Consider the following 72,089-nt stretch of genomic DNA (forward strand, 5'->3'; position numbering starts at 1 on the left):
AGCCTTTCCATAATTTAGAGCTTTCTGGAAATGGATTTTGAGGATAACGTATTCCATACCTGTATTATAAATAATGTACCCCCTCTTGTAAAATATGTGATTCACTAAATTCGAGTGAAGGATTCGAAGTAAAAAAACTTAGAATTTCGAAGGTTTTTTTGGGTTACTTCGACCATCGAATGGGCTATTTCGACCTTCGACTACGACTTCGAATCGAAGGATTCGAACTTAAAATCGTTCGACTATTCGACCATTCGATAGTCGAAGTACTGTCTCTTTAAAAAAAACTTCGACCCCTTAGTTCGGCAGATAAAAGCTACCGAAGTCAATGTTAGCCTATGGGGAAGGTCCCCATAGGCTTGCATAACTTTTTTTGATCGAAGGATATTCCTTAGATCCTTAGATCGTTGGATTAAAATCCTTCGAATCGTTCAATTCGAAGGATTTAATCGTTCGATCGAAGGAATTATCCGAAGTCGAAGGATTTCAATTCCTAGTCGAATATCTAGGGTTAATTAACCCTCGATATTCGACCCATAGTGAATCAGCCCCTAGAAGTCACATTGATGTTCCATGACCTGTATAAAAGCACTGGATCTATGGCTTTGTGACTTTATATGGTCTTGGAGGTACTAAGTGACTTATAATATCCTTATATTTTACAACAGGGGGTACATTTTCTTTTCAAATAGTAATAAAATTCCGCTAAACATGTCCTAATAAATATTTTTAATTTTTATCATTATTTTTGCTACTGTATTTACTATCCATGGTTTTCTTTAAAAAATTTTTTAATTAATTCAATTTTAGTAAACCTGGAACTGGGGTTTGATTTTGAGACCAAATGGGGATATTAGCATCTCCTGTAACTTAATATTTACTTAATATAATATATAAAAAATATATATTTTTGTTTATTTAATAAAATGTCACTGCCACATAAATATTAAATCGCTACATGTAAGCTAATGGGAAGGGCAGGTTGGGCCCAGTTCACGCTATCTACACTCCAGCCCATAATGTTCCTTTTATCTTTGCACACATGCAGTAGAGAAGTGCACAATTACATTACACGTATTCACAGACATAAATTAAAATAAAAATTCTCTCTCTATTGAGGTCGATAAAATGTGCAGCAAGTGTTTCCCAATAATTTGCATTATTCATTGTTTTCACCCTTCTATTGTATTTTATAGTATTATGGCATAAATACATGTCAATTATAAAAATAACTGAACATAGTCGATTTCATTTGCCTGTAGAAGAGTGTGAGCTGCTAGGTCTATTGATCCACAGCATTTATTTCAATTGGGCATTTGCGGTTTCTCTGCCCTGGGAATATGAAACTTGCAGCTCACTTGCTTTATCAGTACCTAATATGCTTAGAGGATGCTGGGAGTTGTAGTTCTGCAAGATATGGAGGAGCAAAGGTATGACATTCCCTGTTACTGTGTAACATTTGATATGATAAAAGTATAATCAGAAGCACTGCATATTTCCTAAGCAATAAAATGAAGCAACTGGAGTAGTCTGATACCATATTTAATGAGCCATGTCATTCTGAGGCATAAATCTGAAATAAATTAAGTGTACATTTGCTATAGGAGGCTTGAATCCTTATATAACATTCCATAATATCTGAACATACATTTCTTCACAGAATATTGTATAAATAAGTGTCTTCTTGAAAACAATAATAAATTAAGGTTGGCACAGTCCAAAGGAGGCGGAGGGATGGGGGGGGTCGGCGGAGGACTCGCTAGAGGCTGGAGTGGATTTGCATGTGATACCGCAATTCCTCCATTTCCAGGAAGGTTTTCCCACACTGGGAACAGACGAAGCCCTTTTCTTTGGTGTGAGTGCGACGTACGTGGCTGTCGTGGGCGGCATGTGACGCAAAGGCTTTTCCACAATGTTTGCATTTGAAGGGTTTCTCCCCCGAGTGCTGTCGGATGTGTGTGCGGAGGATGCTGGACGCCGTGAATGCCTGAGAAAAGAAAGAACAAGATCAGGGAAATGTTCTAGTCCTGGGTGATATGGATAGAAATACAGGGGAGAGGACAAGGACATTCTGAGTGTTTTGGACCTCCCTCCCCACCCCCACCAGCTATTAGTGTACTCAATAGTTTTAGGCTAATGCCGTGGAGCTTCTCTGCTAGCGGATACAATCCACCTCTACGTCTAGAAGCAGCCCCTTCTTTGCTGCACCCCAGGGCCACCATCAGGGGAGCACAGGGGGGACAGTTGTCCTGGGCCCCGCAGATATTTGTGTATTAGGGGGACCGGCCATGCTTCACATACTTTATTAGCCGTGCCCCCCTGCTGTCAGTGTGCTGAAATCTTCAGAAAAGAGTACAGGAGCTCTGGTGCGTTATATAAATAAATCCAATCCTCATTGGTTGAAAGCTGTACAGGGATTGAATAGGTGAAGTAGGATCTTCCCGTCCAGCCTATCCAATCCCAATGCAGCTTTACCGGGACTTAAACTTAATCAACCAATGAGGATACAGAGAACTGAATAGCAGAAAAATCATGCACATATGGTATTTCCAGTCTTCTCTTCTGATGCATGTAGCACGCTGACAGCAGGGGGCCCAGCTTATCAAGTAAGTGAAGCATGGCGGGGGCCCCCCTTAGCTCTGGCAAGCAATTTTTTTTAAACTTTTGGGGGGCCTCTCCACCGATTTTTTTTTTTTACTTGCAAGGGGGGCCCCTGATCACCAATGACTTTTTATAACATGTGTGTGTGTGTGGGGGGGGGGTGGCCACTAATGGCTTTTAATAATTTAGGGGGATTTAATGTTTTAGCTCTGTCTGTGTGGAGTTGGCGAGATATGGAGTGGGGCTTGGGGTTGGACGGGACCAGGGGGCCCAGAAAATGTTGCCATACAGGGACCCGTGATTTCTGAAAGCGGCCCTACTGCACCCAGAACCATTGCATTGGCCTGGACACAGGCACACCGGGCAGATTTCATAACAAAAACCCAACCAAAGAGTTTGCATTTCACTGGCAAAATCAGCCACATGTGCCTGCGCCCAGGGGTGTGTCTGCCACGAGATGAGAACCTTTATAAAACATATATCAAGGCCATATGCCGTCTACGGGTTAGCACCAGGCCAAGGTCCAATAGCACTAGGTAAATAATCAAATAATTATGCACGGTTACTCACTTAAAGCATTTATCAGTGAACAAACACCACAACAATTAATTACAAAATAGTGAAAAATAAACTCATATCACGTTCGCCACTCCCTCCTGGCACGTTTTGCACCATTGGGTGCTACATCAGAGGAGGTGAGAACTTTGCCTCAGGTGGCAGCACCCCTTAAGTTACCAGGGGCAGCAAAAAGCTGCTTCTGGAAAATTTAAGAGCTGAATTTCTGAATAACAAGAATTGTGGGTCTTCTAGTGCAGAGAAGGCAATTGATAGTGATGTTTCCATCCCCCCCCGTCCCCCTTTGGTGCGAGATAGGTAAGAGCGGTGGGGAGAGAGGGGCAGCTTAATGGCCTGAATCACCCCCTGCCTGCATGGTTCTGATTACAGACAAAGAATGGGCTGAATATTCATGTAAGGATGAGATGTCTCCACTAGCCAAGAAGCACCACGTCTGCCATTACACTAACAGGTTGTTATACACTGGCCGCTGACCTAATGGATTGTATGAGAGGCCCCAAACCATATGGCCACCTTCAATCCAAGTAGATGGGTAAAGAAACCAATCAGCGCAGGTGTACTGCTGCAAGGTGCTTTTATTGAATACACGACATGTTTCGAGCTTAAAAGCACTTGATAAAGAGCTTTTAAGCTCGAAACATGTCGTGTATTCAATAAAAGCACCTTGCAGCAGTACACCTGCGCTGATTGGTTTCTTTACCCATCTACTTGGATTGATTGATTACGTTGTTTTGGATGGAAACAAGGGTTCGGAGACCAGAAATATACAACAAGGGTAAATATACCAGTTTATGTGACATATGGCCACCTTTAAATGTTTCCTTTCATTTAGGCCAACAGACTATCAGAACCATGGGAATTGATAAATCTTTGTATTCCAGGAAGATTCCAGAACACTGCACAATACAGCCTCTAGCAAATTCCACAGCCAATGCTGTTGAGCAGTGACAGTCCAGCTGGCTAGAAGACTTTATTGTATTAAGTAGCCACTGAGCCTACGGGGCAGCACAGCAAAGCAAAAACCAAGTTAACGGATTTGGCCACAAACTCAGTGTCTGACTCCCTTCACAACTGCTATTAGTTGCCTGGATAACACACAATGTACAGTTGCCAGTGGCAAATCCCCTAGCAGACTTTCCTTTCCCATTGGCACAGCATTACAGTCACACTCACCTTGTTGCAGTAGACGCACTTGTACGGCCTCTCCCCGGAGTGAACCCTCATGTGCTTGTTCAGGCTGGAGGACTGGGAGAAGCTTTTCCCACACACAGTGCACTGGAATACAAAGGGAGGGACGGTTATTACTAATTGCAGAGGTGGAATTTGCTTGTCATTCAGTAAAAGATGGCGGGGGGGACATCATACATATTGCAGCAGTCTCCTAAATTATCCTCCAGGTCTCTTATTACCCTCCGTCTCTCTGTGCAATCCCTTACTAATACTATAAAGGCAAGTAAGCCCTTTGCTTATTTCCTAGAGGGCGCATGGCAATAATGGTGGGTCCCCATTCTGTGCACTCCCTATCTACCATGAGCAAAGGGACAGGGAATTTGGTTGGGTCTCTCTGTGCCCTCAATGTCCTGTGAATGAGAGAAATGATGTGCAGTCTCCAGTGCTGCTAAGAACTGGCGCTACCCCCTGATTCCCATTTCTGCCAGTCAGGAGAAGAGCTTGCTATTGATCGCAGGCACATCTCTAATATTACTCACAATGCATTAGTTTCAGAAATGTGTAGAACACTCAAGAAAATCATCTGAGCTAACTGAGCTGTTAAATAATGTAAGGGGGCACGTGAGATGGACGTGTGCCTCATTGAGTCAGACTTGGATCTATTTCAGTTTACAAGACTTTCACTGCTAAATAAAGGGCCCCCAGCCAAACACACTGGGAATGGCAGCAGCAATGATTGGGCTTAACCCTGTATCTGCTGGACAGGATAAAAAGCTCCTCACTGATATACATAAAGGACAGGCTCATTTGGGGGATGTGTGTGCAGAACTTTGGGAGAGGAGCTTGATCCCCTTTCCACTGGCAAAGGGAGGGTGTGTGCCAGAGTGCTAAAACCAGTACCCCCGCAACAGTTGTGGGTTCAAAGCTGGAAGGAACAGCAGAAATATACCATGACTTTGTGTCAGCACAACAGAATTATTGCTGTTTATTGTGCACAAAGGGCAGCAGCAGCATTAAAGGAACAGTTCAGTGTGAAAATAAAAACTGGGTAAATAGATAGGCTGTGCAAAATAAAAAAAAATTCTAATATAGTTATTAGGGGACACCGGGAAAAAACCTGGTGGGCCCCGACCCTTAATGGGCCCCCGCCGGGCCAGTCCCCTCTCCCGATCGGATTAGGGGGGGGGAAAAAGTCTCTTTTAGATGCCGCGCCATTTGCACATGCGCATGGCACCAATTGATTTAGGAGCGGCGCCTTCACGCAGGTGTGCCGAGCTGCGCCTTCATCCATGTGTGCTCGGCATGTCATAGTAGGGGGCGGGGGGTTGGCGGGGCTCTGGACATTAGTCCCGGTGGGCCCTGGGCCCCCCAGTCCGACCCTGGGCAAAAATGTAATGTATTAAAGCTGGAGTGACTGGATGTCTAATATAATAGCCAGAACACTACTTCCTGCTTTTCAGCTCTCTAACTCTAAGCTAGTCAGCGACTTGAAGGGGGGCCACATGGGACATAACTGTTCAGTGAGTTTGTAATTGATGCTCAGCATTCAGCTCAGATTCAAAAGCAACAGATATGACCCATGTTGCCCCCCTCAAGTCTCTGATTGGTTACTGCCTGTTGACCAATCAGTGTAAACCAAGAGAGCTGAAAAGCAGGAAGTAGTGTTCTGGCTATTATGTTAGACATCCAGTCACTCCAGCCTTTATACATTACATTTTTGCCTAACTATATTAGAAACATTTTTTATTTTGCACAGCCTATATATTTACCCAGTTTTTATTTTTACACTGAACAATTCCTTTAAAGGCAGACGGGTGCCACAGATTGCAGATGACTGCTGTTCAACTTACTCATTTCCTCTATTTCTTTTGTTCAGGGCAAAAGAGAATTTAATGGTGGTAATTAGAAAACAATGGGGGGAGGGAGAGAGGAGGAAATTGGGGTTAGATTGGTGTTTCAGTGTAAAGCTCACTGGCCAAACGCAATTGCTGCTGGCTGCACTGCTATTGGTGGGCACAGAGGGGGATAGGGGCAGCTATCCTTAAAGGAACAGTAACACCAAAAAAATGTAAGTGTTTTAATATAATGAAAATATAATGTGCTGTTGCTCTGCACTGGTAGAATTGGTGTGTTTAGTTCAGAAACTCTAATATAGTTCATATTAACAAGCTGCTGTTTAGCCATGGAGGCAGCCATTCAAATCTGAAAAAGGAGGAAAGTCACAAGTTAAGGTCCCCATAGACGCAAAGATTTTTCTTTGATGAACGACCGATTTTAATTCAATCCAACCAATCTGTCAAATTATCGTTAGGTTAGTGGGAATCGAACAATCGTGCATCTAACGATTTTTCAGCCGAGATCGGTCAAAAAATGAATCGCAGGGCCGAGCAGGCAGCTACACCTCAGTTTTACTGGCTTCAACTAGACAACATCGCTTGAAATTGTCTTTTTAGTTGATGGACAAATTGTACATTTAAACAATCGTTTCATGATAAGCTTGGTCTAACGATAACAAAAAGATCTTTTAAAAATCTTTACATCTATGGCCAGTTATACTCAGCAGATAACTGAAACTCTGCAGCATATAATAAGATTCAACAGAGTTTATCTTTTCTACTGTGTATCCTGTGCTTCAATGGCTGCCCCCATGGCTGCATAACAGCTTGTTTATATAAACTATGGTAGAGTTTCAAAACCAAACACAAACGTTTTAGCAGTGCAGGGCAACAATATATTATATTTTCATTACTTTCAAACACTTTCATTTTGTGATGTTACTGTTCCTTTAATAGCATTTTACCCTTATGGTGAAGCTCAATGACCAGGCAGTGGCATGGGTCTCACCCAAGGGAGTTTATTATCATGGTTGGGGAGGTTTAGTTTAATTAGGGTGGGGTTTTGGGGGAAATTATAATACAGTCTAGGAACTAACTGGCACTACAGAGGCTGATGGATATGACAATCAATACCCTGCTGAGTTTTTAATAACTACAAATCCCACTGTCCCTTGCAGACATATTCTGTTTTACAGGCGGATCTGACCTTTATTTTTGTTTTAGAATATTTTAATGCTTTGGTTTTGGGAATAGGGCAGTGCCATTCAGTTGGTGAGCAGAGGAGGGAATGTACCTTGTGGGGTCGGTGCTTCTCGTGTACATGAAGAATGTGAATCCGCAGTCGATCCCGTTTCTCAAACGACCTGTTGCACAGATGACACGGGAACTTTCTGTCCCCCTGATCCACACAGCGTGTGTACTTGAGGTGTTTGTCCCGGTAATAGCGATAGGCGAACACTTTTCCGCATCGCTCGCACTTGTATCCCTCCGCAGACGCCGTCTCTATCAAATGCAACAGAACGGATTTAGCCGATTGTGACATCAACACTAGGCATTGGGGATCAATCAAGGAGATGATTAAAGGGGTGGTTCACCTTTAAGTGGACTTTTAGTATGTTATAGAATGGCCAATTCTAAGCAACTTTTCATTTGCTCTTCAATATTTCTTTATGGTTTTGGCGTTATTTGCCTTCTTCTTCTGACTCAAGTTTCCAAATAGGGTCACTGACCCTATCTAAAAAAACAAATGGGCTGTAAAGCTACAAATGTATTGTTATTGCTACTTTTTATTACTCATCTTTCTATTCGGGCCTCTCCTATTCATATTCCAGTCTCCTATTCCAATCAATGCATGGTTGCTAGGGTAATTTGGACCCTAGCAACCAGATTGCTGAAACTGTGAACTGAAGAGCTGCTGGATAAAAGGTTAAATAACTCAAAAAACACAAATAAAAAAAAATTAAAACCAATAGCAAGTTGTCTCAGAATATCACTCTCTACATGATACTTAAAGTTAATCAAAAGGTGAACACCCCCTTTAATTAAGGGTCAGAGCAAAGCAGGTGCATAAGGGGAGACTCATGGATATTCTAATATAATGGGTATAAGGAAGATCCTTCACTTCTGGTATTAGTAATATCCGAATCTCAGATGGCTTCAACGTAACAAAGACAAAAGCAATATATTCTATGGTAGCCAAAACAAAATCTCCTAGATCGTACCCCCTTCCCAGTAGTATTTATTTCTACCCTTCCTGATACCCGGGTAAACAAAAGTAACATTTTCTGATTTGAATTAACAATATATTATAAATTGAAACTGCCACTCGTGGGTATGAGAAACGCTTTCCCGAGGAATTAGTTCGTTTAAGAATATAATATGTTAGTTTAAGAATATAATACTTAGCTTAATAATATAATAGTTTGTTTAGTAATATAATGGTTCGTTTAATAATAATATAACAGTTCGTTTCGTAATATAACAGTTCGTTTAGTAATATAATAGTTCGTTTAATAATAATATAATAGTTCGTTTAATAATATAATAGTTCGTTTAATAATATAATAGTTCGTATAGTAATATAATAGTTCGTTTAATAATAATATAATAGTTTGTTTAGTAATATAATAGTTCGTTTAATAAAATAATACTTCGTTTAAGTAACCCAAATTGATTATTTTCCCGATAGCTGAATCATAATGATGAGAATGGTGAAACATGCGATAACTGAATTCGAGTGCGTATTATTAAACGAAATCGATCTCATGGAGGATATTAAGGGGCTTCATACAGTAAGGGCACGAAGATACCCAGGAATTCTATAGTAGAAGTGCAGGGGCTTTACATAAGAATAGATGAAGTAAGAGCAGAGAGAGTGGATTAAAGGGCTGGTACTTACCTTCAGTGGGTGGATATTGCGGCCTTCCTTCCCCCAGGCCCTTGAGACTGAGTGGGATGCCGAGGAATTGCAGATAACCGTCCCCGTACCAGACGAGCAGCTCCTGCCCGGGGAGAATCTCTTTGCACGACTCATAGTAAATCTCCCCATCGCACTGCAGCGCAATCAGATTCTGCTCCTCAGGAAAACGGGCGCAATTGACTCGGGTCATCCAGTTCCCCGCGCTCCCTTTTCCGTCTATAAAGTGACTGAGTCGCCCCTCATTAAAGATCTGCCAGAAGAGGAGGAAAATATAATTCTCCATTAGCGTCATAACTTCTGCATTTCTATTTAACGCAACAATATTCTTCAATCAGTCCGTTGCCTCTGGATCAGTAATTGCGCCTTGTGACTCCGGTATTATATCCATGTATCATGGGATAGTAAGGAATGTTTAGGTGACGCAGACTCATTTGCGGTTAGCGCTATATTTAGTGGAGATTAACGTCTCTAATCCCCGAGGTGACAAGGAACCCCATGAGAAAAGCAGAATCGTTTCTCCTGATCCCTTAGAAACAGTCACAATTGTGGGTATTAACAGGAGTGAGTCCGAATTCTACACTTACCTCCCACATGAGCGAGTTGTCCCCATAAGTCTTTATTTCACTCGGATGCACCACTTTGCCTTGAAATGGACCGAACTTGGCTCCTTTAGGGATGAGGTTCTTGCAGAAAACTCCAGATTTGGGCAAAGTCCCATAGGAAGTGTCCAGCACTGTCAGACCTGCAATAATCCTGCTATTAGCGCCAAGGTGCAATGAAAACATTGAAAAGGGCTCATTTTATCAGCAAAGGTTCTGATATTTACCTTCTGGCAACTGCAACGAGTCCCTGTCCAGTATGTGGGGATCCAGCCCTGTAATAATAATAATATACAATAAAGAATAAAACAGCTGCTGTCTGAGCCAATTCCTTATGTGACTACTTAAGATGCTACTGCCTATGTTTTATCATTTTACTTAAAGAGCACCAACCTAGTCTAGTATAACATACACAAATATATTATCTCTCTCTCTATATAATGGGTCAGTCACCGGGCTTGTGTATAACATTTACCTGTAGAACTGGGGGCAGGAATCCTCAGACCAGACAGGGCGTGTGAGACTCCCTGGTGACTTGTCCTGGGGTCGCCGCCGTAGGTGTATCCATAGAGCACTGAGTGTAAGTCTTCTTCTGTAAAGTGGTAAGTGCGAGTGGGTCTCACCTGTAGGCTGGGGACACTCAGGGACACATTTTTGCACTTTTTGGGGACTATGGGAGATTTGGGGTTCTCTGGGCTATTGGGGTCGGAGCCAAGAGAGTCGTGTTTGCTGTGGGAGACAGTCTGTTGCTGCTGCTGTTGCTGAACCTTAGTCAGGAGGGAATAGGCTCCCAGGAGCGGGTGCAGTTGCGCATCATTTTGGGGGGAGCTTTGATTCAGTAAATTTGGGAGGTCTCGGAAGTTGAAGGGCCCCAAGTGAGAGGAGTTGGTGACCAACCTGCCCAGGGACTTCAGAGGGTTGAACATGTCACGAGGAGTGGCCAGAATATTCATGTACTGACTGGGGGGCAGGAATGGAGGGAAATAAGGGGGTACAGCTGGGGGGCACATCTGAAGGGAGTCACAACGGAAAGCCCTTTCAATCGGGTTGGGGTGACTGGGAACAGACAGAGCCATGGAGAGGGACTTTGTACTCACAGACCCAGGGAAGGAGATCAGTCCCACACCTGTAACAGAACAGCACAGATTCTTGTTATTGCTACAGTGAGGCTGGGAGACAGACACTGAGACAGAGAAAGACAGACATCACATTACACTGACAACTACAAATACAAAGAGATACATACATGGACATAGATAGTGGAAGAAATTATAGAAAGATAAAGATAGATGATAGATAGATAGATAGATAGATAGATAGATAGATAGATAGATAGATAGATAGATAGATAGATAGATAGATAGATAGATAGATAGATAGATAGATAGATAGATAGATAGACGGACAGACGGATAGAGGGATAGACAGACAGACAGACAGACATATGGATAGATAGATGGATAGATAGATGATAGAAAGATAGATAGATGATAGAAAGATAGATAGATGATAGAAAGATAGATAGATAGATAGATAGATAGATAGATAGATAGATAGATAGATAGATAGATAGATAGATAGATAGATAGATAGATAGATAGATAGATAGACGGATAGACGGATAGATAGATAGATAGATAGATAGATAGATAGATAGATAGATAGATAGATAGATAGATAGATAATAGATAGATGGATAGATAGATGATAGATAGATAGATGATAGATAGATAGATAGATAGATAGATAGATAGATAGATAGATAGATAGATAGATAGATAGATAGATAGATAGATAGATAGATAGATAGATAGATAGCCTGTGCTTGTGTAGGTTTCTATTCACACTTCAAAAACATACAGGAATGTTAACTGGCTCCTGATACAATTGACTATAGGACCTTAGATTGTAAACTACAATGGGGCAGGGAGAGATGTGAATGATGTATAATCTCTATAAAGCACTTTAAATATATGAGTTTGTATAAATAAAGGATAATTATAAATATAGGCTAGATAGATAGATAGATAGATAGATAGATGATAGATAGATAGATAGATAGATAGATAGATAGATAGATAGATAGATAGATAGATAGAACTTTTAATTCAAAATAAACATTATTAGCAAATTAAATTCCCACAGTGTGATTCCTACTCTCCAAAAAAAGTATTAATCGTCAATGAACCAAGTATTCAGCGCTAAATCGTGATTTCCATGCACAAATAGTCAGTAAATGATCAAATACCGGTATTTACACCCCTTGTTTAGATGTAAAATGGCCACAAAGAACAGGTTTAAACGAATTATCAGATACATAATAACCCTGTGTATCTGCTTCTGTTTCCCCCAACTGCCCCGAATATAAATGATACATTTTGATTAATTTCCTTAAAATCGGGGTGCAATTAAGCAATTCATGAAAAGGTACAAATTGTTACTGTGATGCCAATTATAATGTATCGTTTCTTTACTTATATTTTGTATTCTGCATTACCGTTGTTATTATAATCTCTAGTAATTGGTAATTATCCTCTCTGTCCCGATGATACAAAATTCACACAAATTAAACAAGTATCTGAGAATATGCGCCTGGTACAAATGAGTGAATGGAGAGAGAAGTGGGTACAATTGAGCCATTATTTTGCCAGGTAATAGTCCTATAATATCCAATTTCACTATAGTTAGTACTATACTATAGTAGAAATTTGATTTATTTGTTTTTCTTTTAAATGAATATATTAGATTGCTTGTATTAATTAACTTATTAATTATTGCATTTTGCTGCATGTACTTTCTGTTGTTTTTGTACATTTATGTTATTGATGTAACTATCTATTCATAAAATAATAAAAACAATTGCCGGGAGCAATATTAGTTACTTAGAACCTGCCAGGCTTTTGGGTGATGACACAAGTTCCAGGTAAAAAGAAAAAAAAAAAGAAAAACAACCATGAATGAATATATCCCCTGCCTTGGGCATGACTTTTGGTATCAGCAATCACTTAATTAGCTGCATTACATAATGAGAGATGATTGAAAACCAGCATTGCACCATTGCATTTTTCCTAACATTTCTTTTTTTGTTTTTTTTTTTGTTTCAGGTGGCATTATTTTATATATTTTTTATTATTATTTTATGAATAGATAGTTACATCAATAACAACAGAAACTACATGCAAAAAAAATGCAATAATTATATTAATAAGACAATTAATACAAGCAATTCTAATATATTCATTTAAAAAAAAAACAAATAAATCAGATTTCTAGTGCAAGTTCCTAATATTTCTTTCTAACCCTGCACTGATTTTTTTTGCTCATTCCAGATATTATTTAATTTGCTTTTTTTTTTTTATGCTTGCCCTAATTAATTACTCACGTGACTTAAAAAGGATTTGGTTTATAAAGTTAACATTGACTTATAGAAATGAACATTGCAGGCTTGCCATAAATTATTCGTTTGCTCTCATTTAATTATTCGTTTTCTTAAAGTTTCAGATCATTTTCTATGGTAAAAATCCAATTCTATTAAAAGTTACACTTTAACATTTCCTTCCCCATGAGAACATTTCTGATTTTTAGTTTGTTGCAAATAAACACAGGTCTAAGAGCAGTAGGTTTGTCAGATAAACCCTATTATTAGATTGCTAATTGGGTACCAATACCATAATGAAGAGAATCATTCCAAGCCCTGCTTAGTAAGGGATCTCATTGACTTGCATAGTTCCCTCCCTGAGTTGGTTTTAAGGTGCTGCTTTGCAATCTTTTCTCTGTATGTAATGCAGCTTCTCTAGCAGCTAATTAAGTGATTGCTGATACCAAAAGTCATGCCCAAGGCAGGGGATATATTCATTCACACAAAAGGGAAAGAGAAAATGGGGAGATTACCTGAATATTGTGTAAATTTAGCCCTGAATCCTTCTAACAACAGAAGGATATTGACTCTCATCAAGGTTATTTCTTTGTAGGTTCAGTAATAAATTATGTATTATTATTATTCTTTATAGAATTGGAAATTTACAATCAACAAATATTTTTGTGGGTTCATTTTGTGTACATTTTTATTTTTCCTTGGATTTGGGGGAGAAATAAATGTTTTATATGTACCTTTTTGTAGAAGCTCTGTTCTGGCACAAGGGATAATTATGTAAAATCAAGAGAATAAGGATTCCAGTTCTCTAATTAATTATATTCGTTAGAAAAAAAATTATTGTGTATATGTGTGTTTGGAATTGGTTTGATCATTTATGAATTTAGTTACAGACAATACAGAAACATAGATAGATATAAATTGAAACGAATTTTGTCAACTGGCTATGGAGAATATTTAAAAATCAATGTCAATTTCGTTCTCATCAGATACAGGAAAATAAAGGGCTAATTCGGGTTGTGGATCTGGAAGGAATAAATGAGCCCAGCCGACCCCAGCGAGTGGTTTATGTGCAGGGGGTCGGGTTAAACAGTCCCCGCTTACAATAACCTTTTTTTAATGATCAATAAACAATTCGCACGATTGTTAAACGGACAGCAGCTTAAATGTCCATGAATGGGATCCGATGGGCGAGATGAATGGCAGAGCGATCATTGAAACAAAACGGGGTCGTGACACACAAATGGACAAACACGGGGTCAGGGGAAGAGGTCACAAATAATGAAGCCGTCGCTCCACATTAACAAAACGTTGAGACATCAGTCTGGCTGCCAGAGGTTGCAGAATGACGCACTTAGCGCTTAAGGTTGCGCCAAAGAGCAATAATTCGACGCATTTAGAAGGGAATTGTACTTACTGTCAGCAGTGAAAGCTCGATAATTCCAGTTAAGCCTCCAAGTAGAATCCTGCGGCTCCAGCTCATCCCGTGTCTAATGACTGTTGCCTGGTGCAGGGGTCGGGCTCTGGCTCATCTCTTGCTTTGGGAAGGATCAAGCCTGGAGTGTGAGCTCTTGCTCGTGTCTGAGACTTGTACGAGGCAGATGGTGTTAAAAGGAAATTCAGGAAAGGGGGTGGGGGTCACGTGCAGTCCCAAAGTGTGTCCTGAAAAACTGCATCTCTAGCCCCTCCCACCTCACCCCCAACAGCCATTGGCTAGTGATCTGCTCATCTTCCCTTGGTCTCTGTGGACCTTCCTTAGAAGGCTGCTCCTCACTGTACCTGCTGATGGATATATGTGTATGTGTGTATATGTGTGTCTATGTATATATGTGTGTGTGTATATATGTGTGTATAAATGTGTATATATATATATGTGTGTGTGTGTGTATGTGTATAAATGTGTGTATATGTTTATATATGTGTATATATATGCGTTTATATGTGTAAATGTGTGTGTATATATATATGTGTGTGTAGAGCAAATAACCGGCACTCACGATATTGAGGTCATCGGTGCCTGGGTGCAGTCCTCGTTCAGTAAAGTCAATAGAAGTAGTAACAGGGGTGCTTCGCCAATGAGGCAAGTTGAGGCTGTCGCCTCAGGCAGCAGCGCCCCACTAGGTACCAGGGGTGCCAAAAAAGCTGCTCCTGCTACTTTAAGAGCGAATTTCCGGGGGAGGGGGGGCCAGGATCGCCCCTGAGTAGTAGAGATCGCACTCACAGGTCTTGGGTATAGTAAGTAGATTTTTATTGTGGACAATCGCTGACGTTTCGGCTGATACAACAGCCTTTCTCACTTGGCTGTTGTATCAGCCGAAACCTCAGCGATTGTCCACAATAAAAATCTACTTACTATACCTAAGACCCGTGAGTGCGATCTCTACTACTTCTATATATATATGTGTATATATGTGTATATATGTTAGGGATGCACCGAATCCAGGATTCAGTTCGGGATTCGGGCAGGATTCGGCCTTTTTCAGCAGGATTCGGATTCGGCCGAATCCTTCTGCCCGGCTGAACCGAATCCCAATTTGCATATGTAAATCAGGATTCAGTTCGGTATTCAGCCGAATGTTTCGCGAAGGATTCGGGGGTTCGGCCGAATCCAAAACAGTGGATTCGGTGCATCCCTAATATATGTATAAATGTGTATAAATGTGTATATATATATATATTTGTGTGTGTGTGTATATATATGTGTATATATGTGTGTATGTGTATACACTACAACCCCCATTTTATGTTTTTTGGGGGACCAGAAAAAAATGGTGTAAAATCCAGGAAAATGTAAAATCAGGGAAATGTATTCTGTATAATATATAGGTGGGACCACAAAACAACAATGTAAAATGAGGAAAAACTTAAAATCAGGGGATGTTAAATGGGGGTTCTACTGTATATATGTGTATATGTGTATATATCATCATCATTTATTTATTTATTTATTGATATAGCGCCGACAAGATACGCAGTGCTTTACCTTAGTTATAACAAACAGGGAATAAATGGATGATAACAAAGAAGGGTCACAGAGTACAATAGGATTAGAGGGCCCTACAAATTAGAGTTTACAAACTAAAGGTCAGGGTACAATTGAGACATTAGGATTTTAGAAACAATGTATGATTTATGATACAGCTATGATTGATTAATTAAGGTACATTGAATAAGCTTCTTTAAACAGGTGGGTCTTTAAGGAGAGTTTTGAAAGTTTGGAAAGAAGGAGAAAGTCTGACAGCTCGAGGCAGAGAGTTCCAGAGAAAAGCAGAAGCCTAAGAGAAGTCTTGTAGATGAGAATGGGCAGAAGTGAGAGATGAGAGGAGAAGTGAGGCGAAGATCAGAAGCAGAGCGAAGGTTGCGTGATATGTGTGTATATATGTGTATATATGTGTATATATGTGTGTATATATGTGTATATATGTGTATATATGTGTGTATATATGTGTATATATATATATATGTCTGTGTATATATGTGAATATATTGCCATACAGGCTTCAGGTTGGCTGCAGAACCAGGACATCACCAACTGGGCCCTTTATTTATCCCATTATTGCCCACTCTGGGCCTCTGAGAAACCTGCAAAGTCCCCCAAAGCAGACACCCCCAGACACACAGCTCAGTTGAAATATAGATCTTATCAGTAATCCCTTAAATTGGGGAGACAATCAGCTAATCAGTGACAGATGAGTACAAGCAGCTGTGTCCCTAGGTGCAGTTCTACACAAGCACAGCTCATGGGATGACACAGGCTTGGGCAGCTCTCACTCCTAGTCCTGCTTGTAGGGAAGAAATATGCATTAGCTGCACACATAGCCCTCTGGCAACATATAATCAATGTGTTTGTGTTTTCCTCCAATATAGATGATGCCCACTTAACTAAATCAAAATATGTCAAGGCAGGGGGATTCTAGGAACAGCCCATTAAACAGGACAGGGCTTCTAGCTGGAATTGTGCTCATTGCTGGGGACTTGCTGTTTGTGTAAAGCCACAATTCACACGTGATATAAATAACTAAACTTCAGCATAAAATGACCTTATTATTATACCGAGTATAGTGACAGCTTAACGTTTCAGTCTCTGCCTGGACCTTTATTAGGTTTGCTGGTCAATTTAGCCTTAATTTCCCAAGTTATAACTGGTTTCAATATGCTTTAATGTGCTGCTTGTCTCCTTCTTATCAGTGATGCCTGCAGGTCCCTGGTGGTACCGGTTCGAATCAGGTCAGGACTGAGATTTCAGGTACACAGAGGCCCAAACAACCCGCCGCCAGCCCAATAAATAACGATTGTCGATGGCAATTTACAGCAGCCCCTCTGGCATTTGTTGCCAGAACCCACAGACTACTATCCCAGGCCTGGTTTGAATGAATGTTAGAACCTTGTTTAAATGTGCAGGTCTCAATCTAACAGGTTCAATGTGCTGTTTGGTTCCAGTCTTATTGCGCAGATCACTGTCCCCTAGTGGCGCCCTCTATGTATAAACTTCACACGTTACACGCGCTGACTGGGCTCAAAGTTACAGAATTAAACCCTCCTATCGCTATTGCACCAGCCCGGGCACTACCTTGCCCCTCACATGCGGCTCTAACCACCCACTTTACACTATTAAATACAACCAGTTCCATTGGAAATTCCCATAACGCCACCCCAGGCTGAAGTCCATTCATTATCCCGGACTGCCCATTGTTATGCACTGAGCCGGCTCAGCGGGGGAGAAGGAGCTGCCACTGCCTCACACCCAACCTGCCTACAAAGCATTTCTATTGTGCCACAGAGGATTGTTATTAACAGGCAGCACCTGAGGGGTCGGGGAGGCCAATGGGTCACATTATCAGCGCTATTGGGAACAATAATGGCACATTAGCACTTAGAGGGGCTCATTAATCAGAGACACCATAAGACTGGCAATGCTGGGTCTGTGTGGGAACATTATCAGTCACTTCGATCGGATCCTAACGATTGGGAACGGGCGGTCGGATCGCGGGACCACATCAACGAACAGATGCGGCCGCGATCCGACGGGATTTTTTGTCCCAGATCTCGATCGGGGAAGCCCATCGGGGGGCCCCATACACGGGCCAACAAGCTGCTGACTCGGTCTGTCAGCAGCTTTTATCGGCCCGTGTATGGCCACCTTTACTTTATAACGAAGTTACAGACAGATAAAAGCATTGCTGTGCCAGCAATTCACTACAGATCATAATCTTATTGTTATTATTATTATTATTAACATTAGCAATGTAAAGTAAATGTGTTTATACAAGTAAATCACATTAATTACACAAGCAATACCGGTACAAAAAGTGAGGAAGGCCCTGTGCAAAGGAGCTTACAATCTAAAGGGAGGGGAGTGAGCAAGATCAGAATTGAGTGGGTGAGAGATGTGGTACTGTATGTGGTATTGCATTTGGTATTTAAGCAGAGTTAGGGTAGACTTCTCTAAGCAGAAAGGTTGGAAAAAAGTCAGACAGACCGTGGGAGAGAATTCTTATCAACAGGAATCACTGACAATCGAAGGCTGGTGCCAGTGATTCCTGTTTCTACGTCTATTTGGAGGGTGCCGATCCCAACATCACCGTGCACCAGGCATCCAGGGTGTGCGAGCGGAGCCTTCTTTTCAAAATGAATTCTTATCCCCAGATCTTATTCTGACTGACCTTCACTAGGGGCTTCCAGGACCATGTTTAGTGGTAATGGCACATGGGGGGTGAGTTGTAGTTCACTGGCAGAGTTCAAAACACCTTTGTACTGGCAGGGTCAGAGAAACTGTCTTATTGTCCAGTGTTATGCCACCCACCAATGAACTGGGCACTGCTTGGGCATCAAAACATTGCATGTGACATTAGTCTAAGGACAAACATGCATTCGGCTTACATTTAACCCCTAAGTGGCCTTTAGATTGGGCCATCCAACAATAGCTCAGGGCCACCTCATGGGTGCCACCGTGCCAGCCTCCACATTTGGAAATGATAAGGGCAATGTTCTTTCTAAGGTGAACATTCTGTAAGTAAGGAGCACAGAATGGTTCAATAAACAATTACAGGACAGACAAAGTAGCATCACTGACAAAACTACATAGTAGATCACTGAGTTGTAGGTCTGTCTGAAACTGGGAACTCCTTCCCCAAACCTTATGTTTTATACCCCTTTCTCCTTTTGAATGCAAGCTTTTTTGAGCAGCACCCACTTTACCTTTATAGAGGGAGGTATTCTCTGGCACGCACATCAGTGTCGATCGCATGTGCATGCGCAGCATCAGCACTTGCATGCATGTCCGTGGCATCAGTGCTCACGTGCATATGCGCAGTCAGTGGCGGAACTACCGGCGGAGTAGGGGGCGCACCCCCTCAGGGCCCCCCCCGGCAGCCCGTGCGCCACTGACAAATGCAGGCTGTACGGAGGGGGACGGGGCCTGGCTGCACGTCACGCACCAAGGCCCGCCCCCCTCTAGTAACAACTTTCGGAAGCAGCATTCTCTGGCTGCACTTCAGCATCTGAAGGGATAAATAGCGGTGCGCACCGACTGCCCCAGTCGGACAGGCAGGAGTCGGTGCTGGTTTCTATTTCCGGCCGGGGAAAAGTGCCAGGTCTGGTCTAGGAGTAGGCAGAAGAGGTAGCTGCCCAGCGCCCCCCAATCGTTGTGCCCTAGGCAGCTGCCTCTCCTGCCTACCCCTAGTTCCGACCCTGGCACGTAGTGATGTGCCGCTCTTGCATATTTCTTCAGTTTACTGTACTGGCACGTCAGTATGTCTATTGACACCTTCAGCCCTAAAGACGTATGTGAGAACGGTGCGTCACTACGTGCCAGTACTATTACTAACACCTTCAGCACACAGGCAGCAGTATAGACAAGTGGCAGATCATTTCACTAATGTGCCCAAATATTACTCCTATGCGATTCCTGATCGCTCTGTGCTGGCCGGTGTAAATTTAAAAAAGGGCCGCAATTGGCAATAGACAAGCTGTTTGTTGACAGTCAGGGGCGTAACTATAGAGGAAGCAGACCCTGCGGCTGCAGGGGGGCCCAGGAGGTATAGGGGCCCCATGAGGCCCTAATTCATATACAATTTCAATAAATATTGGAGAACCAAGTCAACCTCTAAACATTTTGGGGGCCTGAAAAATAATTTGCTGTGGGGCCCAGTAATATCTAGTTACGCCACTGTTGACAGTGTCTTGAAAACTACTGATCACCAGCTAAAGGTCTACTGGTAAATCCAGATCTACATTTGGGCACCCTGCTCTACTTCATACTAAAAGTTAATTCAAAGGTGAAAAACCCCTTTAAGGCACTGGTGGGTTCAAGACAAAGCTCCAAAAATGTGATACTACTGACTATGCCACAATATATTGTTCAGGAGAAGCTCTCCATTGTGTATGTGTAGTAAATATGTTATCAGCATTAAAACTGTCCTGTAGTTATGTTGTCAGGGAGTAGAAATTCTCAGTTCAGAGTGGATCGTTACGCTTGCCTGGTACACAGCTGTAGCCTGTAGTGCCCAGAACCTGGCATCTTTAACCCTTCTGTCTCAGCCCTATTCAAACACTATCAGTGACTCTCTAGCAGCAGATATGAGCAGGGCAAAGGTAGGATTAAACTCCCCTGGCCACATTCAACATGAGCCATTCAGGTAGAGCACATTACTAGGCCACTCATGCTTCTCATAGATACCAATGGAGTGTAGTAACAAAGAGTCTTTGCTGCTTGGCAGGCAGCTCTTTCACAGCCTGGGTGATACATTATGTACTTTGGTTAACTATATAAGACATATGGGATGAGGAAGGATGTTCATACAGTTCAGCCTAACTGTAAAATAACAATTATACTGTACAAAGTCTACAGCAGGGGTCCCCAACCTCTTTTTACCTGTTTTACTCAAATGTAAAAAGAGTTGGGGAGCAACACAAGCATGAAAAAAGTGCTGTGATTTGGTACCCCTCTGTGTTTGACAGTACACCTGCTATTTATACAGGTATAGAATCCATTATCTAGAAACCTGTTATCCAGAAAACTCAGAATTACAGGAAGGCCAGCTCCCATAGACTCCATTTTAACAAAATAATTTACATTTTTATTAATTTCTTTTTTCTCTGTAAGAAAAAAATAATGCTTGTACTGGATCCAAACTAAGATATGATTAATCCTTATTGGACACAAACCCAGCCTATTGGCTTTATTTAATGTTTACATGATTTTCTAGTAGACTTAAGGCATGGAGATCCAAATTACAGAAAGATCCATTATCCAGAAAACCCCAGATCCAGAGCATTCTGGATAACAGGTCCCATACAACCAAAACTTGCCTCCAAATCAGGAATTCAAAAATAATTACCTGTAAATTACCTGTAAATGTAAGGGGTTGGTGAGTAACGTTGCGCGTGAGCCACTGTTTGGGGATCACTGCTCTACAGTCTATGTTTTATATCCATTGTCCAAAAACCTGTTGTGCAGAAAGCTTGGTATTTCTTTACTTGCGACTAAACTGCTTTTTCTCTGTAATTATAAAACATTACCTTCTGCTTGATGGTAACTAAGCTGCATGAATCCATATTGATGATAATCCATATTGGCTTTATTTAATGTTTAAATGATTTAGTAGCTTTAAAGCAGAGAGTAGAATCTCCTTCATTCTCTGCTGCCCCATTCTCTGAATAATTCTGCCCTTCTCACCATCAGTCTGGTTCCCTGGAATTAGCAAATGTCCAATTATCTAAATCCCAGGCCATTGTCACTAAGCTCCAGTAAGTGGCCCCTGACTCATGAGTTACATATTTAATGAAAGAGCAATTGGCTTTTATTTAATCTCACTTATGTTTTTACAGGGTCAGTGATGTCAAACTGCGGATTTACACATTGCATCTTATTTAAACACACACCCACCCACCCAAATATTCCTTTGGTTTTTCATTTAGAATTTATAGGAAATGTTTTTCTTTTTTTTTATTAATCTATTTTTTATAATCAGCCCAGCGCTGTTATGAGTGACAAATGAGCAGATGAGTGCAAATATATAGATGCAAATCATCACAGACATGAGCTTCAGCTACAGTATCTGGGAAACCCAGACAGGACAGAAAGACTTTCCAAGGGCTGCAGGGAGTCTGCCAGGATTGTGCCGAATGTATAGGAATCCCATTGTTCCTCTTCTCAGCTGAACACATATGAGAGGAGTTCACTATAATACAAGTATGGGGCCTGTTATTCAGAATGCTTGGGACCTGACTGAGGTTTTCCGAATAAGGGTTCTTTCCATATACTTCTACTTTAAATTAATTTAAACATATAATAAATCCACTAAGAGTGTTTGTTCATTAAAGATTAATTATCTCTTAGGCTCTGGCCACACGGGAAGATTCGGGGTGACAAATCTCCTCTTCTTAGGAGCTTCCTGGATAACGGGATTCCGGATAACGGATCCCATGCCCATAGTACGATTCAATAAGAAAGACTTCTTCACCTATTTTCCTTTTATACTGTAAGCTGGAACTAGGGGCAGGGAACAGAGGCACTTGCCTAGGACATAATAGTTTGGGAAAATAAAGGGGGCTCAGTTTCTTTCTTTCTTTCTTTCTTTCTTTCTTTCTTTCTTTCTTTCTTTCTTTCTTTCTTTCTTTCTTTCTTTCTTTCTTTCTTTCTTTCTTTTTCTCTGTTCTGAATTTTAAAATAATCCAGCAATAAAACAGTTAGGGATGCACCGAATCCACTATTTTGGATTCGGGGGAATACTGAACCGAATTCGAATCTTAATTTGCATATGCAAATTAGGGGTGGAAAGGGGAAACATTTTACTTCTTTGTTTTGTGACAAAAAGTCACGCAATTTCACTCCCCACCCCTAATTTGGATATGCAAATTCTGATTCAGTTCAGCCAGGCAGAACGATTCGGCCGAATCCGAATCCTGCTGAAAAAGGCTGAATCCTGGCCAAATCCTGAACCTGAACCTAGATTCGGTGCATCCCTAAAAACAGTTCATACAATAATTTACATGACTATTTCAAGAGGGGGCTCAGTTTTCCAAAATATGTTTCTGTGGGCTTTAGCCAAACCTAGTACCGGCCTGACCCAAATATCCTGTTGGTGGGATGTGGTATTTAATGTTTAATGAGCAATGCATTAGTGATCAGCTCTAAATTTCTAGATAACCATCATATAGAGCAGACTTGCAGGGGTGAAAGATTTTGTCTCCTATACATGAGTCCTGACTAAAGGCTCTTACACACGTGCGTTTTTTGCGAGGGAGCGCAGGAGTAGACGCATTCAATTATTGTGAAGGGGCTGTACACACAGATGCATGTAAGCGGCAAACGCAGGTGGGACACAGACTGTTGGAACTTACTTGCATCTGTGTGAGTACAGCCCCCTTCACAATAATTGAATGGGTCTACTCCTACGCTCACCTGAGGCTGAACGGAAGAAAGTGCAACGCAGGGGAGCAAGCCAAAAACGCACGTGTGTAAAAACCCTTACAGAGAGCAGACACACTCAGGTTTCTAATCATTTTTCTTTTTTAATTTTTGTAAAAATGTTGGATATTGATGTTATGTGTTACCAGTCATCTTTTTACACACCCTCTGTGCCTGATTAGGTTGGAAAGTATGGAGAAAGGGTGTGTTTCTATCTGGTATTTCATTGTATTTATTATGCATGCACGGAGACATGCACACAGACATGCACACAGACAGGCACAGAGACAGGCACAGAGACATGCACACAGACATGCACACAGACAGGCACACAGACAGGCACAGAGACATGCACACAGACAGGCACACAGACAGGCACAGAGACATGCACACAGACAGGCACAGAGACATGCACACAGACAGGCACAGAGACATGCACACAGACAGGCACACAGACAGGCACAGAGACATGCACACAGACATGCACACAGACAGGCACAGAGACAGGCACAGAGACATGCACACAGACATGCACACAGACAGGCACAGAGACATGCACACAGACATGCACACAGACAGGCACAGAGACAGGCACACAGTCATGCACACAGACATGTACACAGACACAGGCCACAGAGCTGGTGATGGAGGGTGGCCCAGCTGGATCAGATCAGCGCTGGATTAAAGCACTTGCTGGATGAGTTTTACTAACACCCTACATTTAGCTGTTCAACCTGGGTTTAGCACATCCCACACTTGTGTCATACTGCAACAGCAATGCCAATTGACTCCTTTATAATCCCATCTATTGATTCCTAAAAGCCCTGCTAATTGGCCTCCTACTCTGGGGACACTCGGGACTGAATGGTGCAACTAAGCTCATCTCTCCAGCCACCCCTTTCCTACCATTATGGGCCAGTCCTTTTCTATTATTGTGGGTTAGTTCTATCTCTTTCTCCCCTAAATATCCAGAAACAAAAGGGCAGTAATAACTTTACCCCCCTGTCTTTTCTAACACTGCTCTACAGCTCTGATCTGCTCTCATTTTATTCCTCTTCCCATGATCCTCCACTTCTTAAAATCATTTATGTCCTTCCCCCAGTGCCACAAACTCTGCCAAATGTCGTGGTTTTGAAGTGTTTTCCCACTTTATTTTTATCACTGTCAAAATGCAGCACAAAATGCCTGGAGGGACTCCCATTGCTCCCTAAAGGAATATCTGGAATATCTGCCACACTCTCACCGAAAAGGAACATTTTGATGAAGTTGTTGAAATGACATTTTAGCAACATGTTATAATTCTAATTACATTTCCATTCTTACAACTATTTTTGGGGGGGGATGTTCAGGGGGGATGTTCAGATGAGGACTGCCATATACCTTTCTCAGAGGTATTACTTATCATTGTGTCCTTGCGTTTTTGCCGTAGAGAAAAGTCTTCACTTCCACGGACCAGCGACATTGAGAATTTCCCAGCCACTGTCTTTATAATGTTCTTTTTATTATTGTACCTGCTATATTGTATATTGGTATGTTCTGCTCCCCCTGAATCTCATGTCTCACAATCAGGGGAACTTTGTTCCTTCACTTGCCCTACTAGTATCACAGCTCTTAAAGGGCCGTCTAGTTGCAGGATTCACGTGACTGTAGTTGGTTTCATGCCACTACATACCCTCATTATTTTCATTAGTGGGTCTATAGCTGTATTCCCATTATTTACCAATGCTGGATATAGGCCCGCCTACCTTCCTAACCAATGACACAGTATGTAAGAACTACTCAGCTCTGCTATATGTAGCACAGTTTTAGTATAACTAGAATTATATCACATTTAGTTGTACAACTTGGTCTCATGTTTGTCCATCAACAGAGCCCAAGCACAAGATTCTTCTGCATTCCATGGTTATACATATTTATATAGGAAATATTCCAACTTTCAGGGTGTTATGCTCCCCAGAGTACATGAAGGGGACCACACTCTCACCCTGGGGCAGAAACCATTGTATTACTATATGCCCCTCTCTGCAATGCAATATCACACTATACAAGAAGCACATGGTTAAATGGAGATACGCCATTGGCCCAACACATAACGTCTGACTTACAAAAGTAATCCAAATAACCAAAGCTAAAACTGGGGACTAGAGCAAATGGCCATTGTGCCCTACCCTAAAAGCTCCTGTTTCATATACTAAATGGGCTGTTGGGTATAGAGAGTGTCCCTGGCCGGCACATATGTTTGGGGGAATTGTAAATAACATCCCAGTGAAGGCAGAGACAAGGCACTTTGCACATCCCCTTTCCACTCACCATTCAACGAATAAAGTCAGAGAGTGTGTTGGCCATTGTGCACTCTACTTAACATCTGCCCTTAAAAGTCATAGGAGGGTCCCCAGCAGTTAGTTGGCTCCATAAATCAACATCAGTCACTGTCATTACTGGAGACACAATGGGGTATTTAGGGCAGGGCAATACATCAACAGTTGGACACACACGGACTCTGTGCGGCTGCAATAAAAAGAATACTTGGTCCAAGGACACAGAAGTGTGTATGTAAATGTCACAAGGCAATGGCTTATCCCAACAAAGCCAGTGTGTATTTTGTACAGTGTCTCTGCACATGGCACAATACACTGATAACTTATAATAAAACCACAACAAACAGTTATAACTTTAATAAAATATACAATTATACGACACAAGCGCAATGAAAAACGTTATCCTTTATTATTTCTATGGGACAAATGAATAAAGAATGTACCTATGTTCCCATTGAAGGGATGGCAATATAGCTGTAGGAATATACATATTTCACATTTAATTACACGTTATGTATGTTAATGTTACATACAGGGGACGACTCCCAGCAACTCCCAGTCTCCGAATTACCCTTAGTTCTTCTCACACTGGTGGATACCAGACACATATTTGGGGAATAGATCACTTGAATATTGGTCAGCTGACAGTTCTGGTAAAATGATCATGACCAGAGATGCAAGCACAAAATGTCTTTATAAACTTCTCATCTGGTGGCATCAGTAATAATTCACTTAAATGGAATATGAAGCATCACGTAGAACAGCTTCTGAATCATGAGAATGCCCTTGGTTTTAACCTCACGGTTGAGAACACAATACTCCCTGGAGGAAACACACTCCTTCTGGTGATTCTATCCCTAGTAGAGATGATCCTCACAGTGGAGTCCTCGACACCCTACTTAATGGCTTAATCACTGCAGGGTACTAACCCCACTGAACTCCTCGTTGGAGCAAAGGGCTGCTCAACTAGCTTCCCTGAGTCTACCTTTCACTCCTAGAGTGGCTATAACCAGTAACTACTACCATTAGCTAACACCGTAAATGGCCTGTCACCTACTCAGGCCCTGCTCTTGTATCCAACTCCCCAGCAAGGTGAGGTCCTAGGAAAGGACATGGGTGCTCTACTTTTTATACAAAATTATACTGTCCTCTAGTGAGTTTTCTAGAACTGCAATTAACTATTTTAACCTCAGGACCACTTAAGGGGGGTTATTTACTAAAACTCAAATTTATCTCATATTTTTTATAAAACCAAACTCGACCAAACTTCCATCCACGATTTTATCTCATCAATAAAATAACTTGAAAAAGTCGGGTCGGGATAAACTCTATGGAAAACCTGAATCGTACAAACTTTTTTTCAGGGTATCCTGAAAACCCTGCAGCGGGTCGGGTACCCGCAAAAACCTGCAGTACCCTGCAGGTAGAAGTTCCGGGTGTGGGTATAGACGCATGTCGGCGGTTCTGTGGGTTTGCGGCCCGCGGGTCTTCTCAATAGCTTTTTTTACTTACAGTTTACAATGAAAGCACTTCCTGTTTTACTCCTTTTTTTCTGATCACGCCTACTTTTGATTATGTCACTTCCGGTTTACAATGACAGCACTTTCTGATTCTTGATGGTCAGCGGGTCGCGGGTCTGGGTTGCGAATAAGGTACTTGCGGGTCCAAGCGGGTAAGAATGCGGGTTGCAGGTCCGGGTTGCGGATTGCAGGTTGTGGGTATGGATCGGGTACGGGTTGCAAAAAATGGACCCGCGCAGGACTCTAGCGCAGATCACAATATCTTAAAATTGTAAATGGGACGTCTCCCATTGACTTATACGTGACCTCGACAGGTTTGAGATGCCCAATTTTCGGATTCTGACTTTTTGCTGATTCGTGGGTATAATAAATGTGGAAAAATTAGAGTTTTTTGCCCAAAAAACATTGACCAGAAAATAACCCCCTAAGTGTCTAAACTAAGGGGAAGCTGCCTGAGGAAAATATAGCTAACCCCTATGTCTCAACATTTGTCTCGCCATTGGTTGTGCCAGTAATATGTCTCAGGTAACATGACCCAACTAATAAGTCGCAAAGGGAAATAAAACAGGAGGCAGCGTAAACCCAAAGGCATTAAAATTTATTAACTGATGCAATAACAGAAATCTTTATTTACATTAGCATTGTTTGACATCAAATAAGCGAACTGCGCCAGCAAAGCAATATTAACTTGCATAAATGGATCTCAACTCTTCTAAATAGCTCTACCCCACGCCATAGAAACACAAACATCAATGCAGGTGAAAGAATGGACTGTCCCCAGAGAAGTCTGGAAAAGGAACCCGCCATACTCTTATGTTTTCTCCTGAAGAACCAGAGAATATAGATTTATATATTGCTTTAGTTTATCCATGTACAAGGTGTCACACACACACACACAGTCGCCACGTAATAAGAAGCTTTTCTGTATGGCGGCCAACCTCCAGCTCACAAACCACAGCTCCCATAATATAGTTCATGGAACACGGGAGATTAGACAGAGCCGCACGTCTATAGATTGCCCAACCCTGAGCTATACACGTAATATACACAACCGACAGAAGGGGATAATTACACAGGAAGGAATTTGGAAAAGTCGTCCACCATATCTGATAATACAAGTCCGTGTGATGGATTCACATATTGGAATTTATACACCGTCCACTATACAAATATAATACATCAAACTGCTATATAGGCTATACTAGAATTAAAAACAGAGCTAAGGCATTATGCTAGTCAGTAGCATCAGAGTTTGCACATCGCTTTGTATCCTGTAACATAAATTGAAAAGATTCCCATGGGGCCCCCAAAGAAACACATGGGAATAGACTGATGCATTGTCAGTGGGGTGGGGACCCCAAAGTCTTGCAGGTCTGACCAGCACTTGTATAATGCACCAGGGATAGGGAAATGTTGTGCATGCAAAGCCTTAGCTTTTGGGGCAGGGGGATGCTCCCCACAAGGGCAATCATGAATTTTATCGCGTTTTAACATTGATTGTTCATCTTTGGGTTTGGTTAGAAATATGTTTTTGAGATGAGGAGGATGGAGGCTTGTACCCATCGTGTCTATAAAACCTGGGTCGCCGCTGTGTAACCAAAGAAAGAAAATGGGCCAAGGGCTTGATTATATCTGAGAATACTTGTCTGCTTCTGAACACCAGGAATGAGAGGCCCGAGAACTTCTATGGGAGACGTTTCTCAAAAACTAACATTGGTGTATTGCCTAAAACAATGAGTAATATTAAGTAGTTCTTGAAACAGTAGCCAGTTGTGTGCCAAGAAAAGTAATCGTATTGTTTAATTTCCCCTTAAACCCCAGTGCAAAGTTTCCATGGCCTCCTCCCCAAATGAATCACTGCTTGTCCAGCTTAGCTTTTCCCTTCTAGCTCCAAACTAACCCAGGATCACATCGGCTTGTCAGCGTTTCTGGAAAAGAATACCGGCCTTCCTATAGTTGTATGTTTAATAACATGAGCAGTAAGCAACATAATTACCAGGGAAGGCTGGTGAAATAGCGAGTAGGTGGAACACTAGTATCCCAGCTCATTAAGTGCAACAGACAGAAGAGCAGCACATAAATACGTGACCAGCAACGTCACTGCACAGCTCAGGCACTACAGGGGGACAGTTATGTGAGTGACCCCTAATTTATCTGCAGTTATTTTACATTTTCCCCCATTATTTCATTGCAGTTGCACTGATATTGATGGTTGCTTTTCCCTACACCTTATTTGCATACATTTTACAACCAACTTTTATAGCAGGTTTCTTAAAATAATTTCCTTTTTGTTCCATGTCAGTTATTTTTCCAGGAATAAATTCCCATTGGGGGAGTTCTGGGAAGAGAGAATTCTGGTCAGTTTGAGGTGGGGATCACACATTGTGTCAGGCTGGGTATCTGGGATAAGAGTGGGGTAACAAAGTGTTGAGCCATGGGGGGAGCACACTGCACAGGAAACTATTTGCACCACTTGCTTTATAGGATAAGAAAACCTTAAAAAAAACGAAAGAGGGTAAAATTCTAAGTACTTTTGTAATTTACATTCATTATTTATTTTTTATTAATTCCAAGTTATTTAGGGATACATGTACTGTTCATATGAACTAATTTTGTTACAACAGCGCCACCTGCTGGACATTTTCCCACCAGTCTGACCACCAAGTAGTCCAGGAAATTGTCAGGAAAAAGGAAGAGGCTGCTCTGATGTTCTTTTGCTTAGGAATAAAATTAGAAACCTTTCTCGCATCTTTCCTAAGCAGAAGAACATCAGAGCAGCCTCTTTCTCCTGACAATTTCCTGGACTATCTTGGAATTAATAAAAAATAAATAATGATTGTAAATTACAAAAGTATTTAGAATATCACCCTCATTCATTTTACTTTCAATTATTTTTAAGGTTTACTTATCCTTTACCAGAGTGGCCTGATTTTACATTTCATGGATTGGGATGAAAGTGCCCCCTTTAATTGATAGTATATGATGAATCCCAATTACCAGCTGTACATTCCAGACCTCATTACCCCAGAAACTGGTCATCAACACCTGCAGTCCCCAGAATCCCCCTGTAAGACTCTGTGGGTCAGATAGGCCCCATTTACAGCAGATATAGGGTGATGTGAGTTTGGGGGAGCTGTGTGTAGGACACTAGTGGTGGCTCTGCTCAGAAGGCAGGTAGGGCCGTTATAATGTCAGTAATGAGTATCTGCCCATAAGTCGCCTATTTGTTCTGTTTATTCTGCAGTACAGACTAGAGCCAACATTAACCTGAACCTTTTTTCCACGGAGTCAATTTTGTGTCCCAAAATAATGCTCTGACTTTAATTCCTTGGGTCCACTGAAGGAAGAAATGTCAGTGTATTAAAGAGGTTCATGGAGACCTTTTGGACAATTTGGGTACACATTCTCTCCTGCCCACTAGGAATCCCTGGACTGAAGGATGGTTTTAACTTTCATTATCTTAATTTTCGTTTCTGTACATTTTTTTTTTTACAATGAATCACAGAAAGTAAGGACCTAAGGGCCACTATACTGGTGCAGGTATTGCCCTCTATTTACGGACACTTAAACAAATAGGTAATATTAAGTACCAAGTTGTAAATACTAAAGGGAAATACCTAAACTGATATATAATGAATAAAGTACCCCCTCTTGTAAAACATAAGGATATTATAAGTTACCGAGGAGTTTCATGACCATATAAAAACACGAGGCCGAAGGCCGAGTGTTTTTATACAGGTCATGGAACTCCGAGGTAACTTATAATATCCTCATATTTTACAACTGGGGGTACTTTATTTATTATAATACACAAATTTTAGTGAGTCATGTGACAGAAATTACATCACTACTCACCGTTTATAACTGATGACATCACTACTCACCATTTATAAGGATATATTTTACAAGATATTCATGGCTTTTGTGTATTATAGTGATATATTATTTTTTGGGGGGGGCACCTTTTCTGGCATGTTTATGGTATATCTGTATAGGCTATTAGAAAACCCATGGAGTTGTCCCTTATTTGGAGATAACACACCCTTAGGGCAGAGATAGTTGAGAAGATTCGGGGAGATTTAGTCGCCCAGCAACAAATCACCTCTTCTTCGGGCGACTAATCAAACCAAACTGCCTCCCCACCAGCTAGAATCTAAATCACCGGTGGGATGGCACTCGGATTGCTTTGTTTTCCAAAGTCGCCCGGTTTCCTCGTGAGGCAACTTCAGAAAACGAAGCAATCCGAGTGCAATCCCACCGGCGATTTAGATTCTAGCCAATGGGAAGGCATTGCGGGGAGATTAGTCACCTGAAGAAGAGGCTGTCGCCAGGCGACTAATCTATCCGAATCTCCACTTGTGTCTCTGCCCTTATGGCTTCAAAATTAAAATTCTTTTGGTGCTTAAAATTTCAGCTCCCATCTGGGTGGTTTCAAGTAATGTAACCAGCTCTGATGCTGCACCCCATTCATGCCAAATACTGATAATACAGGGCCAGAGTTTCCCTTTACATAATGATCAATGTGATCGGAATAGGAAGTCCCATAGGAAGGATTAATCAGGCCAAAATATAATTATACCACTGTTAATAAATGTAACCCCCCCTTTCTTACGGAAATGTGATTTTGAGTAATGATACCAGGGAAGTGCTGATATAATGGCACAGAGCTCTTAATAGAGTAGATAAGTGGGCTAAAGTAACATAGTAAGTTAGGTTGAAAAAAGACACACGTCCATCAAGTTCAACCTTTTAACTTTTTTTTAACCTGCCTAACTGCCAGTTGATGAGAAGTATTACATTCATAATTTATATGGGTGTCCAAGATGCTGCTGCCACAACTGAACTCTAAATCCAAGAAACCCACAGACAACTGAAAGCCCCCAAATTGCCAGGAGTTCCATTTAGGCATTGAAACAGCAAAGCACCCAGCCCCCCCTTTATAAAAACTGGATGGTAAGGGAGGGGACAACTATAAAAAGCAACAAAGGCCGATGAACAAATGGAAATGTATATTAATGAAGCGTGAATCTTCATGGCAGCCAGTAAGTGCTGGCCTCAAAGAGTGAAAGTAGGGATGAAAACCCCTATACACATATGCAGAGGAATAATAAAAAAAATATATATGAGTATCATGCCACTTATTATAAAGCAATTAGTTCAAGGAATCTGTGAAACAATGTGTATGGGGAGTTAATATGGTGCTAATCAGCCAGTGCAGTAATTGGGATTGTTTCTATTTACATTGGAATGAAAAGGTATAACCTGGTCAGTAAGAAGTGCTTTTCTTCTGATTCAATACTGTAAAAAAAGCCCCCAATTATTACCCCCCATAGGAATTGCCTCCTTCCTCCATGTCCTATAATATAATAATATTAATGGAAAACACATTTTCAGGGTCTTCGCTGTTCGGAACTACCAGGAATTTGCTGATTTTGAACACCCACCAAGGGTTAAACAAGGATAAATGGATCTCATAGGCCCATACCCAGTAATGCAGATATCCCTGGCAGAGCAGCAACTCCCACCAATCAATCAATCAATCAATCAATCAGCTCTTCTACAAAGGTGAATGGGTTTGTGTGTAGGGCCAACATTTACGCTTCATCTTGATATTGATTATTGTACAGTACACAGAAAATTATTCCTTGCCAGTGTTGTGGCATTATAGGCTTGTGGGGTGTGAATTTATAGCATAATATTCTGCAGGCTGCATTATTTCTAGGGATACACAAATCCACAAATTTGGATTCAGCAGAGCCCCCAAATCCTTTGTGAAAGATTCGGCCGAATACCAAACCGAATCCTAATTTGGATAGGCAAATTGGGGTGGGGAAAACATTTTTTAACTTGTTTTACATATGCAAATTAGGATTCGGTTCGGCCTGGCAAAAGGATTCGCCGAAATCCGAATCCTGCTGACAAAGGCCGAATCCCGAATCGAATCCTGTACTCTGTGCCTCCCTAATTATTCATCAGCAGCGTGTGCTTGCGGCACAGTAAACTCTGATGATAATCAGCCTCCACAACTCATGGGACCTGTATATCAAAGCTTGAAAAACTCCTCCACCCCACACTGTTGTTCTCCCAAATGTCTCCAAAGCCAAATTCCGAATAATCGTACAAAAACACATTTCCAGTTCTCCATAGACTGTTCCATAATTACAGGAATGGGATCCGGTATCCAAAAAGCTCTGAATTACAGGACAGACTACATGTTAATGGAATAATTCACTTTTTAAAAAATGATTTCCTTATTCTCTGTAATAATCAAACAGTACCTTGTACTTGATCCCAACTAAGATATAATTAATCCTTATTGGAAGCAAAACCAGCCTATTGGGTTTATTTAATGTTTTCATGATTTTCTAGTATGAAGATCCAAATTCCTTATCCGGAAAATCCGAGGTCCTGAGCATTCTGGATAACAGGTCCCAAACCTGTTTTTGTCTCTTCCAACAGGGGAAACATACATTTTTGTGGAAAAAAATATAAAATATACTGCATCCTAAAAGCATGGAACATTTTATTTGCTGAATGCAATTTTTGTGTAACTGGGAGACATTGGCAAAAAACATGTAAAATTTCTTTGCAGGTGGAAAAACTGTTTCTGGGATTTGATAAATAGGCCCCTGGGTGTTCAAACAGAATTTCTCGAAGGCTTCTCAGGAGCCATACAAGCGTGCAAAAACTTCCTGGGGTTGGCCAGACGAGTGCTATGATTGGCTGTTAGTTAGACCCATTATAAGTACCAGCTTGCAGGAGCCTCTGATTGGTTGTGCCATTGTTTATTCCAGCAGGACAAACCCTTACTGTACCCTCACACCTAAACAATATTAGCACCTACTTTAGGAGCAAGATGTCGCCCATCAGCCACGGGATGGAGGCCACCACCACCACAGACTGTACCTGCGTGATCCAAGGCAGCTTTCTAGTACAGCCAAGGACAGGACAGACTGAATGAAAGGAGTTAAAAAAGAGAAGTTACAAGTAAATTGTGTTTCCCAGTAGAAATACTGATGGGTATAAAGTAATTTATATCTATATATATATATATCTATATATATATATATCTATATATATATATATATATATATATATATATATATATATATATATATATATATATAGATATATATATATATATATATATACACATGGAAAATAGCAGCGCACTCCTGGGGTTTTATCAATACAAATTTAGTTTATTGGTTCATCATTGTAATAATCGACGTTTCGGCTCGTGTCCAGAGCCTTTATCAAGATCTTGATAAAGGCTCTGGACACGAGCCGAAACGTCGATTATTACAATGATGAACCAATAAACTAAATTTGTATTGATAAAACCCCAGGAGTGCGCTGCTATTTTCCATGTGTATCTATCATAACCCAGGAGCAGCACCCGGGTGCACGAGAAGATTAGCCAGGAGGAGTGCGGATCATTGAGACGATATATATATATATATATATATATATATATATATATATATATATATATATATATATATATATATATATATATATATATTTCATTTTTTTTTTCATTTTCTTTTTTTTTTCTTCATCAACAGACGCTGTAAATTGCAGGGTACAAAGTGTCCGAGCAGGTTTGATTGGCTGTAGAAAAGGGAGCCTACAAACTAGTTCTATCAAAGGTCTCGTGAGCTGAAAAGCCACAGGGAGCAGTCGGCACAAGGAAATTCTCGCTTTAATACTGAAGTACCTTGTTTTCTTTTTTTTTTTTTTTTAATTGACACCACATTTTTACAAAACAAAATCACAAATAAAACTTTTTTTTTCAACTTAAATTATTGCTCGTTTATACAGAAGCTATATTTGTATGTACCATAAAAAATATTTCCAACCTGTTATTGGGAAACCCCCCCCCAAAAATGCGAAGAACTGAAATTAAGTGTAAAAGTCGGAATTGGGTCTCCTTCCAGTAAATGAAGTACTATACAGGCAGGTGCTGCCACGCTGGGTATTCGCTCCATGGCCTGACGAAAAACCTGCAGGCGCCGTGCTCCAGTTCTCAAACAGAACCGCGCAGCACTACAATTAAATGGCAACTGCCAGTTCTCTACCTGTATCTCAAGAACAGCGTTTTCACATTGAGAAATATGTAACACACAGCAAAGCATTTGGACTGCAGCAGAAGAAGGAGGAGGGGGCGGCGGATTCGAAGGGGTTTGGACGCTACGTTACACACTGCCCTGCTAGCCCTGACTAATACCCTGACTAGTAGAACTAATAAACTCACATGGTGTGATTCTACTTTAGCTTCACATGGGAAAAGTTTGCCTGTGAATAGGGCAAGGCTTTGATACAGTTGGCTCTGGCCTATCAGTGTATTTTTATACTCTGGCTTCCGCCTTCCACCCCTTCTGCGAATAAAAATTTGTATTTTCTCAATCAAATCAAAGAAGAAGGAAAAAAAAAAAGCAAGAGCGAGGCGACAGCGACAGTATTTACTGGGCATGAGGTCAGAAGCCAGTGTCAACAACTCATGAAGTCACGTGAGGAATTGAACCATTAAAGAGCAGAGTCATCTTTAAATACATACAATTAAATACATTCATTTTCAGAGAGTTCAGTTACATTTGCCTGTCCATAATGACGTCGCAGAAGGTATCTAAGTTGCACTAAGGTGAATGCAGTGAACAGACGGGGCCGCCTGCTTCTCTAGCTTGGGGCGGCCAGATGAGGGCGCTGTTCCTCGGACAACTGCTTCAGCTCAGAATTGGGAGGCAGATCAGGATTACAGTGCTTTGCTAGTTGCTTCAGCAGAGCTTGGCTGGTTGCCGGGCCGGTCTCTAAGAACACTACAGAACAGGCCGAGCTCTTGTGACCACTCCACTCTTCCAGACGGAGAACATGGTCAGCAGATTAAAAACATTTTTGTAGTCTTTCGGGTCAGCAGTATTTCTGTTGGAGGAAAAAGAATAAAAAGAGAGTTATTTCTGTTCTTCTGTCTCAAACCAAATACAGTTTCTTTCTGGGGCTTCATCAGACAATGGGCCCTTCATTCCCTTGTGTAGATGAACACATGTTGGGGGTCATTTATAAACACTGGGCAAATTTGCACCTGGGCAGTTACCAACAGCAACCAATCAGACGTTTGCTTTCATTGTTTCCCTTGCCGCTGGCTGGAAAAATCAAATCACTGATTGGTTGCTATGCGTTACTGCCCAGGTGCAAATTTGCCCAGTGTTTATAAATGAGCCTCATTGAGTCCAACTAGTGAGCTGAAGCCCAGGCAGATCTCCAGGAAAGAGTATGTGGTCGTGGCACTTGCTTGATGGGATCCTCTCTCAAGATAGACTGACTTTATTCTAATGGTGGCATAGGAATGCGGATACCACTGAAGTCCCTGCACATAGTGATGGGCAGAAAATTTGATGGAAATTGGCCAAACTGCAATTGATTCCCCCCCAGATTGAAAATGTAAGAAAATGTTTTGAGGCCTCAAGCCTTAAAGGGGTTGTTCACCTTCAAATTAACTTTTATTATGATGTAGAGCAGTGATCCCCAACCAGTAGCTCGTGAGCAACATGTTGCTCTCCAACCACTTGGATGTTGCTCCCAGTGTCCTCAAAGCAGGTGATTATTTTTAAATTCCAGGATTGGAAGCAAGTTTTAATTACATAAAAACTAAGTAGCGTGCCAAATAGAGTCTCCTGTAGGCTGCCAGTTCACATAGAGGCTACCAAATAGCTAATAGTAGCCCTTATTTGGCACCCCAAGGGACTTGTGTTGCTCCCCAACTCTTTTTACATTTGAATGTGGCTCACGGGTAAAGAATGTTGGGACCCCTGATGTAGAAAGTGATATTCAATTGGTTTTCATTTATTATTATTTGTGGTTTCTGAATTATTTAGCTTTTTATTCAGCCGCTCTCTAGTTTGCAATTTCAGCAAACGGTTTGCTAAAGTCCAAATTACCCTAGCAACCATGCACTGATTTGAATAACAGGAATATGAATAGGAGAGGACCCGAATAGAAAGAGGAGTAATAAAAAGTAGCAATAACAATAAATGTGTAGCTTTACAGAGCATTGGTTATTAGATGGGGTCAGTGACCCCCATTTGAAAGCATTTTGAGAAAAATCCAAAGAAAAAAGCTAAAAACATAAAAAATAAATAATGAAGACCAATTGAATTGGGTTTAGAATTGGCCATTCTATAACACACTAAAAGTTAATTTAAAGGTGAACCACCCTTAAGGAACTTAAGTCTAAAAATAAAATACAGATATGAGACCTGAATGCTCGGGACCTGGGGCTTGTTGGATAATGGATATTTCTGTAATTTGGATCTTCATACCTTAAGTCTACTAGAAAATCAAGTAAACATTAAATAAATCCAACAGACTGGTTTTACTTCCAATAAGGATTAATTATATCTTAGTTGGGATCAAGTACAAGGTGCTGTTTTATTATTACAGAGAAAAAGGAAATCGTAATGAAATGTAGATTATTTGGATAAAATGGAGTCTATGGGAGACAACCTTTCGGTAATTCAAAGCTTTCTGGATAACGGATCCCATACCTGTACCTGAAATTTTGAATTTGTATACTGAACTTTCAATCCATGGTTTCAATATTGACCACAGCAGTCTCCCCGTTATTTGCATGCCAGCGGCACTGCGCATGCAGAGTGCGGTAATTACTGACCAGCCTAATATTGTGAGATTTATAATATATATATATAATTTTTTTTTTTTAGTAAATTGTGTGTCAGTCCCTAAGCTCAGTAAGTGACAGCAGCACAGAGCATGTGCAGTGAATCAGCAGAAAAGAAGATGGGGAGCTACAGGGGCATCTTTGGAGACACAGATCTTCCCTGCTAAAGGGTTGTGGTTGCCTTTGGCTGGTATTTTGTTGACCTGTAATTGAGAAAGCTTTTAGAAGCACCTAATCCCTTTTTCATTCCTATCTATGGATACTACTAGTAGCCACATTTAAGACAATTTAAATGTCAGTTTCCAGGGCTCAGGCCTAGAAGTAATCAAACTGGGATTTTATACTGAGGTCAGAGCGATATTCCCACAGAGATTTGCTCTTAAATTGTTAACTGTGCTTGTTACTCACTTTATTACCCAAAGTTAGTTACATCATGGCTGCCGTGCTAATGGGCGAGTGCTGAATTATTCACTAAAACTGGTTTTGGATACAGGGCAGAGATATAAATCTGAAGCTAAAGCCAAATAAAAAACAAATAACTAGTTGCTTAAACATGGGGAGGGAACATGAATTATTGATGCTGTTTGTAATTTTCATGGTAGATGGCAGTTATGGATACCATCAAACCCTGCAATTAGCTGTAATTAGCTGCACATTGTCCATATTATTTATTGTATGTGCAACAGTGGTTTTTAACGATCGCTTGGGGTACTTAAAGTGAACCTGTCACTCAGACACAAAAATCTGTATAATAAAAGTCCGTTTCAAATTAAACATGAAATCCAATTTCTTTTTTTTATTAAAGCATTCATAGCTTTTGTAAGCTCATTAAAAAAATCTCAGCTGTCAATCAAATATTGTCTGCCCTCCTCTATGATTTAGGCACAGAGGTGGGGCAAGCAATTACTTTCACTTTCCATTCAGCACTTCCTAGATGTCACTGCTCTCCACACATTCCCCCAGTTCTCTTTACCATTTAATTGTGTAGCCAGTGCATGGGAGTGGACATCAGCTCCCCCATTCTGGTGCACAAACAAGATTCTGAGATGATGTAAGACTTGTCTTAATAACAGTGTCCACAAAATGGCTCCTGCCTGCTTGCTATAATTATGAATTCCCAGACTGTTGGAAACAAGATTCAAATAATTTATGTAGTGTAAAGCTGGCCATAGATGTTGAGATTTTTAAAAGATCAGATCCTGATCGTGAGACCACGATCTTCTCAGAACGATCGTACGATCGTACGAATCTACCATCAACTAAAAAGACCAATTTACCAGGAAAACAAAGGGGAGCTGCCTGCTTGGCCCTGCAAACATAGAGAGATTGCACTGGGACCGACAAAGATTTTTTGACCTGGCCGATCAATTTCCCGACAGATGTCGGACGAAAAATCGTAAGATGTACGATCGTTCGAATACCACTAACCGCACGATAATTTCGAAGGATCGGTCGGGCTTCCCTAAAATCGGTCGTTCGGCAAGAAGAATCGTCGCGTCTATGGGGACCTTAATTAAAGTTCATTTTGCTTGACTAACATGATAAAATAGGATTTGGAATAATTTTTTTGGGTGATGAGTCCCCTTTAATAAAGTATATCAGAGACAAAGTTTGTATGAGGGCATTTCGTTCTGGCAATAGGGGACCGAAGGCTTTGTGTTCCTGTACCCAGAACCATCACATAGTAATATACTGAAAAATATCATTCCAATCAACTTTCCAATACACATTCATTGTACAAGCAGTATTTGTTCACATTCTCTGCACTTCTGTCTGTCTCTCCCAAAAAGCATGTTGCAAGGCAGCAGTCCAGGACCCCATGATGTGTAATATAGTGCTAAATGTTAATAATAAAAAGGAATGAGTCCAATAATCTTCAGAATGTTACTATACTGGGTGATAAATGTGCTATTCTAGGGTGTAACTACAGAGGAAGCAGACCCTGCGATTGCAGGGGCCCCAGTTAAGCCCTAATTAATTTTTTTTATATATCTTGGTTGAATAGGTCAATTTACCAATGTTTTGGGGCCCTAAATTGAATTAGCCGTGGGGCCCATTAACATCTAGTTACACCACTGTGCCATTGATCGCGACACACTCCATGTCAGTGTCTTTTGGTAAAAAGGAGCACTGGCCCAGAATCTAAGGTTAATGATTATAATTATCGGGAAGAGTCTGACAAATATGAAGACAGATTTAGGAGGGAGATTTGTTCAGAAAGAAAACAGAGAGCTGTTCTGATGTTGCTCTGCTCAGGAAAGAGATGGGAAACAGGATTCTGATTTCTTCCCTGATCCGAGCGACATCAAAACACTAAATATATATATTACAATATAAATAACATTGTGCAGTGCCCGCATATTTTCATTGCCCAAGCTTGGCACACACTCTCTCAACACAAATCATGGAAGGGGAACCTATAAGGGTTGTATCTGTTAGCTAAGAGACATTTCCATACAGGGCAACTGAAATAAATGAATCGAATTAAAGGGAAACCAGGAAGTGTATTGCTATGGTTTTAGAAAAAAACAAAAAATAAAACAAAACAAATAACAAATCATTTGCATTTTGTGTATCACATTTAGGGCACTTACATTTTTAGGTTGAAAGATTAATCTACTTTAATGGCTCAAATAGTACAAAGCTTTTTTTTTTGACCAGTGCCATACATATGTAAAAGGATTGCTGTAAATTATTTATATGTGTTGTTTTTATAAGATGTAAGTAACCATGCTAAAGGCCGCACATAAATCTAAAGTTTGTGAGAAGCAGAAGAAGCCTAGATGCCTCTCCCATAGGAGAACCTTAAACAACAGCTAATGTATAACGGGGATTTACAGAGGGACATTAAATATGCCCGTATATGTGCTCTCTGTTGTGATGGAAAATAAGTAGGGATTTTTGCATTCGGCCACTGATCCTAAAATTTTTATTTTTTGTGGACGAAAAGTTATTAAAACCAAGAAATATTTTCAATTACTGGTTCGATTCAAAAATATGATAAATAAGCCATAATGGGGAATAATTTTGCCTACGCACCTCAGTTTTTTTTTTTAAAGGGGCAGTATAAATTGCATAAATGCAATGAATAGGGTTTGTGCTGATCATAGTCATGGTAAGTTAGATTGAAAAAAGACAAATGTCCATCAAGTAAAATCTTTTAACTCTGTTTTATCCTACCTAACTGCTAGTTGATCCAGAGGAAGGCAAACAACCTAATTGAAAGCCTAGCCAATTTGCCTCAGAGGGGGAAAAAAATCCTATTTGACTCCAAAATGGCAATGGGACTAGTCCCTGACTCAACTTGTACTATGAGCTATCTCCCATAACCCTGTATTCCATCACTTGCTAAAAAGCCATCCAACCCCTTCTTAAAGCTATCTAATGTATCAGCCTGTACAACTGATTCAGGGAGAGAATTCCACATCTTCACAGCTCTCACTGTAATAAACCCCTTCCGTATATTTAGGCAGAACCTCCTTTCTTCTTCATACTTTTTACATATAGTTGTAATCAAGAAAAAGTCATGGTTTTTGTTATTTCTTGAGCTAAACTGGGAACTGAAGCTATTTCATCTTTGTTCCTTGCCTGATATAGACCGGTATACAAATCATTTCCCATTACCCCCATGTTGTGACTGCTTTGTTAGAAGTCCATTATGCAGCGTGATATGGAAGTGAATGCGTTTGTGCACTCCTGTAACTACAACAATGCGTATATATGGACATTAGGAAAGTAAGAAGCTAAAGGAGCAGTAGTTACGTGGCAGGGACAGTGCCAATCACACAAGGCTATCACAGATCTACCAAATATACAATTTTATATTCATGCAGTAGCCTTAATATCAGTGCTGCTTTATATAAATGCTGCTGAGAGGGATCATGAGTAAATCAGAAATGTACTGACCTGCTCTGGGCCCATAGAAGACAACCCTGATGTAGGCACAGAGGTCACTGAGGTCATGTTGATCTGCCCGGTCATCGGATTCATGCTGTTCATGCCATTCCCATTGGCTGCCATTGACACACCGATGTTCATGTTGTTACTGTTGTACATGCTGGTGCCACTTTGTTGGCCAAAATGTGGAGGGGACTGTTGTGAAAACATGCTGTGACATATACAAGAGGGTTTTATCACAATGTGCTCCAGAGGAAAGAGTGACATTTATATGCTGGTGTGTAATATGCCAATACCTATGTGCTATACTTTCTGCCTCCATTTAAATGAGAGATTGAATGAGCTGGGCTGAGGCCTAGTACAGGTATGGGAGCCGTTATCTGGAAACTCGTTATCCAGAAAGCTTTGCATTACCGAAAGGTTGTCTCCCATAGACTCCATTTAATAATACAACATTTTAAAAAATGATTTCCTTTTTCTCTGTAATAATAAAACAGTACCTTGTACTTGATCCCAACTAAGATATAATTAATCCGTGTTAGAAGCAAAACCAGACTATTGGGTTTATTTAATGTTTACATGATTTTTAGACTTAAGTTATGAAGATCCAAATTACGGAAAGATCCGTTATCTGGGAAACCCCAGGTCATGAGTATTCTGGATAACAGGTCCCATACCTGTAACAGCAATTCATAACTTTTCATTATGTTCCCTAACCTGTGCACTATGACCCTGTCAGATCACTGATGGACCATGGTACCAGCAAGGGTGGAGGGCTGCAGCACCAATTCAATTACTGTGCTGGGCTTGGGGCAATACTCTGTTCAATGAGAGCCTGGCACAGCTAAATAACAACATGGCTGGGGTTGGGGACACTACTCTGTTCAACGAGAGCCTGACACAGCTAAATAACAACATGGCTGTGGTTGGGGACACTACTCTGCTAATAAGAGCCTGGCACAGCTAAATAACAACATGGCTGGGGTTGGGGACACTACTCTGTTCAACGAGAGCCTGACACAGCTAAATAACAACATGGCTGGGGTTGGGGGACACTACTCTGTTCAACGAGAGCCTGACTCAGCTAAATAACAACATGGCTGCGGTTGGGGACACTATTCTGCTAATAAGAGCCTGGCACAGCTAAATAACAACATGGCTGGGGTTGGGGACACTACTCTGTTCAACGAGAGCCTAACACCGCTAAATAACAACATGGCTGAGGTTGGGGACACTACTCCCTCACAAAGTGGACCTTTGATAAATAACCAACACAATGTATAAATAACCAACAACTATCTACCTTCCTACACATAGGGTTGCCACCTGGCTGGTATTTTACCAACCTGGACGGTAAAAATTATGGTTGGTCCCAATGTTATTGAGAGGGAAAAAAGATAAATATATAGGAAGGCCGGTATTTTTTTCCAGAAAAGGTGGCAACCCTACCTACACAACAATAGAAAAATACTGCGATGTAGGAGAAGGCTTCTCTTATAAATACTGGAAAGAAGTAGATATTGAACTATACGATTGCCATTGAGATGAATGGGAAGCATTTGCCAGCAGAGCTACTTAACACTTGGGCAAAGAGAGGCCCAGAATTTCTTCATGTGCCATTGCCGTTAAACATTTAAAATGTCTGAACCCAGCTAGTCCCTAGAATATAAAAAATAGCACAGGCCTTAAAGGAGAAGGAAAGCTACCGAAGCAGTTTATTGCCAATGGATTGATCACAATAGTGCAAGCTATAACCCTATATTTATTCTGCAGGTGCTTTACCATACCTGTGCAAACAGCTCTAGAATCTCTCTCTGGTTGTTTAGGATATCATTTGCCTTATTAGCTTGGTGTGACATCACTTCATGCCTGAGTCGCTCCCTGCTCACTCATAGCTCTGGGCTCAGATTACAGCAGAGAAGGGGGGGGAGGAGCAAACTGAGCATGCTCACGCCCGGGGTAAGGAGGTCTAAGCTGAAGGCAGGAAGTCTGATACAGAAGCCCATGTGGACACAATAGAAGGAAAGAAATTCTGTGTTTCTTTTGACAGCGGACTCAGAGCAGCACTACTTTGAGGGTTTACTGGTATATTTAAATAGACCTTTCTGATAAAGCTTACTTAATTTAAGCCTTTCCTTCTCCTTTAAACCAAAGTTTTTGGATAACCTTCAAGAATACACATGATATCAACTGCCAAGTTACCTGTTTCCAGCAGGATTCCCCTGTGTCCATCCATTCAGCTCTGACTGGTATGCAGGATTGGCCTGTGACTGCTGCATCATAGGGCTCTGGATATGACCCATTCTAGGGGACATGATTGGACTTTGTGGGGTGGTTGCTCCAGTGAATCCTGGGTCTGACTGCTGACTCATCCCTGAAGAACAGGTTAGTGGGAGGTTAGGTGACCATTGAAGCTGAATATTTATTCTTATTCACTTTTCCTTCTATTCAGACCCTGTCCTAATGATCAAAGTCTGTCATTCAAACTTGAACCTGGTTGCTAGGGTACATGGGGCCCTAACAACCAAGTAACAATTTATAGTGAGTGGCTCATGACAATTATGGGAACTGCACCAAAATCAGTACCACTGTGCCACGTTTGAGCCTTACAGGACACTCCAATGCTGTTGGTGCTCAGGTGCTGTCCATGGAGTTTTATAGCAGCAGTGCAGTGGTTCTTTGGTAATGATAGTGACACAGTTCCTTGCATTGACTAAAACTGGACAAATATATAAAACCCCAAAAACAAATACTACAACAAACATCTCCAACAATAGGGAACTATCATGAAAACAAATGTTTCATACAAGCTTTATTTCACAGAAATATGAAACTGCCAGGCCAGTTACTCAAGCCAGGTACTCAAGCCCCCTCAGTGTCGGACTGGCCCACCGGGATACCAGGAAAACTCCAGGTGGGCCCAGGTGTTAGTGGACCCTCCTGCTTCTAAACATTTTTCCTATTTCATGGCCATTCCCTATTGCTATGAGAATAAAGAGGCTAAATAGATGGAATAATAGAGTATAGTATGTAAAGAAAAGAGACTAGGAGAATAGAGGTTGAGTGAAAAGTGTAAGAAAATAATACTTAGTGGGCCCCTGGCCTAAAGGTTTTTGGTGGGCCCCTGGTCTATGGGTTTTTGGTGGGCCCCTGGTGTCCCAGTCCGACACTGAGCCCCCTCTACAATTGTTTCTACATCCAGGCTTTGTGTTGGAGTCAGCTTTTTGGAAAGACCGTTAACTCTAATTAAGTCAATGCTGTCCAAGATTTTCCATGCTATGAGGGCATGGTCATACAAAGGTCTCTGTGGAGGGCTTGGGCATTCTGGGAGGACATAAAAATATTTTGAAGGACTGTATCTGGACCTCTGGCCTCCAGTTGGACCCTGATGTAGGAAAGATAGAACATACCAACAAAGTCAGGATAAGGGAAGCATCCAACAGGCCCCACTGTTATTTCTACTATAGGACTGTACTATACAGATCCAATTTAGTGTATTTTATATCTAACGGTACATAGAGTAGACCCCAGCAGGTTGGTGGTAGGCACTACAAGTCAATGATGTAATAGACCTCATCCAACACACATACTCTGGCACAGAGCTTGCATGGATAGAGAGACCAACCACTTATATGAGGGATAGTGAAGAAACAAAGTTTCATATTTCCATTAGATTAAGCATTTATTTAATTTTGCTTTCATGACAGTTTCCCTTTAAAAACTTGAGTTTCAGAAGTGGAAGTAATACATCATATGTACAAATGAAATAGGAGAAGGTGAAAGTTTGGCATTAATTAAAAGGGTTGTTCACCTTTGAGTTAACTTTTATGATGTAGAGAGTGATATTCTGAGACACATTGCAATTGGTTTTCATTTTTTATTATTTTTGGTTACTGAGTTATTTAGCTATTTATTCAGCAGCTCTCCAGATTTAAATTTCAGCAATCTGGTTGTTAGGGTCCAAGTTACCCTAGCAACCATGCACTGATTTAAATAAAAGACTAGAATGAATAGGAGAGGGTCTAAGCAGAAATATTAGTAATAAAAAGTACTAATAACCCTAATGTGTAGCCTTACAGAGCATTTGTTTTTCTAGATGGGGTAACTGACCCACATTTGAAAGCTAGAAAGAGTAAGAAGAAGAAGGCAAATAATACAAAAACTATACAAAATAAATAATGCAGCCCAATTGAAAAGTTGATTAGACTTGGCCTTTAAAGAGGATATTGAAAGTTAACTTAAAAGATGAACCACCCCTTTAACAGGGAAATAAAGAGTTGCGTCCAATCTGGGATACAGCTGTTCAGCCACCAATACATGGTGAGGCAAATGGTATCCAGTGACTATATTGTGAAGTTGTCCAATAAAATATAAAAAAGAACACCGATTCCTTTTCCATCTGTACATGGCAATTTAACATGGCTACAAAAGAAGAAAAAGCTACACAAGTGGAGCAAGCCAAGCCTGTGGGCACATGGAGACAAGGTGAAAGCATGGAGTGGAAATGATTGGACTAGAGCAACAGGTAAGATTCTCAGCACAGTAACACAGCAGCAGCCATTGTGAACATGGAATCGCCTTTGCTGCTACAGGTATAGGCTTGGCAAATTCAGTGAAACTGGCCTATTACAAACAAATGAATAGAGATTATAGGTCAATGAATGTTAATGATGTGTTAGTAGTCACATGCAGTTATTTCACCCTTTGTTTTGTACCACCAGAATATCTATAGGGCAAGGGAAGGGGGGTCATGATAAGAAATAATTGGTCTTTTCTAGGGAGTGGCTTTTGAGAAGTGACAGGTAAAAGCTACAAAACACCAGCAGGCATATGGAACAGTACAATAACTTGCCTCTTGGTGAAATGTGCCAATTTCCAGGCTATGGAAATGGCTATGTTTTAGTAGGCTTTTTCCCACGGTGATGACTTCACAAAGCAGCCAGATGAGGTGCTTAAACATATTTAGTCTTTTAAGCATTTGTGAAGTGACTTAGCTACACAGTAATATTTGAGGGATGTAAATCCAGTCACTTGTAAGAACTGGTCAAGCCTATGTAGACATGTATAGATCCCGTTCAAAGTGAAGGGGAGGACTGCAATGTACTGCTTGGCAATAGGTTGCAGGCCTACGCAATGCCAGAAAGGATAAGCAAGACCTGCGCTTAAAGTTGAAGGTGGTACCTGAGTTGGCAAACTGGAAGGCATTGTGCTGCATTTGGGAATTCATGACAGGCCCATACTGTCCTCCCATGTTCCCCATGATCCCTTGGTTAGCCAGATTCATCTGGGAGCCATGCAAAGAGCTGTGAGAGAGCGACTGTGACCCAGGGCTGGGGGGCACTGGGGAAAAAGGACTGGTGAAAGGTGGTGGGGATGGAATTCCAGTACCGTAGTTCGGAGGAAATGGAAACTGCTGCGTATTGCCTTGTGGGATCCGTGGGCTGTTTATTGATGCAGGAATGCCTCCAGAGCCCACCATGTTAGGGGGCATAGCCAGACCTTGGCCTCTCATCATCATAGCCCTGTGTTGCTGTTGTTGTTGTTGCTGCTGCTGCTGCTGCTGCTGTTGTTGTTGCTGAAGTTGCTTTTGGCGTAGGTGTTGGCTCAAGATCTCTCTCTGCCTCTGTGCCAGCATCTGTGCATTGATCGGCCCCTGCAAATAGAAAGCACAATTATTCCTGTTGGCGTTCATATACCCATATAACTGCTTGTCAGATGCTTATAACTCTGCATAAGGACAACAAATAATGGCAATTATGTATATTCTTTGAGGTTTCTAAAAAACAACAATAAAGCTGGTCATAGACGTGCAGATCTTGTTCCCACAAGCGATAGACGATCGTTCATTGCAATGGACTGACCAGCTACTAACCATTCGGATTAAACAAAGTACTAAAACTAACATGTTCTGGCAGTTGACAGGCAACTATCTCACAAACGTCATGTCCAACAAATAGTAGTGAAAATCACCACTGATATTGTCAGAAACTTCTAACCTGTCTGATCAACTAAACGTCCAATCACCATGGTACGAAAAATATCGGGACAATCCAAGATAATGGTACAAATCTTCTTTTCATACGACTATATTTTTGTGTCTATGGACAGCTTATAGGAAAACTGTACCCCCAATGTGAATTCTTGAGCAACAAATTAAGTGGCATATTAAAGAATCTTACCAAACTGGAATATATTTTTAAGTAAATATTGTCCTTTTACATCTCTTGCCTTGAGCCACCATTTCGTGATGGTCTCTGTGCTGCCTCAGAGATCACCTGACCAGAAATACTACAACTCTAACTGTAACAGGAAGAAGTTACATAGTTACATAGTTAAATTGGGTTGAAAAAAGACAAAGTCCATCAAGTTCAACCCCTCCAAATGAAAACCCAGCATCCATACACACCCCTCCCTACTTTTAATTAAATTCTATATACCCATACCTCTACTAACTATAGAGCTTAGTATCACAATAGCCTTTGATATTATGTTTGTCCAAAAGACGTAAAGACAGAACTCTGTCTGTTAATTGGCTCCTGTGACCTAACATGTACAGTTTGTTTGGTATGTTTGTGTGCACCGTGAATCATATGATCCCAGGGGGCGGCCCTTATTTATTTTTGTATAAATGGCAGTTTTCTATTCAGGATTACCCAATGGCACATACTGCTAAAAAAGTATATTATTATGAAAATGGTTTATTTACATGAAGCAGGGTTTTACATATGAGCTGTTTTATGCAATTGTTTGGGGGGTATAGTTTTCCTTTAAAACAGTAATAATGGGGCTTGATACTGCCCGCACATACAAAGCCTAAAGGTGGTCATCAAATGAGCTCACCTGGGCCCAATTTGGCAACCCACATGCTGGGCCAAATCATGCTGATGAGATTGTTGGCCCTAGGGCTTTTAAACATTTCAGTAAGAACTGCTTGCCTCTACTGGAATTCAAGAGTGCAATGTGTACAGAAGCAAAAATCAGAGGAAGTAGCACTTTATGTGTAACATGGGAAATACTGGCAAAGAAGGAAAAAAAGGTGCCAAGTGTGGAAAAGCACATTATTTATAAACCAGTTAAGAACAAGAGAACTAAAACAGATCACATGTCACCTACTCAGCATTGAACACTTGAACCACGATGGTCTTAAATCTATTGGCTAAATATCTACTGTGAGAGAAGGGAAAAGAAAGAAGTGTTGGCACATAGAATACATACCTGCTCTCTCAGCTGCCCCGGCACTCCAGGTCTCATTGCCAGGTTCATGTTTGAGACATTGTTTATTGGGTTCATTAACTGCTGCCGGGTCTAAACAACAGAAAATTATAAAAAATGTCACTTTGCTAAATTGACGTGAAAATCGCCTGTGAAATAAATCCTCATATTTAAACCAACTACCTGAAACTCAAGCAGAGCAAACTAAATTGAGTAGTAACCAGGAGCTGGAGTGGCTGGGGTGTCCGCAAACAATTAATGAAGTGTAATTAAACCAAAATTGGGACTTAACCCCCAAAGACTCCTGCTGCTGGGTAATACAATATGACAAAAGATATATCAATATAGTGTTAAAAGGCAATATTTATTCACAACCATGCCATGAAAATATATGTAAAATCATGTTAAAATCAAGCAGTACTGCATCTGAAAGGAGGGATCCCCCCCTATTTTTTGAGGTTCCTAGACTACACCACCTAATAAATGAAACCAGATGTAAGAAAAAATGAATGGTGTGTACTTGAACTTAACACGGTGTTGGTAGCTCAATAAAGTTCATGCTACAGTGTGTTAGTGAGCATAATAGCCACTTCTTTTATGGGCATAACAAAGTTAGAAAACCAACTTGAATCCAGTTAGTCCGATGTTTGTGTGCAGGGGTTAATTCCCAAGTTGTAAATTCCTTGTGGTTCACAATGATTAATGTAGAGTGTTCCGTAAGATATATTCAGCAGCTGAGGCCAACCGGCCCGTCGGGTTAAATGTTATCCAAAGTAATGTTACTGCTGCTGGTGTTGTCTAGTGTGGTATTTGAAGCATAATTCATGGAGTTGAAGTGTATTGGCCCATGTGTATAAGGCAAAAACATACTGTTCAGTCCCGTTAGATGTTTGACAGGATAGCAATCGCTGTAATGCAATTATGCAGTTCTGCTCTCCATATTACTCAATGGTGTATTGGCCACACATGCTCCCGGTGCTGGTTGAATATAAATTAAGTAAAGATAAGGCTTATATATATACTTTTATACTTTTTTGTTTTATAAAAGTATAAACGTATATATAAAAGTATAGCTCTTTGTTCAAAGACTTTTTATACTTTTATAAAACAACATTTACTTGATTGACAAGGTGGAATCCACGGACATATACACACAAGACTCGAATTTCTGAGATTGAAAGTAATATAGTGGACCCACGTTTCCAAACAATACATTTTGAGTTAAACAGATCACTAAGGTAACAAAGGTCACAAGCATGTGACGATCTCTTTAAGACCACGTCACTTCCGTCATCTGACCTCTTGACAAAGCTACTGTAGTAGCGAAACAGCTGTCGAGGAGGTGCGGTGCTGTGTATGGAGGAAGGGGGCCCCCACCCTGAGGGCAGGCAGCCTGGCCCGGCAAAGCGCCCAATACCCAAGTGCGTATGCGCGAAAAAATACTAGTATTTTTTGCACATGCGCACTCGCGCACACGTCGGCCAGAGCAGGGACCGGACTAGGGGATAGCAGAGAAGGTGCGTGCCTGGCGCCCCTCCAGCATTGCGCTCTAGGCACGTGCCTACTCTGCCTACACCTAGTTCCAGCCATGCTTATCTTTACTTGATTTATATTCAACCAGCACCGGGAGCATGTGTGGCAAATACACCATTGAGTAATATGGAGAGCAGAACTGCATAATTGCATTACAGCGATTGCTATCCTGTCAAACATCTAACGGGACTGAACATGAATTGTATCAAGTCTAACAGCTGCCTGTAATGAAACTCAGAGATTCTGCTCAGCAGGGACAAAGATAAGAAATGTATCAACTAAATGTATCCATTTAGAACAGTTTACAGGGTCGGCGACCCCCCCCCTCCCAGAGCTGCTTTAGAAGGTGAAAAATTACGCTTTACATTTCAATATTAGACACATGGAAAATAGAAAGTAATTGTAAAAAGTCGTTATTTCTGGTGATCTATCTGAAAACAACTAATTGTTTGAAGGTGAACAACCCCTTTAATGCGCAAATCTGGCCACACTGCACTGGGAAGGCTGATCCTGCTGGAACAGGGGCTTCTTGTACATAAAACTGAAGAGCAGCGCATACTGACTCAGAGGGTGAGGGAGATACAGCAACTCCCTTTCAACCAGAGCATGTACACAGGTGCTGAATTGCTTCCTGCAGCACTCAATGCTGCTATTTCAGGACTTCTTGTTTGTAATAGTGAAAGCTAAACCTGACTCATTTCCCAGTTAAACTAATTTTCCATTTAATTCAAAGCCACCCAACTAATACGTCTTGTGTTCTGTGCAATGTATGAACTAAAATCTGTAAAGATGACTTTTTATCCTGAATATGGTCTTATATAGAAACTATACTGACTGCTGCTAGAAGTGACGAGTACTGGGACATAACAACAGGTTTAAGAATACCTGTGCTTGAAGGCGGTGCTGCAGTTGGAGTCTCAGCTGGTTTGGCTGGTTCTGCACCATTCCAGTAGGCCGTAGCCCGGGCCTGTTTTGCATACGCAGGATTCCATAGCTTGGACGCTGGCCCATGGGGTTGAAGCCAGGATCCTGCATTGGTGAGTAAGTGTTCTGAGCCATCTGTCCTTGAGTTGCATATGCGTGGTTATAGAGAGGCGGCTTTTGCTCCATCATTAAGTTTGATTCAGGACTTACAAATGATTCCTGTTCAGAAGCCTGACCATATACAAATACACAAAAAAGTGGTTCATGAAGAGAAAGGCACAAAACAAAGGAACAGTGATTAAATATTACAGTATGTTACAGTGTAGACTTATGGCTCACACAGCTTATTACAGCAAAACACAGATAAGTACAGAAGTAATCCTGGATCACCACTACAAGTAGCAGGTGATCCTGTGGGTGCCACAATATCTGAAATCACTGACATTCACTGAACAGGGCACACAGTTACTCAAGGCTGGCATTGTGCTTGCGTTTAGAGTTTAAAAAGAAATTAAACGCAGATCCACAAATTATTTAATAGGTTCTCTCATTAATATATATATATATATATACAAACAGTCCAACCATCTCGTAATGCACTCCCCCAGATTCAGTGCCAAGATATATAGGGTGCGTCCTGAGTCATGGTGAGTGTGCATGGAACATGCGGGATACTACGGGGACACGCTTGAGAAAGGGGGCAGGGGACCCCCGAAACGTCGCGTGAAGTTTCCCATGATATGATGTCTCCCGTGTTGATGAGTATACTTTATTGAACATGTTTTTATGATGCAAAAATAAATGCTACGTTTTACTATTTTGGAGTGCGACTCAGCTGGAACATATATATATATATATATATATATATATATATATATATATATATATATATATATATATATATTATGTGACTCTTTTGCACCAGTGCACAATATTTGTTATAGTGGAACTTTAGACAATTCAAGGCAATACAAGCACACGTGTAATACCGTAAATGAACATGTATTATTTTTTAGACCCTATAATAATTTCTTACGCTGTGAGCCGAATGCTCAGCAAACTACCAGCGTAATAGAATCCTCTCCAGCCGCATATGTTGTCACATCTGGTTAGGGATACACCGAATTTTGTATTCTGCTGAACCCCCCGAATCCTTCACTAAAGATCCTGTTGAATACCGAACCGAATCCTTTTTTGCATATGCAAATTAGGGGTGGGAAGGGGAAAACATTTTCCCTTCCTTCTTTTGGAAACAATTAGTCACGCGATTTCCCTCCCCACCCCTAATTTGCATATGCAAATTAGAATTTGGTTTGGCCGGGCAGAAGGATTTGGCCGAAGCCAAATCCTGCTGAAAAAGGCCAAATCCTGTCCGAATCCTGGATTCGGTGCATCCCAACTTCTGGTGTGCAGCATCAATACTAGTATTGGCATCCAATTAGCTTAGCAAAAAGACAGTTAGAGCTATGGATGGAAACTGCTAAGGGATGAAACTACCAACAGGTCCTGCCTGCTGACTATTTCAGGGTTCCCATGAGTGGGGTTGTTCGCCGTTAAATTAACTTTTAGTATGATGTAGATTGGTTTAAAATTTTTTTTGTGGTTTTTGAGTTATTTAGCTTTTTATTTAGCAGCTCTCCAATTTGCAATATCAGCAATTTGGTTGCTAGGGTCCAAATTACCCTAGCAACCATGCACCAATTGAAATAAGAGACTGGTATATGGATAGGAGAGGGCCTGAATAGAAAAATGAGAAAAAAAAAGAAGCAATGACAATATATTTGAAGCTTTGCAGAACATTTGTTTTTAGATGGGGTCAGTGACCCCCATGTGACAGCTAGACAGAGTCAGAAGAAAAATGCAAATAATTCGAAAACTATAATAATTCCATACTGAGGACCAATTGAAAGGTTGCTTAGAATTAGCCATTCTAGAACATACTAAAAGTTAACATAAAGGTGAACCTGCCCCCCTTTAATTTATAACCCCACAACAAAAGCAAGGGTAGTAGACATCTCTAAAAACTTGAGACCGGTTCATTAGAGAACATGGAAGAATGCAAGGCAGCAGGTAGAATGTGCTAGAGACACTTGCAGTCAGTGCTGTGATTGACAGCTTACATCTCTTGTACAAACAGTCACAGAAGCAACATCAATGTGTCGTGTAACTACTCCGGAACACGGGCAACATCCTGCTTTATAATGATTAATCATTGGCAATTTGTTGTGTACCTGGCTAACCATCTCTGGGATTCCAAGGGCTCTGTCAATCTCTTCTAGCCCATCAAAGTTTCTCAAGGCCATGTACAGCTGGTCCAGAAGGTTCCCGTCGTCTGTAGGAGACTCCGATGCAATTGGCTGACAAATCAAATCATCTGCAGGACTGCCAAACGGCTGCCTAAAAATGATCACATACAGATCAGAAAGGCTGCTAATTAACAACGCCAGACAATTTAGCTAAACCACTAGTGTTTAGTACGGACTTGCAGCATTTACACCCCCAAATGAATACTTAAGCAACAGATAGTTTACATCATATTAAGTGACTTATTCAAGCATTTTACCAAACTGGAATATATACAGTTTTTTAACAAATATTGCCCTTTTGCACCTTTTTCCTTGAGCCACCATTTTATGATATTGTCTGTGCTGCCTCAGAGATCACCTGACCAGAAATACTGCAGCTCTAACTGTAACAGGAAGAAGTATGGAAGCAAAAGACAGAACTCTGTCTTTTAACTGGCTCGTGACCTAACATGTATGGTTTGTTTGTGTGCACCACGAATCCTAGAATTCCAGGGGGCGGCCCATATTATTTAAAATTACAATTTTCTATTTAGAATTACCCAATGGAACATACTACTAAAAAGTATATTAAGTATATTAGGAAAATGGTTTATTTACATGAAGCAGGGTTTTACATGAGCTGTTTTATGCAATATCTTTTTATAGAGACCTACATTGTTCGGGGGGTATCGGTTTCCTTTAAGGGGATATAAAGCCTTCTCTTATCATTGTAACAATGCAGTAAAGTAACTGCTTACAACATAAATGTCACTGCACTGATGCTCTCCACACATGCCTACTTCATTCTTTTTGACTGCCTAACTGCTATGCAGCTTCAAGAGTCGTGGGTGCATTGAACAAGGGGGGCAGACAAACATTGCTTTTTGTAGAGATTCATTTCAGCTCACCTGTTTTGATTGTTGAAAGAGGGTTGATCAATAGGCAAAATACTGTCAGGCCAGGGTGCGGTTTGGTTAGGGGGTGCTTGCTGTTGGGTGTATTGACGACCGCCGATGTTCATATCGAGCTCAGAAGACCCTAAGAATATTGGACAGTGGGAAGATAGTGGTTTATGAAAGAAATGCCCACTATAACAAACTCCACAACAAATAAACTTTCATGTCACCCAGATGGTTGTTTTGTTGAGCTGTTAAACATATCCCACCTGTTATACTGAGGCCCATAATACCAGGCTTGGAAAATATATTGCCACTCATCACTGTAAAGTGCCTTTTCACAATACAGACTTTGGACTGACTTCAGATGACCATTATCTGTACCGAATATTGGATGCAAGATCTCGGATAAGCCTAGAGCCATCTGCATCCGGTAACTTTAATTAAAGGCAGACTTCAGCCCAAATGTCATCTTCTGCAAATCCAACCAGAACAATGTGCAGCTCAATTATACTCACCTACCTTTCTACTGGCAAATTTCAGGATAAACATTGGTTTGTTTTATATCTCCACGTAAGAACCCTGCTGCAATATGTCACTTACCCATATTCATTACTTGTGACTGTAGCACTTGCCTAGGGCACACCTGGCCGCCTGGCCTCATGGGAATGCTGGTTGTTGGGCTGCGGGTCATGTCATGAATCGGCCTGTTCATAGCAGTGCTTGTGGTTGGGCATGCTGGTCTTACAGCAGATGCCTGAGAGCCCCAGTCTCCTGGCTTTAACGCTGGCCTGGGGCCATTCACTCCTACAATACCTGCAGAAAAGCACATTTAGACTTTTAGCAATCCAGGAATAAAGAACGCAAGAATAGTTATTCTGTAGCCTCTTCCCACAGTCAGAGCTTTGGATCCCACTGATAAACCAGATCCGGGGGGTGATGCCCAATGCTGGATAATTTCGTTTATTTCTGCTTTCTAGAAAACTCTGGCAGAAACCTGAACCTCTATAAAACTGCTTCATGGACTGACAAGTAGCTCCCTCTAGTGGATTTCTTTAGGAGTTACCATATCAGTTTCACATGTGGAAGTAAACACCTACCTGGGCTGCTGTTACTGACATTGCTTTGACTGCCCATCATTGCCTGGTTATTCATCACTCCAGACTGAGGCACAGTAGTGTACGGACCGCTGTGTCTCATTGGTGGAAAAGATCCTGCATTTGCTTGGCTTTGTAAATTAATGTCCAGTGGTAAACTCTGGTTTGGCAAGCGTCCCAGCTGTGCAGCCAGTTGGCTATTGAAACCATCTTAATAAAAAAAGAAACAAAGGTTACTGCCACAACATAATTAGAATGTGTATATAAGCATTTAAAGGGGTTGTTCACTTTTGAGTTAACTTTTAGTATGATGTAGAGAGTGATGTTCTGAGACAATTTGCAATTGTTTTCTTTTTTTATTATTTGTAGTTTTTGAGTTACAGTAGAACCCCTATTTAAGTTTTCTCCATTTTACATTGTGGTCCCAACTATATATTATGCATAATACATTTCCCTGATTTAGAATTTTCCTTGATTTTACTCCATTTTTTTTGGTCCTCTGAAAAACGTAAAATGGGGGTTCTACTGTATTTAGCTTTTTATTCAGCAGCTCTCCAGTTTGCAATCTGGGTCCAAAATAACCTAGCAACCATGCATTGATTTGAATACGAGACTGGAATATGAATAGGAGAGGTCTGAATAGAAATAGGAGTAATTAAAAGTAGCAACAACAATAAATGTGTAGCCTTACAGAGCATTTGTTTTTACATGGGGTCAGTGATCCCCATTTGAAAGCTGCAAAGGGTCAGACAAAAGGGGCAAATAATTAAAAAACTCTAAAGCATAAATAATTAGGGATCCACTATTTTGGATTTGGCCGAACCCCCGAATCCTTTGTGAAGGATTTGGCCGAATACTGAACAGAATCTGAATTTACATATGCAAATTAGCGGTGGGTAGGGGAAAAAAGTCACGCAATTTCCTTCCCTGCCCCTAATTTGCATATGCAAATTAGGATACAGGTTCGGCCGGGCAGAAGGATTCGGACATATCCGAATCCTGCTGAAAAAGGCAGAATCCTGGCTGGATCCTGAACCGAATCCTGGATTCGGTGCATCCCTAGAAATAATGAAGACCAACTGAAAAGTTGCTTAGAATTGGCCATTCTATAACATACTAAAAGTTAACTTGAAGGTGACCCACACCTTTAAGAAGGCCTCTGGACAATAGGGACAGACAGCCATGCTGCAAGAATTTAAAGGGGCACATTTTACATAGAGGCAAGTTCAACACTCGCCAGCTGCATGTGTGTTACTTGGGAACAACAGGGGCCTGGGACTATTAGCTCTACTGGCTCAGGGACTGAGAGCAGTTTATGCTTAAAAAAATAACATTTACTAAAGGGTAAGCAAGGAGGAAAATGTGAAAACAGGGACATAGCAACATGTTTTTTCCCCCCTGACAATGCACCTTGCTCCCCTGAACTTGTACTCATTTCTGACAGTTGCACTTCTTTGTGCCTCTGGAATTTGGTGCAAACACTATGCAGATGAGCTGCAATGTAAGGGGTGGCTCGTGGAATACACACACGCCTATTAGAGGCGAGTTGTTCATTAACTGGTAGATGGAGAGCTCTACTAATAGCGCAAACAGCATAATAATGCAGAGCAAAGTTGTTCTGCACAGGGATATGGAATTGAGTAGTAGTTGAGTGTCGGCACTGCTAAATTAAATTGAATAACTTCAAATTATTTACAAAGTCCCTATTAAAATACACTGCCACCCTAGACTTACTAGGGTAAATGAATGGCCCATTAGCTAGTATGAAAATCTCTGTATACAGTTGTGTAAAATATGTGCGGTTTATAAATAAATCATAATTGTATTCTGAACATTTGGAGTTGTACATCATTCTATGGATAGCTCCTCACTTCCCTATAAATCATTCCTAGAAAACCCAGCAGGTGGCGCTGTTTATATAAATATAAAGCACATGGGGTTTTATACTGGGCAGGGGCACAGACAAGATGAGTAACAGGAGAGTCTATCACTTACTGTTCTGCTGCATCCGGAGCATTCTCTGCTTCTGGGCCCCAGCAGAGAGACCTGTGCTGTTATCACCAGCCAGTTGCATCAGGTCATTCATGATGGCTTGTTTATCCGCCGAGTTGCCATCATGCCTCCTGTCTGAGAAAAGCTGACTTAGCTGACTGTTTTGCAGGTCGTCCAGAATTTCATCTAGATTATCCAAATCAGAGCCCGGCTGCATAAGCTATGGGGAATGAGAGATGGATTGTTAAACAAAATAATATATATATATTCACTCTGAAAGATCCACACTCACAGAGCTTAAAATTGGAAAAAAAAATGTTTTATTGCAGAACTAAAGACTGACGTTTCAGCCAAACCCAAGGCCAAAACGTCAGTCTTAAGTTCTGCAATAACATTTTTTTTCCAATTGTAGGCCCTGTGAGTGCGGATCTTTTGGAGTGAATGGATATTATTTGATGATTCTGCACCAAGGCATAATTATGGTTGAGAGTGCCGGTAATATAGTGGTGTATATATATATATTTCATCCTTAGAGGGAGTGAAAAACCTTTATAAATATCAAATGGACACAAAGCATATTTTGCATAGAACAAAGCTGAACATTATTTCCCAACCCTCGGAATAAGACGTTACTCTATTTGTAATATGCATTACTTGGTTCACATAAGGCCAACTGCCCCTGCCATTATTTGTGTATTTCATTACACAGTGCCATTACATATATTACAGGAGATATCGGTAAATAGATTAGTGTGTTCAGAGACAATTACACGGCAGGCTGAAAATGATCTTTAAAGCTCCAGCTTATAAACACCGCAAAGAGACATAAATACAGAGGTTAATGGCTGTGTTTGCTGGGGATGGAGCTGGACAACTCTGTAACCGTATAATTAGACTCTATACCCCCTGGAACATATGTGGTGCCAATTTGGGTAACAAGTAACATGGGAAAAGCCTGCCCTACTCCAGGAACCCATTCTGTGTTATAATAAAGAAGGAATCTATGAGTTAATTGTACAACTTCTATTCAGTTTGGGGGAGGGGGGTTACATTGCCCCTTTAAATTGACACTTTTTCATGATGTATTTGCGGGTATTATGTAGATGCAGGGATAACGGAATAAAGGGCCACAACAGAATATCGTCAGAGTTTTTGAGATAGCAGTGCTGGGTAAGAAAGGGTTACATTCACACATTTAGGAGGAAAGAATGAAGTATCCCAACTGTTCCACCGATGAGAAAACAGCACCTTTCTGTTACACCAACGTCAGTAAGTGCACACGGCATCTAACATATGGGAAGGGGGGGGGCACTGCATCCAGGTTACTTAAGGACAAGCAACCACTACAAGAGAAAGTCACAGCACAAATACTAGGACCTCTTGCAACAGCCAGGGAAATACTCTCACATCTCTTTAGATCCTTGGACTACACCTCCCAGCATCCCTTCTTATAACAGGAGGTGTATTTCACCAGCACTGCAATGGATTGTGTTTAATATCCAGGGAGACACCAGGTGGTCTCACAGGGGCAGTCTTCACAGGGACAACACAATCAGAACAGCAAAAGTAACCCCAAAGACACGTAATAAAGGGGTTGTGTACCTTTGCTTTTTTAGTATGATGTAGATCTGAATTTTGGTTTTCATTTTTTATAGTTTTTTAGTTATTTAGATTTTAATCCAGCAGCTCTCCGGTATGCAATTCCAGCCATTGGGTTGCTAAGGTCCAAATTCCCCTAGCAACCATGCCTTGATTTGAATGAGAGACTGGAATATGAATAGGAGAGGGTCTGAACTGAAATATGAGTAACAAAAAGTAGCAATAACAACACATTTGTAGTCTTACAGAACATTTGCTTTTAGATGGGGTCAGTAACTTCCATTTAAAAGCGAGCAATAGTAGAAGAAGGCAAATAATTTAGAGCATTAGGGTCTGGCCACACGAGCAGATTCGGGGAGATTAGTCGCCCCAGCGACAAATCTCCTCTTCTTCGGGGCGACAATCTCCCTGAAACTGCCTTCCCCCTGCCCTCCGCCGGCTAACATGAAGTTGACAGTATGGCAGTGTCTGGGCCATGGATAGTTGACAGTATGGCAGTGTCTGAGCCATGGATAGTTCACAGTATTGCAGTGTCTGGGCCATGGATAGTTGCCAGTATGGCTGCCTCTGTGCAGAGTCTGGGCCATGGATAGTTGACAGTATGGCAGTGTCTGGGCCATGGGTAGTTGACAGTATGGCAGTGTCTGGGCCATGGATAGTTAACAGTATGGCAGTGTCTGGGCCATGGATAGTTAACAGTATGGCAGTGTCTGGGCCATGGATAGTTAACAGTATGGCAGTGTCTGGGCCATGGATAGTTAACAGTATGGCAGTGTCTGGGCTATGGATAGTTAACAGTATGGCAGTGTCTGGGCCATGGATAGTTAACAGTATGGCAGTGTCTGGGCTATGGATAGTTGAGTGTGGCTGCCATGGATGGTTAAACCTACCTACAAACAAGGCTGGTTCCTGGCTGAAGAGAGTCGTGTAGCGAAACTGCGAATATGGACCAGGTACCTACTACAATATTTTAACCAATGAGCAGTACAAATATATTGGGGCATGGGATGGTAATGACAGGGTAAATACCCAACACAACAGTCCAAAAACAATTAGCTCAGCCTGTGCAGTCATTTGGCTCATCATGAAATTGATGTGTTTTCACACTCGCATCCTGTGTTCTTATTGAATAATATCTAGGGCATTGATTTAACAAGGGTGGAGCAGCTGATTCAACTTGGAACTGTGCTTCCTTTAAAAAAGAACCGGTTCCAGCACCATACACACTGCACATAAACAACATAATCCAGTTTCTGCACTGTCAAAATGAAAATAAAACAAATCTGTTGTTCCTATAAAGCTGCAAAACGCTCAGGATGGGATGTGGTCACCCTCCAGGCTCGTGTTGCACTCATGTCTGGTCCAAGCTATGTGTACCTACAGCCACGTGAAATTTCTCTGGCTTTCTCATTACCAGCTATAGTTTTCTAATTGTATTGTATTATTATTATTTGGAGCAAGAAGGGGGTGTGGCCTTGAGACATTTCCCTGTTTAGATCCTGATGTAACATAACAGGCCCCTTTATTTTTCCTACAAGTGACTGCAATGATATTGCAATGTTTATGTGTAGTCTGGGACTGGCAGCTAGGCTGTCTTTTTTTTTTTAATTTCAAGAGTGCATCGGAATATAAACACTTATAATACACAAAAGCCATGAATATCCTGTAAATTATATCCTTATAAACAGTGAGTTCTGATGTCATCAGTTATAAACGGTGAGTTGTCACATGACTCACTGAAATTTGTGTATTATAATAAATAAAGTACCCCCAGTTGCAAAATATGAGGATATTAGAAGTTACCTCGGAGTTCCATGACCTGTATAAAACCACTCGGCCTTCGGCCTCGTGTTTTTATATGGTCATGAAACTCCTCGGTAACTTATAATATCCTTATATTTTACAAGAGGGGGTACTTTATTCACTATATATAATAGTATATGGTTGTCCACGCTACTTGTTCTGCTAAGATAACATTTTTATACTGAATAGTTCTGAACCAATAAATCAGTGCTGCAACTGTTAAATTATCATGGAAGTAGCGGAATGCAGGTTGGGGTTACAATGCAATGACTTTTGACGGAAGCCTCTGTCAAACATGAGAGTAACCCTACTTATTAAACACTCAGTGGTGATTAATATTTGCCACCCTCCCATGATTTAGACTTTCCTTTAAACATCTGTAATTAGACAGTCAGGAATCTCATTATAACAAACTCTTTGCAGTGTGTCATTGTAACAGTGCCTTCCCAAGCAGCAGGGCAGTGTGAATGGTTAACTGCCAAACCTTTATAATTGTTTCACAGACCGTTTAATAGTAGCTTTTTCCCAGTTAAAGGAAAACTATACCCCCAGAACAATGTAGGTCGCCTGTAGCGCAGGCGACTTTTCATTATAGCGGATGGGAAGACACGCAGAGGCGATTAGTCGCCAGGTGACAAAATCTCCCTGAATCTCCTCGTGTGAACTAACCCTTAAAGTAAGAGTTGTAGTATTTCTGGTCAGGAAATCTCTGAGGCAGCACACAGACCATCACAAAATGGTGGGTCAAGGCAAGAGATGTAAAAGGGCAATATTTACTTAAATATATATTTATATATTTATCAACTGATTCATTTTGAAAAAAATTTTTTTCCCATGACAGTATCCTTTTAAGTGCTGCGTGCAGATCGAACTTAAAGGATTTAGATCATTCTCTAGGTTCAGTTTCAGTATAGGTATGGGATCTATTATCCCAAATCCAATATTCAGAAAATGCCAAAAAACAGCAAAGCATTTTCCCAGTGTTCTAATTGAATAAACAATTCAAGAAGTCAGTACCTTGTGTCAGCTCTGGACTAAGATTCAGAATAGGCCCTGCACATGTTATACAGATAATATTACACCACATATTAAAGTAAAGTATAAAAACAAAATAGATCATAGTCTCGTATGAGATGCATACGGTTGCATCATATGGTTGCATCAGTCCTGTCTGTTTTTCAATTTCTTGTTTTACGTGCCCTATAGCAGTTCTACCTAGAAAAGTGAATGTAGAAACCTCAGTCATCAACAAAATAAAAGAGAAAATGATCTGGACTTGTAGAAAAGTAGAAACATACTGGGCACTTCCAAACTGCAGCTCATAATGACAGAAATATCCAAACAACTTATGCACTAATGTATGCATTCATGATGTGAGCACACATACTACACTGGTTAATATGGAACACAGATGTCCATGACCCTTGTGAATACATTTTACACCACCTTTACCCGTTACCTGGTCAGGGTGTCCAAAGTTTGGCTCCTCCTTCTCTGCTTTGACAGTTGATAATTTTGGACAGCTGCTAGGGTCCATCTTGTTATCTGCTCGCTCTAGTTTGGGTGTGATATCTGCTACATTATCCTTAGTATCATCCTTATCCAATAAGTATCGAAGTAGTGCATGCTCTTTCTTCTTGGGGCTGACTGGTTCCTGCTTTATAGTGACCTCTGAACCAGGACCTGTGCTGTTGGACTCCTGGCTCAGTTCCTTCCCAGTGGCCTCTGCTGTAAGCTTGGCCAAGTCAACAGGAGAACTACTGTCCTGAAGGAGTCTGTGCAAAATTTTATGCTTCTCTCTCAGTGAGGTTCCATGTGCTGAGGCAGACATACTGTTTGATGCAAAATGTGACAAGGAGTCTTTGTTCATGTCTCCCAAAGTATTACTAGGTAGCGCTGATGGCTCCATCGGTTCAGATTTTATAGTGAGCAATTTCAACAGTTTTTGCTGACCTTTGTTATCAAGCAATCGGCTTTGTCCTTCCGTTTTGTCAACAACAGTTGACAGGTTTTCATTGCAGTCTTTCTGCTCATTTGAATGGCACCCGGACTCCCCCTGTCCAGTAGCACTTTCAGGCTGATCCCCATACAGACCAAAACATTCTTTAGAGTCCATGCTACCCATCTTTCTAAGCTGAGGAGGGTTCATGTTGCCAGGCGAATGCTGAAGATTTCCAACTTTTAGATCAGGCGAAGACAATGGGGGGGCAAGGGGGCCATGGCCCTCGCTGAGAGCCTGAAGTGCATTTAGAGAGCTGTTGGTGTAACTATGGCTATTTCCTGTGCTACTGCAAACACTTACTGGTGAATGCAAACTTCCTGCAGGGGAAAACTGACTAGGTGCAATCCGAGGACTTCCTGCCACTCCTGGGCTGACACGGTGCCTTGGTGAAAGCATAGAATTTGGCTGACCCTGGCCCATGCCAGGACTTCCCTGTGATGGGCTATTCATTTTAAGTGCATAGTTATTACCCTGAGGAGTGGATGCTTGCAAACTGGAGATATGATTCATTCCACCTGAACCAACAAACCTGCCAGTCGACACAACCATTTGTTCCTTTGGGCCAGTTATGGCATAATTGATATTGCTACTTATGGTCGTATCTTGACCTGGGTTCCCACCGTACATTGCCTGATGAGCTGGACTGCTGGACTGAACTGGATTTAATGTCTTTCCCATTGCTTGTCCAGTCAAGTCCTGATTCAATGCACACACGTTCTGTTCTCTACAATGAGACAAAGGACATATTAGCAGGCATCTGCACAGTGAAACTAATGCTAAACACAACCCATACAGGATTTAATGAATTAAAGGATCTGTACAACAAATAATGAAGAGGTAGTTCAAATTCATTTTTGATTGTAACCTGACAAACACATCCTTTAAATTCTGAAACTCTGAAACTGGAGAGTTGCATTTTCTAATATCACTATAAACTACATAATAACAGGTAATTGTAAAGAGAACTTCTCCTTAAAGGCTGTTTGTTCTGTTTGTTTGGTTCAACAGCCCAAATGACTGGAACAGAAGGAAATGAAGAGGAGCTGTGACTTACCATTGCACAGATATCCCCCCTGCATAATGGACTTCTGCAAACAAAACAGTCACAACAAAGGGCAAAAGGAAGGAATTGTACACTGGAATCAATTTATGTACCTCGCAAGGGCCAAACATGGGAGTCGTTTCAAAATCTGTTTAGCTCAAGAAACAACAAAAATCATAGATTGTTCCCAATTAAAACAATAGACAATGAGTATATTTAGCACAAGTTCTATGCATTGCCCTCATTTTGAATTAGGGGTTTAATTGCCCCTGAAGCTTGAGGTTTTTGGTAATGCATGTAAAGCAACTGAACAAGCAACTGAAATTCTGTGGCTGCAAAGGCATCCAGATTAGTCATGTTAATAATGAACCGGAGAGAACTGTGCATAATTGTAATTCTATCAGCTGTTTTAATTCAGTCTTTTATTATGTTTTCAACCATCTCATAAAAGCTTCCATGGTCAAAAACAAGGACAATGTGACCTTACTTTAAAGGAGAAGGAAAGCTACAAAGGCATTTTATTGCCAATAGATTAGCTGCACTAGTGCAAGCTAGAATGCTATATTTATTCTGTAGAATGTTTTATCATACCTGAGTAAAAAGCTCTAGAAACTCTCTGTTTGTTTAGGATAGGAGCTGCAGTATTAATGTGGTGTGACATCACTTCCTGCCTGAGTCTCTCCCTGCTCTGGGCTCAGATTACAGCAGAGAAGGGAGGGGGGGGAAGTGGAGCAAACTGAGCATGCTCTTGCCCAGGGCAATGAGGTTTAAGCTGAAGGCAGGAAGTCTGATACAGAAGCCCATGTGTACACAATAGAAGGAAAGAAATGTGCTGTTTCTTTTAACAGAGGACTCAGAGCAGCACTACTTTGGGGCTTTAATGGTATATTTAGATGGACCTTTCTGATAAGGCTTACTTAGTTTTAACCTTTCCTTTTCCTTTAAGGCTTTATTCCTGCTTTAGTACATTTCAAATAATAAAGGGGTGCAGCCTCTGTGGTGCCTATAAACTGTAGGCCTGTTTCAATGCAGCCTTAGCAATAATGTTGGGGATCACAGGGGTAGAAGAGTAGTAGGGGATCATGCTGTCCAGTGGAAGTGAACTAAAATAAAGAATTACAACGCTTTCCAGGACCACATAATTCTGCCATAACAACAATGCTCAAATACACAAATACATTTTGTACCCTCTAATTTGGGCTGACCCACTATGGAGCTGTGTAAGGTGAATAACAATAATATGGGAGTTAACTGGCCATAGATGCAAAGATCCGATCGTTCAAATCCACAAATGATCGGGCTTCCCCATCTCCCGACCTGCCACTAACCATTCAGATCAAATAAAGTAGAACAGAACAGATCAGCCGATGTTCTGCCCCTGACAGCAATCGTACAAAAGTTATGTCTGACAAAAGTAAGTGACAGTCTCCCACTCAAAATCGTACGATCGGCAATACACGCAGAAAAATCGGCAGCCGTCAGAAATCTTTTAACCTGTCTGATCGACCAAACGACCGATCTCCGCCAGACGAAAAATGTCAGGACCTGTCAGGATCCTCGATTCGTACGATCGGATCTTTGCGTCTGTGGCCAGCTTTAGAAGGCACATAAAATCTCAGGAACTCATGAGCAAGTGATTATTACCTTTGAAGCACATGTAGAGATAACACAAGCTGAGGTTCATTAGAAGTCTGTGAACGCATGAGCTTGCTCTTTGTTTGGGCCACAACAGTCGTGCCATCCGACAAGGAAAAGCGGTAGATAGGACTGGTCGCATGACCCTGCCTGAGAACTGTAGATTTTATAGGGATAGAGACAAAAAAAAATCAGTTGAGATACAATATACTAATGAAAAAACTACTTCCAGTGGAGTCTTGCATTACCTTCTTGGTGATGTCTTTTGCTGTAAGATATTTCTCCGTCATGCTGGGAATGAAATCTCTGGATGCATCGCCGCACCAAGTCCTCCCATCCTGGTCTCATTAGTGCCCTCATATTGGTTGTGTCCAGAGATGTTATTTTTCCTAATTTTTTAAAGATAAAAATAAATGTTAACATGTTGCAAAACATATAAAAATGCTAATTCACATTTGCTTCAGGGTGTTCAGGTTAGGCGAATGAAGTTGATGTGCTTCAACTTTCAGACAGAGCGGCCGATTCTCAGTTGGACTCTAATCAATGTATTAGTTTGGGCATTATAGGCGATTTACTGTTTGGGTCTTGAGCCATTCCAGTGTTACCTTGACCTTGTGCTTAGTATTGTTCTGCTGAAAGGTGAACTTCTTTTAAAAGCTTCTGTTTATGTATGAGATTAAAACAGGTTCTCTTGCCTGTATTTTGTACCAATCATTTCTCTTTCTGTTTTAACAAGATCTGTACTATTAAAAGTAGCTCCTCAGTTTCCACCACCATACATTCTGTAGGTATGGGCATTACCATATAGGCACTTGAAGGACCATGCCGTAGGGTGGCAGCTGTAGGAGAACGGTCCTAGGGTGCCTATTCGGTGAATAAAAAATGGTAAATAAAAAAGCCCCCCAAAAAACCTGGCTCTTCTGCCTTCGGCACCTGTGACTATCTATGCATCTGCCAAATGCAAAGGGAAGGAGAAAGGCTGAGGTTCTGTGACTAGGACAGCACCAAAATACAGCCCTTGGTATGGGACAACCATAGCAAAAGTTGTACATAACAGGGACGTTTATGTGAGATGGCACAGTAAATGCTATTATTCAAACAGACGAATGTGAAACCAGTTTTAGCGTTTGCCCAAAACATGAGATGGGAAAAAATATTATAGTCAGATAAGACCAAAATATTGCTCTGAAATTCATCCAAAAATCTGTGTGTAACACGTACTACAACTACAGACTGCAAAAAAACAACAAACCTACAGCTGCAGTATTATGTTTGGAACAAATACATAACATGCAGACAAATTAGCTAGACTGTAACAAAGGCCCATACAAAAACGCTGCTCAAATGATTTACAGAACTAACAAATCCCCTGTGATTAAAGGGCATATTTGACTTTAGGCAATACAATAAATCCAACAGTGAGCCAAATTGGAGCTAATGACATTTTGCCATGTCAGATACTGCTTTTTCCTTCAGGCAAGCTGAAACCTCACTACCCAAAAAGTAAGCACAAAGGATGGAATACTATAATGAGATATCCTTGTGGTATCTGCAGCAGCTCATACACTGGAAGTGCAGGTTTTGTTGGTCTTGTCTGGGTAATCATACCTTTAATTATAAGCATGTAAAGTGCAAATCTCTGCTGACTCAGGGCTTAGAGTTTTTTTGTGCCTTTTCAAGACAATTCATGGATCTTTAAAAGGATCATACTTAATTGTGCAAGAATGATGCAAAGAGTAAAGCTCCATGAATCAGGAACAGCTAATGTCATACCAGGTGAGTTTAGTCACCCTATGTAAGTCCATGACACCTGTTTTCTCTAGCGAGGAACATAAAAGCTACCTGTGTGTGCTCTACAGGGGACCCAGAATGTGAGCCCCTGTCATAACACTTAACATACCCTATGAGGCACTGTAAGACTGATTGATCTCTAAACAAAACATTATCTTCATGTAACCAAGATATAGTGGCTGTATACATGAAGTGATACTTAAAGGTATAAGGTCATGGAAAAACGTGTTTTCAGTTAATAGTGCTGCTCCAACAGAATTCTGCACTGAAATCCATTTTTCAAAAGGGGAAGCCGATTTTTTTTACATTTAATTTTGAAATCTGACATGGGGCTAGACATATTGTGTTTCCCAGGAGCCCCCAGTCATGTACTCTGGTAAACTTCAGTCACTCTTTACTGCTGTACTGCAAGTTTGAGTGATATCGCCCACTCCCTCCCCCTCCCAGCAGCCAAACAAAAGAACAATGGGAAGGTAACCAGAAAGCAGCTTCCTAACACAAGATCACAGCTCCCTGGTAGATCTAAGAACAGCACCCAATAGTAAAATCCATGTCCCACTGCGACACCTTCAGTTGCATTGAGTAGGAGAAACAATAGTCAGAAAGCAGTTCTGGCTCTTACTGAAAGCACATAACCAGGCAAAATTACCTGAGATGGCTGCCTACACCAATATTACAACCAAAAACAAACTACACTTGTTGGTTCAGGAATTATATTTTACATGGTAGAGTGAATTGTTTGCAGTGTAATTTAGAAATACAAACTAAAAAATCATGAAAGAATCCCTTTAAGTAACCAGCCCATTCATCCTATCATCTGCTAATGGTAGCATATTGCCCTCTAATGACAAAAACGTGCAGGACTATTATAACTGCACTTCACAGAATTTGTGCAATCTTGTGGCTGCATCTTAAAGATTCCTCCTGGAGCAAACACCTTTGTATATATCATATATGTTCACAATGAAAGGGGTAATAGGAGCATCCATGGTGGGAAGGGCAGATGATCACCTTGCAAGTCCTGACGCGTTGTGAAGCTCTCAGACGGGGGAGGCACAGGCCTCTCTTTCATTGGAACTCTTCTGGCCACACAAATCAAACAAGACTGAAAATCTACAAGGGAAAACATTGTACAGATAAATCTAGAAAAACACAGTCTACCTATTACTAGTAACTATATCTGTATATCCATGCAGAACAGAGTATACTGGAGGTTTGTATGTAACTATTGTATATCAATTTCCTATAAAGTAGTAGCACACATTTGTGTTTACTCAAATACATACTCAAGTCTATAATGCGATTTGTAAATCACAGCTGGTACAACAGGTTTTATAGTACACAATGAACTAGCATAAAACACATGACTGCATGAACAGAGCTGGAGTATGCTGTCAATGTATACTCCATACATTGTGGTGTCCAAAAAGTGGCTCCCCACTTAATTGCAACTCTCTGTGAAAACCTTTGGCAGCTGAAGAGCAGCAGCAAGAGGGCTGTTGTTTGTATTAGGGAAGTCCAAATTCACTACTCTCTAGGTGTTGGCTGGGTGACAAACCAGATTGTCCAGTTTGACGTATTGGGTGTGTGTGTGTGTTATCTCTCCAGCTTTGGAAGTATATATCCCTCCAGCTTGTGACAAAACAGAACCAAGTTCATTACAGTATAGCTAAACAGAGAATTTGCCTGGGTATGGAATATATACACTTCTTCTCTGATGGGGTGACCATCCAGTGCTCCAGTGCATGATGGGGTCTCTGGAAAGAAAGAAACTACGGAGATAACCATACCTTCGCCTTCTTCTTTAATTGACTTTGGTTGGGATACAGCAAAGCACTGCATAGTTTCATATTTCTGATGCGATTCCTGACCTTCCTCCTCGCATTCTATCATTGGCTTCACCAGCATACGACAGTTAAAGGTATGGCTATTTCGTCTAGGCCCCCCATTTACTATGAAATTCAAACACAACACATTATTAGATTTTATTTCATATATAACTACACTAGAACACATAGCTCCATATACACAAAGTATGAATAAGCTGAGCTAAAAAGGCTGCCTGTAGTAGTTTAAGCAACTTCTGGATCAGATAATATATTACATTTAGTTTATATTCTCTTTGGACTTAGGACTTTTCAGACTAATGTTTAGCTATAAGCTACAAAAACGAACATATACATCCTACTAGTAAAACCTCTCTTCTGACTAGTGAATAGTGAAAACAAAGGGCTAAATTGCATAGGTGGAGTCTTTTACAATTAACTTTATAAGCGAAACTTCTGGTTTTAACATAGAAGCCCAGCTCCCACTACACACGAGTGCCTCAGTTACTGGAAATCCACACAATATGTCCAGTGTTCACCTACCATACTACACTTCCATGGATTTCAAAGCTAGAAGATGTATATCAATGAGCAATCTCTTAGGATTTATATAGAAAAGCATACCTAAAGACTTTGGCAGCAGGTTTTTGATGAACTCGCTGTGATCTCCCACATGCAAAATGTTGTACACACTTGTATTCATCAGCTCTTCTTGGTTGTATCGAAGATATTGGGTCACATTCTCAGAAACAAACACCACGTTCCCTTCACGGTTCACCACAAAAAAGAACCCATCCAGGGCCTAAAAGCAAGAGATTTTGTCTGTGAAACCAAAAGCTGAATGAAAGAACCTTATCATGAAAATGTTCTTGGGATGTGTGCCAAACAGTTTATTTTCCATTGGGTAACACTTAAGCAGCAATACAGTAAAAAGCCAAAGGAATTTACCCAAGTCTGACTAATGGTCCCTGTGAAAGTGACAAAATTGATGGCAATGGCTCCATGCAAAGTCTATGTGAGCCATTGTGTTCTGGGGACCGTATCAAAAATGTCTGAACATCTTCATCCTAAACGCAGCTTGTCTATTAAAGTTCACTAATGGGCAATATGGAGTTAAGCCTTTGATGGTAAAATTGATAAAAATGGACTGCCCTCCGGAAGTTAAGCTATAATACAAATGGCTTACCATTGGTGGGTACAGAAGAATATAAAGGAAGGTGTTAATGAACAATGTTTAGAAGTAACTACCATCATTATACAAAGTAGACTCACATGTAATAAGTGAGGTTACTGGATCTTGATGTAATCTTTGTTGTTATTCAACATTTCAGCTTAAATTATATAGGTAACATGTATATACCAGGAGTGCCATGCTCTTGAATTTTATCCTGAGACATAATTCTATATAGAATTAATATAGACTTCCAGTCTATACACAAACAAACACAAATGCACTGCATTAGATCTTACGCTCTATAATTCCTCTCTATATACAGGCTATATGCCTTTATAATACACAAAAGCCATGAATATCTTGTAAATTATATCCTTATAAACGGTGAGTTCTGATGTCATCAGTTATAAACGGTGAGTAGTGATGTCATTTCTGTCACATGACTCACTAAAACTTGTGTATTATAATAAATAAAGTACCCCCTATTGCAAATTATGAGGATATTAGAAGTAACCTCGGAGTTTCATGCCCTGTATAAAAACACTCGGCCTTCGGCCTCGTGTTTTTATATGGTCATGAAACTCCTCGGTAACTTATAATATCCTTATATTTTACAAAAGGGGGTACTTTATTCCCTATATAATGTATAAATCCTTTGGGCTGCACTGTTCATTTAGCCACTGGATCTTGATGCAATCTTTGCTTTTATTTGCATTTCAGCTGAAATTACTGTATATAGGAATCAGGGCACATGTATAATCTAGGGCTGCCATGCTTTTGAATTTTATCCTGAGACAGAATTCTATATAGAATAGATTTTTTACAAACTCCCAGTCTTAAGGTCCCATTAGACGCAAAGATTTTTCTTTGTCAAACAACCGATTTTAGCGAAATCCGACCAATCTGTCAAATTTGTCGTGAAGTTAGTGGGATTCGAACGATCATACATCTTACGATTTTTCGTACGACATCTGTCAGAAAATTGATCGGCCAGGTTAAAAAATCTTTAATAGTCCCAGTGCAATCTATCTATGTTTGCAGGGCCAAGCAGGCAGCTACCCTTCAGTTTTGCTGGCAACATCACCTGAAATGGTCTTTTTAGTTGATGGACACATCGTACATTTAAACAATCGTTTCGAGACAAACGTGGTTTCACGATAAAGAAAAGATCTTTTTAAGATCAAACACGAATGCACTGCATTATATCTTACGCTGTGGATAACTCAGTATAGTTCCTCTCTATATGCCTTTATAATGTATTATTTTAGCAACTTCCCATGCTTCCTGGTCACTAGGCCACACCAACTACTGTCAATAACAGATCTATTACCCTCAGGGCAGAGACACACGAGAAGATTTGGGGACGTTTAGGGCAGAGAC

General features: G+C 40.9%; 2 protein-coding genes across 6 annotated transcripts in view; both read right to left on the reverse strand.

Annotated features, from left to right (window-relative positions):
* Nucleotides 1-1,526: 1,526 nt before the first annotated feature.
* prdm14.L (PR domain 14 L homeolog) lies at nt 1,527-14,697 on the reverse strand. Its single transcript, XM_018268079.2, has 8 exons — nt 14,492-14,697; nt 10,177-10,827; nt 9,929-9,976; nt 9,687-9,844; nt 9,082-9,352; nt 7,477-7,685; nt 4,351-4,452; nt 1,527-1,987 (listed from the first exon to the last, which is right to left on the reverse strand). Exons 2-8 carry the CDS (start codon nt 10,775-10,777, stop codon nt 1,760-1,762), a joined length of 1,617 nt encoding a protein of 538 aa, XP_018123568.1. The 5' UTR covers nt 10,778-10,827; nt 14,492-14,697; the 3' UTR covers nt 1,527-1,759.
* Nucleotides 14,698-35,774: 21,077 nt separating this feature from the next.
* ncoa2.L (nuclear receptor coactivator 2 L homeolog) overlaps nt 35,775-72,089 on the reverse strand; it is a 150,245-nt gene continuing 113,930 nt past the window's right edge. For 4 of the 5 annotated variants that reach the window (XM_018266173.2, XM_018266171.2, XM_018266174.2 and 1 more), the window contains 17 exons: nt 70,160-70,337; nt 69,500-69,661; nt 68,721-68,822; nt 66,167-66,307; nt 65,928-66,075; nt 62,699-63,965; nt 57,841-58,057; nt 55,849-56,055; nt 55,352-55,564; nt 54,761-54,890; nt 53,799-53,964; nt 51,529-51,798; nt 49,114-49,203; nt 47,080-47,551; nt 44,101-44,272; nt 41,908-42,109; nt 35,775-36,245 (listed from right to left, as the gene is read on the reverse strand). In XM_018266173.2, the coding sequence (XP_018121662.1) occupies nt 36,234-36,245; nt 41,908-42,109; nt 44,101-44,272; nt 47,080-47,551; nt 49,114-49,203; nt 51,529-51,798; nt 53,799-53,964; nt 54,761-54,890; nt 55,352-55,564; nt 55,849-56,055; nt 57,841-58,057; nt 62,699-63,965; nt 65,928-66,075; nt 66,167-66,307; nt 68,721-68,822; nt 69,500-69,661; nt 70,160-70,337 (4,149 nt within the window). In that variant the 3' untranslated portion in view covers nt 35,775-36,233. 5 annotated transcript variants of the gene reach the window in all.

The sequence above is a fragment of the Xenopus laevis genome, chromosome 6L, assembly GCF_017654675.1.
Source record: "Xenopus laevis strain J_2021 chromosome 6L, Xenopus_laevis_v10.1, whole genome shotgun sequence".
NCBI classification, from domain to species: domain Eukaryota; kingdom Metazoa; phylum Chordata; class Amphibia; order Anura; family Pipidae; genus Xenopus; species Xenopus laevis.

What these genes read in the sequence shown, in the direction of transcription:
- prdm14.L (XM_018268079.2), bottom strand. Translation starts at nt 10,777, where the DNA reads ATGGCTCTGTCTGTTCCCAGTCACCCCAACCCGATTGAAAGGGCTTTC. An exon ending in ACAACTCGCTCATGTGGGAG is followed by an intron (nt 9,353 to 9,686) that starts GTAAGTGTAGAA and finishes CTCTTCTGGCAG; the next exon opens with ATCTTTAATGAGGGGCGACT. An exon ending in AGTGCGTCTACTGCAACAAG is followed by an intron (nt 1,988 to 4,350) that starts GTGAGTGTGACT and finishes TTCTTTTCTCAG; the next exon opens with GCATTCACGGCGTCCAGCAT.